The sequence below is a fragment of the Paramormyrops kingsleyae genome, chromosome 16 (genome assembly GCF_048594095.1).
Source record: "Paramormyrops kingsleyae isolate MSU_618 chromosome 16, PKINGS_0.4, whole genome shotgun sequence".
Lineage (NCBI taxonomy): Eukaryota > Metazoa > Chordata > Actinopteri > Osteoglossiformes > Mormyridae > Paramormyrops > Paramormyrops kingsleyae.
The window spans coordinates 640,235-697,730 of record NC_132812.1 but is presented as its reverse complement, the minus strand read 5'-3'; the positions used below and the strand labels follow the sequence as shown (position 1 = coordinate 697,730).

The window sequence follows — 57,496 nt, the reverse complement described above, 5'->3', positions numbered from 1 at the left end:
TCTGCTAAATCAATGTCTGCAAGCCGGCGCCGCTGAGCGCGAGTAAGTACACAGGCAGGGAACACCGTCGGAAGCTCTACCGCAACATCATTTTCACATACGGCGGGGTCTGGGTTGACCTCAGGAAGAGGCACAAGCCTCCCACCTGCAATGTCGTTCCCTAATACAAGCGTGACACCGGACACAGGTAACTGTTTCTGAACCGCGACACGCACATATCCTGAGAAGTCAGGGGTTCTCAGGTACACAGTGTGCAGGGGAACCGTGGTCACACAGAGGGCGATACCTTGCACTAATACATCAGTACCACAATATGTCGAATCATCTAAAGGAACAATGCCTTCAACTAGGAAAGACTGCGCAGCACCCGTATCCCGCAGGATAGTTACAGGATGCTGTACCTGGGTTTCTCCGAGCGAGACCGTGCCAGGGAACACAAAGGGCTGAAAGGTGGAGTCAACCGTAAGAGCTGGCGAAACAGCTTGGTCGACACAAGCAGCGAGTTGTACCTTTCGGGTAGCAACCCGAGCGTTCTTCCGCTTCAGAGCGGGACAGACCGAGATGATATGACCCACCTCATGACAATAGTAACATTCCCGTTTCTCCACAGAAGGTGGAGTGGCAGCTGAAGACGAAGGAGGCGTCAGAGGACGGAGACCAAGTCTGCGAGGCATAGGGGTTGGGGTGAACACAGTCTTATGGGTCAGAATAAACTCATCCGCAAGGGTGGCAGCTTCAGACAACGAAACGGCTTTTTGTTCATTCAAATACACCACCACACGATCAGGGATACAGTTCTTAAATTCTTCTAACAATAACAACTCCTTAAGTTGGTCGAAATCAGACACACCACATGCAGCACACCACTTATCGAACAACACAGTTTTCTCGCGGGCAAACTCAACGTAGGTTTGGCTGGCGGATTTACTCAGGGACCTAAAGTTCTGCCGGTATGCCTCAGGAACTAGCTCATAAGCCTTCAATATGGTGGCCTTTACGATCTCATAATCGAGACTCTGATCTAACGCTAGAGCTGAACAAACCTCTTGTGCTTTCCCCACCAGCTTGCATTGCAAAAGCAACGACCAAAGATGCTTGGGCCAGTCCAAAGTCATAGCGATACGCTCAAAAATAGAGAAATAGGCGTCTACCTCATTCTCTCGGAAAATAGGAACAAGGCCAATATGGCGACTAACATCAAATCCAGATTGTCGAATTTCAACGCTGCGGGGAGCCGGCGAACTCACAGGAGAACACGGACGAGGGCGAGGAGCGTCTTGGGCATCAACAGAGTCTCGGGGTGGTAGGCCAGCCTGAGGGGTCGTATCTGCGGAGCGAGCCTTCCGCGGAAGGGGCACAGGCTTTTGGTCAGCCATGCTCATCCGAAGTAACGCCACCTCCTTCTCCGCTTCCACCTCCACAGCCCGGACATGGAGAAGCTGTGCCTGGTACTCCTGCCGCTTAATCTCCAGTTCCAGCTCCCGTAGCTTGATAGTGAGCAACAGCTCCTCCCGAGCCGAGCGAGGATCGCCGAGATCTATGCCGATCCCCAGCCCTAGGTCAACGCCGCTGGCCTCCGCTGCAGTCGGCAACCGCAGGGGTGTGGACGCAACACGCGGCGAACCGCCCAACTCGGGTAGGATACCTTGCTGCATCAGAACCTCCTGTAGGACCTGCTTAATCACCCGTTTAGCAGCCTCAACGGGGACAGACACATGGAAAAACTCCGCTATAGCCAGCAAGTCATCCTTGCGGCACCTATCGAATTTCTCGAGCGTGGGGTGCAGAGTGAAAGCTACGAGATCGAACTGGGCCATATTTGCTACCACTAACACAACCACTACCGCCCCCCCACAAAAAAAAATCCGCCAGACAAACACCAGAAGGAAGAAAGAAAGGACAGGACGAGCCCCCAATTTCTGTTACGATCCCCGGTCTAGGGTCAGGGACCGCCAGAAAGGTAAGGGATAGGGAAAGGGGAAGACAAGACAACCAGGGAATAAGGGAACGGGAACAAGGGACACAATAGGTTCTTTTTTTTATGGTTTTTTTATTTTTCACAACACGTTCACAAACACGAGGTGCAACGAACTTCGGGAGTGATCTATGCCAAAACAACAAACAAAAACAGCTAAACGAACACGTCCCAACTAAGCTAATACCTAAGTGAAAACAAGTAAACAAATGACAAATACTACGCCTGACTCCCTAACCAAAAACACACGATAACCACGATCCGCAAAACAAAAGGCAATCACTCCTTACGCACCAAAATGAGACAAACAAACAGCCAATACACAAGGACAAGAAATCACGGTATCCGAGGGGGCGAGCAAAGGAGAATAGTCGAGAGCCGGGCGAGAGATCAAAACCAGTAAATCAATAAAACAAAGCGAAAGTACCGAGAAGGGGAAAAAGCGAAAGCCGTAGTCAAGAAAGAAAGCAGTCATACACAGTAATCCAAATATCCAACAAACAATCCAATAAACAAGCAATGAGCAGAGCTCCTGGGATTCGTCGCCGGCCGGCTCTTCAGTATCCGGACCGGAAGTGATGCCTGACGCATCGCAGGAGACGTAGGCGGAGTCGAGACGAGGGGGGGCGGGGCCAACTCGCAGTCGACGAATGGGGCAGAGGCGGGAGGTCCGGAGAGTCGGCAGGGCTCCTCCTAGAACTTACGGCACGTAACAACGTTCACAAACACGAGGTGCAACGAACTTCGGGAGTGATCTATGCCAAAACAACAAACAAAAACAGCTAAACGAACACGTCCCAACTAAGCTAATACCTAAGTGAAAACAAGTAAACAAATGACAAATACTACGCCTGACTCCCTAACCAAAAACACACAATAACCACGATCCGCAAAACCAAAAAGCAATCACTCCTTACGCACCAAAATGAGACAAACAAACAGCCAGTACACAAGGACAAGAAGTCACAGTATCCGAGGGGGCGAGCAAAGGAGAATAGTCGAGAGCCGGGCGAGAGATCAAAACCAGTAAATCAATAAACCAAAGCGACAGTACCGAGAAGGGGAAAAAGCGAAAGCCGTAGTCAAGAAAGAAAGCAGTCATACACAGTAATCCAAATATCCAACAAACAATCCAATAATCAAGCAATGAGCAGAGCTCCTGAGGTCTCTTCCTGTCGGCTTTTCAGTATCCGGACCGGAAGTGATGCCGGACGCATCGCAGGAGACGTAGGCGGAGTCGAGATGAGGGGGGCGGGGCCAAGTCACAGTCGACGAATGGTGACAAAGGCGGGAGGTCCGGAGAGTCGGCAGGGCTCCTCCTAGAACTTACGGCACGTAACACCATTTAAGAGGAAAGGCAGGCCGACGGCCGTGGATCAGACGGCCGTTCTGGATTTTTCCAGAACGCACAGATTGCCAGTCCGCCCCTGGTGCTACACAATCATTTCCATTTGCTGCTATATAAAAAAATCATCATCTTTGGAGTGATAAATCACATGTCTATAGTCTGGCGGATTGGTCTGGGTTTGTCAGATGCCAGGAAAACATTACCTGCCGGACTGCATTGTGTCAACTGTAAAGTTTAGTGGAGGAGAGATAACAGTATGGGGTTGTTTTTCATGGGTTGGGCTAGGCCTCAATTCCAGTTAACAGAGCTCTTTATGCTTCAGAATACAAAGATATTTTGGACAATTCTATGCTTCCTACTTTGTGGGAACAGTTTAAGGAAGGCCAATAATACAGTTATGTGGAAAAAATTATGACAACCATTAAATAATTAGTACTTGATTAAGAAATATCAACATATCAATATTAAATCCTGTTTCAAATTATATTTGTAGATAAAGGTGATTTAAGAACATAAGAACATAAGAACATAAGAAATTTACAAACGAGAGGAGGCCATTCGGCCCATCAAGCTCGTTTGGGGAGAACTTAGCTAATATCTCAGAGTTGTTAAAATATTATCTAGCTCTGATTTAAAGGAACCCATGGTTTTAGCTTCCACTACAATAGCAGGAAGACTATTCCATACTCTGACTACACGCTGTGTAAAGAAGTGCTTCCTCAAATTTGTTTTAAAATGTTCTCCCGCTAATTTCCACTTATGGCCACGAGTTCTAGTATTTAGACTAATATTGAAATAGTCATTTGGCTGAACAGCATCCAGACCCGTTAGAATCTTATAGACCTGAATCATATCCCCCCTTAGTCTCCTTTGCTCAAGGCTGAACAGATTCAGTTCCGCTAACCACTCCTCGTAAGACATTCCTCTAAGACCAGGAATCATTCTCGTAGCTCTTCGTTGCACCTTTTCTAAGGCAGCAATGTCCTTCTTGAGGTATGGTGACCAAACCTGCACACAGTATTCTAGGTGGGGTCTTACCAATGAATTATATAAGTGTAACATCACCTCCCTTGACTTAAACTCCACACATCTAGAGATATAACCCAACATTCTGTTCGCCTTTTTTATTGCTTCCCCACATTGGCGAGAGTGGGACATGGAAGCATCAACATACATACCGAGATCTTTCTCGTAATCAGCTACCTTTATTTCAGTGGAACCCATAAAATATCTGTACTGTATATTTCTGCTCCCTGCATGGATTACCTTACATTTATCTGTGTTAAATTTCATCTGCCAAGTATCAGCCCATTCGCTAATTAAATCCAGATCCCGTTGAAGCCTCTCTGCTGCTAGATTAGTATCTGCTACCCCGCCCACCTTAGTGTCGTCTGCAAATTTAACCAGTTTACTGTATGTATTCGTGTCAATATCATTAATGTAAATTAGGAACAATAGTGGTCCTAAAATTGAACCCTGCGGTACCCCACTATAAACGGAGGCCCACTGTGACATAGTGCCTCTAATAACTACTCGCTGCTTCCTATCAGTTAGCCAGTTTTTGATCCAAGCTGCCACAGTTCCTAAAATTCCTGCAGCTTTAAGCTTTAACAAGAGCCGTTTGTGGGGGACAACATCAAAGGCTTTCTGGAAATCTAAGTAAATCACATCATAGGCCTTTTTGTGATCAATTTCACTTGTAGCTTCCTCAAAGAACTCAAGCAGATTCGTTAAGCAGGATCTACTTCTCCTAAATCCATGTTGGCTATCCTTTATAATGTTATTTGCATCTAGGTAATCTACCATTTTCACTTGAATTATAGCTTCCATTATTTTTCCAGTAATGCTAGTTAAACTGATTGGCCTATAGTTTGCTGGATTACTTCTATCCCCTTTTTTGAATATGGGTGTTATATTAGCATGCTTCCAATCTGATGGTACCACACCCGCAGATAACGATTTCTGGAATATTAAAGTCAAAGGTTGGCTAATAATATCCCTCATCTCTTTCAAGACTAAAGGTAAGATGCCATCAGGCCCCTGCGATTTATTTATTTTGAGTTTAGCTAGGCTTAGTATCACATCAACCTCAGTTATACATATATTGGTCATAGACGATGCTGTATTCGTATTAATTGGTGGTAAATTACTTGTGTTCTCTATTGTGAACACCCTTGAAAAATAATCATTAAACTCGTTTACCATATCAATTTCGTTATCAATTATAAGGCCCTTACTATCCTGCAAATTAGTGATTTCAGCTTTTAGTGCTCTCTTGGAGTTAAAATATTGGAAGAAACCTTTACTGTCATGCTTAGCCTCCAATGCAATTTTTCTTTCTACATCCCTCTTTGATAGCCTAATGTCATTTTTTAACTCTGCCTGTAGACTTAGATACTCCTGCTTGATTTTGAAATCATTAGATATTTTCCAGTTGTGGAACAGAGCCCTTTTCCTCCTGACTTTATTCTTAATTTCCTTAGTAAACCACCTTGGTTGTCGTGCATGACCGATGAAAAAAACAAGAAACAAATTCACTTGTTTCACAAAAGAAATTAACTAAGATGCCAATGCCTACTGAGGAAAAAGTTAGGACACCCTGTGCCCTAATAGCTAGTATTTCCCTTCAATGAGACTTCAATGAGACATTTCCTATAACCATCTATCAACATCGTTTTCCCCACTCTCCAATGCAGAATTCCTTATGCTGTGTGATGTTTGAAGGGTGTCTTGCATACACTTCCTCTTCAAATCACCCAACAGCATCTCAATAGGATTCAGATCCGGGCTTTGACTTGACTATTCCAGAACTCTTTCTTGTAAGCCATTCCTTGGTAGATTTACTGGAATGTTTTGAATCATTGTCATTTGCATGATTCACCCCAACTTCAGCTTCAACTTTTGGACAGATGATCTCACATTGTCCTCAAGCACCCTCTGATATGATGAAGAATTCATAGTAGATTCTATGACGGTGAGCTGGCCAGGTTCTGCTGCAGCAAAGCAGCCCCAAACCATGTAATTTCCACCCCCATGCTTGACAGCTGGCATGAGGTTCTTTTGCTCAAAATATATCTTTGGTTTACCCCAAACTGTCTTCTGTTACTATGTCCAAATAATTCAATTTCAGATTCATCTATCCAAAGTACATTGTTCCAAAAGTCCTGGTCTTTGTTTAGGTGGTCTCTGGCAAACTTCAGTCTTGCCCTGGTATTTTTTTGACAGCAAGGGTTTCCTCCTTGCACAGCTCCCATGTAAACCAAACTTGTACAGTCTCTTACAAATTGTGAGCCAGGCCAACATCAGTGCCTGACATCACAAATGCTATTCTGGGTGAATGGGGAAAATTTCTAACAGACACACGTCAAAATCTTATGGAAAGCCATCCCAGGGGAGTGGCAACTGTTATAGCTGCAAAGGGGGGGACCAACCCCATATTGATGCCTATGGATTTAGAATGAAATATCGTAAAAATTCTTGATGTAATGGCCAAATGTCCCAATACTTTATCCACATAGTGTATTTTATAGTGTGACATTTTATCTCCACATATGCTTTATCTGGGAGAATATGTGGTTTATATCTACACTCACCTAAAGGATTATTAGGAACACCATACTAATAAAGTGTTTGACCCCCTTTCGCCTTCAGAACTGCCTTAATTCTACGTGGCATTGATTCAACAAGGTGCTGAAAGCATTCTTTAGAAATATTGGCCCATATTGATAGGATGGCATCATGCAGTTGATGGAGATTTGTGGGATGCACATCCAGGGCACGAAGCTCCCGTTCCACCACATCCCAAAGATGCTCTATTGGGTTGAGATCTGGTGACTGTGGGGGCCATTGTAGTACAGTGAACTCATTGTCATGTTCAAGAAACCAATATGAAATGATTCGAGCTTTGTGACATGGTGCATTATCCTGCTGGAAGTAGCCATCAGAGGATGGGTACATGGTGGTCATAAAGGGATGGACATGGTCAGAAACAATGCTCAGGTAGGCCGTGGCATTTAAACGATGCCCAATTGGCACTAAGGGGCCTAAAGTGTGCCAAGAAAACATCCCCCACACCATTACACCACCACCACCAGCCTGCACAGTGATAACAAGGCATGATGGATCCATGTTCTCATTCTGTTTACGCCAAATTCCGACTACCATTTGAATGTCTCAACAGAAATTGAGACTCATCAGACCAGGCAACATTTTTCCAGTCTTCAACTGTCCAATTTTGGTGAGCTCGTGCAAATTGTAGCCTCTTTTTCCTATTTGTAGTGGAGATGAGTGGTACCCGGTGGGCTCTTCTGCCGTTGTAGCCCATCCGCCTCAAGGTTGTGCGTGTTGTGGCTTCACAAATGCTTTGCTGCATACCTCGGTTGTAACGAGTGGTTATTTCAGTCAAAGTTGCTCTTCTATCAGCTTGAATCAGTCAGCCCATTCTCCTCTGACCTCTAGCATCAACAAGGCATTTTTGCCCACAGGACTGCTGCATACTGGTTGTTTTTCCCTTTGCACACCATTCTTTGTAAACCCTAGAAATGGTTGTGCGTGAAAATGCCAGTAACTGAGCAGATTGTGAAATACTCAGACCGGCCCGTCTGGCACCAACAACCATGCCACGCTCAAAATTGCTTAAATCACCTTTCTTTCCCATTCTGACATTCAGTTTGGAGTTCAGGAGATTGTCTTGACGAGGACCACACCCCTAAATGCATTGAAGCAACTGCCATGTGATTGGTTGATTAGATAATTGCATTAATGAGAAATTGAACAGGTGTTCCTAATAATCCTTTCGGTGAGTGTATATTTATATCTAACTGATGTGGTATTAAAAGTTCTTGTAATTGAATCAGAAAAGCTGTTGTATATTCTCATATCTTGGAATATAACAGCAATCAGAAAAGTATTGTGCTTTAATACTGTAGTAATAGTAATGTGCTTTATTTTTGAACGGGACAGACGTTTTGTACAAAAAGTCAATAAATATTTAGATCCTGACCCAGTGTTTGCTGGTGTGTTATGTTGGTCTTAACGCCATTTTAAATTCTAGAAGAAAACAAGTGGTTCAGATAGTGACACCTGAGGGTTTAAATTCTAAAATAAGGCTGCTAACAGAAAACAGGAACGGACAGTGGGCCGGCAGGACAGGGTGACCTCGTCCCAGACAGTTGGAAAACAGGAACAGATGCTTATTTTAACTTTTGCTTAACAAAAGGGGGGGGGGTGCAGAAGTGCTGACACAATAAGATGCTGGGAGGGGGGACATGTACTAACTGACTAACTGGAGCAAATGTAAAACATGTTGATGTCACGTAGCTGGGAAAATACTGAAAGAGGGGGGGACACCTCAGAGCAGGGCTGGACTGGCCATCTGGCATAACGGGCAAAATGCCCGGTGGGCCGACGCACATTTTTGGGCCGGCCCGGGGCTGTTTTACCCAATTTACCCAAAAAAGTATATTATAAATATTTTTTATCGACCGCGACGTTCCATTGGTTGATTTTCTTGAAGGACATTGGGCTAATCCAGTGAAATCTCTCAGCCCTCCTTGACCCGCCCCTCCGTCCCCTTTTTAACCAAGGTTATCAAATTTTGCCACGGGCATATGCCACTCGACATGTCACCGCTACGTGCGCATGGCACTGGCAGCTGCCACTCGACATCTCACTGCTACGTGCGCATGGCAGTGGCAGCTGCCACTCCACATGTCACCGCTACGTGCGCATGGCACTCGACATGTCACCGCTGCGTGCGCATGGCAGTGGCAGCTGCCACTCGACATGTCACCGCTACGTGCGCATGGCAGTGGCAGCTGCCACTCCACATGTCACCGCTACGTGCACATGGCACTGGCAGCTGCCACTCGACATGTCACCGCTACGTGCGCATGGCACTCGACATCTCACCGCTACGTGCGCATGGCAGTGGCAGCTGCCACTCGACATCTCACCGCTACGTGCGCATGGCAGTGGCAGCTGCCACTCCACATGTCACCGCTACGTGCGCATGGCACTCGATCGACATGTCACCGCTGCGTGCGCATGGCAGTGGCAGCTGCCACTCGACATGTCACCGCTACGTGCGCATGGCAGTGGCAGCTACCACTCCACATGTCACCGCTACGTGCACATGGCAGCTGCCAGTGCCATGCACACGTATCGGTGACATGTTGAGTGGCAGCTGCCACTCGCACGTCACTGCTAGCAGTACAGCAGCTGCCACTGATATGTGTGTCTGTCATCGGTCTCAACGCGACTATACACGTCTGTATACGCCACTGGACTAGAATCCCTGAAACCTACGAAATACCTCGGACGCACCTCTCGTGGAGCCCCCCCCCCCCCCCACACAGAAACTGCCCGCCCCCTCATCAGCGCCAATCAACACTTATTGTTTTACAAATGAAAGCGAGTTTCACGGTGTCAACCTCGGGTCTGCACAGAAACGTCTTTCTAACAGTGTGGTCTGAGGAATCGTAAAATACATATAGCCTATATTATAATCAGTGAGAAAAAATAAGTGCAGGAACTCTAATTTTCCGTCATTTGACATTTGTGCGGTGAAAAAAAAATCAAGTCTTTAGGATGTGTTGGTTCAAAAACTATTTTAATTTAATCATTCTTCCAAGCAATAACCTATAGGCATAGGCTACTTTTTTCTAATTCGCAAATGGAATACTGAAAACCATTAAAACAACATGAACCAGACCAGTGTGATACTTGTAGGCCTAACAATAGACTAGGGCTAAAGCTTATGCGATTGGTTGGGACTCAGTGGATGCATATGATAGGGCACTGTCGTGGCTCGTGGGTAATGTAGTCTTTTATCGGTCTTGTGATATTGTCTATTCTCGGGCCACTGTCGCTGCGTCGGATCAGTTTTAGTAAGTACCGGAACGCAGAAAAAAGTGGCGGAACCCAAAAGACGAAAATACAGAAGTTCCGGAACTGCGTTCTGCTGCGTTCTGGCCCACTTCAAGCACTGATTATAATTAATTGAATTTGAAATACAATTGAATCCCCATTTCTCGATTCAGTAATTGCGATTTCAGTTTCCCGAAAGTATTTGAAAGAATAAATAAATGCATTTGCTTACTGTCTGTAGATCGTTGTGATAAATGATCTGTTTAAAATACAAGTGGATTGTGTATTATATATGGTTGCACTCCAAATGTGTTGAGCCCCTTTAAGAAGGCACACTCCCTTATGGGATACATGCAGCAGCAACGTGTGGCTCGGCGTACAAGGTGTGTGAAGTGTTGTATTGGTGATACAGGCTGAATTAATAAACACCTGCAGATGCCAAGGTCTTGGTATTAGTTCTTGGGATACACAACATGGTGTCAGAAGTGGGATTTGTCACTCTGCACATAAACAAAGCTCCAATTGAGGTGAAAGTCGACACAGGGGCAAAGTGCAATGTCATGTCGCAAACAACCTTCGAGAGAATAGCAAAAGATGAACGGCCTGTGAAGAAAGATAGCACACCCAATCTTGTAGCTTATGGTGGGGGTAGAATTAAAACAAAAGGTTTAGTCACACTGTTGTGCAGTTTACAAAGACAAAGCCACTTACTCCCATTTTTCTTGGTGGATCAAGACGTCCAACCGCTGCTCGGATTTCGTGCGTGTTTGGATATGGGGATTGTCTCGATGAGCCCACACGTTCACCTGGTCAGTATGGAGAGCTGTACTGAACAAATCCTCAATGAATACAACGACTTGTTCAGGGATGAACTTGGAGAACTCCCAATCACTTATTCCATGACAGTAGACCCAAGCGTGCAGCCTGTAGTTCGCCCTGCACATCGCATTCCGCTGGCAATGCAGGATCGCGTTAAAGCAGAGCTGGACCGCATGCAGAGTTTGGGTGTCATAACGCCAGTCTCCGAGCCAACGGACTGGGTTTCGTCTATGGTCGCGACACATAAGAAGGACAGACAAGAAATTAGACTGTGCATAAATCCTAAAGATCTCAACACTGCCTTGAAGAGGCCCCATCACCCAATGCGCAGTGTAGAGGAAGTAGCATCCCAGATGTCGGGAGCAACTGTATTTTCAGTGCTGGATGCAAAGAATTCTTTCTGGCAGATACGTCTGGACCGCAAGTCCTCTATGATGACCACGTTCAGTACTCCCTTTGGGCGCTATAGATTTCTTCGTATGCCCTTTGGCATAAGCTCCGCAAGCGAGGTGTTCCAGCGCTCAATGGAGCAGTTGTTTTCAGGGTACCCCTGTGCTATCATTGTAGACGACATTATCATCGGAGGCCGCGATGCTGCTGAGCACGACATCAATTTGAAAAGAGTGCTTAATCGAGCACGTGAGGTTAAGCTCAAACTAAACTCTGCCAAATGCAAATTCCGTCTGGACCAAGTCAGCTATGTAGGCCATATTTTTACTCGTGAAGGTTTGAAGGCGGATCCTTCAAAAATAAAGGCAATCTCTGAGATGCCAGCTCCCAGGGATGTTCCGGCGGTGCAGCGCTTCCTTGGGATGGCAAATTACTTGGGGAAGTTCATTCCGAACTTTAGTGATGTTGCTGCACCTCTAAGGCAGCTGACGCACAAAGACACTGCATGGTGCTGGTACCAGCAGCACCAGCAGGCATTTGAGACCCTCAAAGCATGTTTGACCACCCCGCCTGTTTTGTCATACTTTGATGTGAAAAGGCCAATTACATTAACCTGTGATGCCTCGTGTTTTGGACTTGGTGCTGCGTGTATGCAGGACGGCAGACCAGTAGCGTACGTGTCTTGAACGCTCACAGACACAGAGACACGGTACGCGCAAATTGAAAAGGAGCTGCTTGCTGTCGTATTCGCCTGTACCAAATTCAGGGATTATGTGTATGGGAAATCTACAATCGTCGAAACGGACCACCAGCCCCTGGTGACCATTCTGAAGAAACCCATTCACACAGCCCCTGCACGATTACAGAGAATGATGCTCAGGTTACAGTGCTACGACATCAGTCTGGTGTACAAGAAAGGTAAGCACATGTATCTTGCGGACACCCTGTCTCGTGCTCCGAACACAGAGGTCCCTCCAGATGCTGGAAATGACAGATTTGAGGTCATGTCCGTCAGTTACATCGCCACTGCCCGACTGGAGGAAATTAGAAAGCAAATAGCAGAGGATGAGGTGCTACAGGCACTCAGCACTGTGATTCAACAGGGTTGGCCTAGTAAAGAACATAGTTTGTGTCCTGCTGTGAGGCCATACTTTCCCTACAGAGATGAACTAGCTGTGGAAGACGGAATAGTCATGAAGGGACACAAAACAGTCATTCCTCACTCGTTACAGAGGGAATACATCAGCATAGTGCACAGAGGTCACCCTGGTCTGGATGCTACCAAGCACAGAGCAAGAGGTATAATTTTCTGGCCTACCATGACTGCTGATATCACAGCGGAACTCCTCACATGTTCAGTCTGTAACAGCACAAAGCCACATCAACAGAAAGAACCACTAACCCTATACCCAGTTCCTGACTTGCCCTGGTCTATTGTGGCGACAGATATGCTTGAGTGGCGTGGCCAAAACTACCTAGTGCTCGTGGACTCATACTCGGGTTGGTATGATTGACCTTCTCCGCGACACGACATCCCCAGCCGTGATCAGAAAATTCTCTGTGCATGGCACACCGCACACGCTCATTTCTGATAATGCCAGACAGTATACAAGTCAACAATTCAAAGACTTTGCCAAACAGTGGGACTTCATCCATGTTACTAGTAGTCCAGAGTTCCCACAGTCGAACGGCCTGGCAGAAAGAGCAGTCCGTAGTGCCAAACAGCTGATGGAGAAATCTCATAGAGATGGAACGGACGTATTCCTCAATCTCTTAAATTTGAGGAACATTCCCCGTGACCCAACGTTAGGTTCCCCTGCACAACGCCTGCTGTCACGGCAGACACGGTCAACCATTCCCGTCAACTCCAAGCTGTTAGCACCATCTCCCAAACATGCCCAGCAAGTCACTGCACAACTCTTTCATAAGAGAATGACCCAAAAGCGCTATTACGATGCCTCGAGCTGTCCACTGCCACCATTGACAGAGGGACAAGTTGTGAGAATGCAAACCCCGAAAGGATACAACCACCTCGGCACAGTAAAGAAGGTGAACAAGGAGCCTCGTTCCTACACTGTCCAATGCAATGGGAGAACATATAGGAGGAACCGACGCCACATCCTTCCCGTTGCAGAGCCTCCTCCTCCACAGCTTACACCCGAGGACATTGACTCTCAACACACCACTACATGCGCACAGGACTGTACTTCCCCTGCGCCACATTCACCACAAATACACCACCCTCAACCAGAACCTGTACGCACTGACCTACCTAAGCACACGGTACTGTCCCCTAACAAGTTCGACAGTGCACCGTACAGAACGCGTTCAGGTCGTATTTGCAAGCCTAACCCAAGATATGAATAGTGAGCTCTATTAATGTAAGTTTAGGGGCACTTTGATTCTTATTTTGAATACCTGCTATCTTTGTTTATTATGGCTGCTTCCATGCCAATACCATTCTTTATTTGATGTGTATTTTACATGCGTAAAGACCATCTTGGGATTTGTAACTACAATGGTTACATTGTTATAATGAAAACCATTGGCATTATAAGTTGTTGGCTATGTTAATGTAATGCCACGAATTTGTTAATTGTTAAGTGTTTCCCTGACAGGAGGTTTCAGCTAAAGGAAGGGGATATAGATCGTTGTGATAAATGATCTGTTTAAAATACAAGTGGATTGTGTATTATATATGGTTGCACTCCAAATGTGTTGAGCCCCTTTAAGAAGGCACACTCCCTTATGGGATACATGCAGCAGCAACGTGTGGCTCGGCGTACAAGGTGTGTGAAGTGTTGTATTGGTGATACAGGCTGAATTAATAAACACCTGCAGATGCCAAGGTCTTGGTATTAGTTCTTGGGATACACAACACTGTCTGTAACAATCGGTGCTAATCTCTTTTTCAGTTTTAAAGTTCGATCAGGGCTAAAAGACGAATTAATTAATGTATGTCGTTAACATTACCCTGGCATGACATTAATGCGATATATGCATTATAAATGTGCCGACAGACAAAGCATTTTTATAAGTAATGAAGAAAAATATGGAACTTGCAACTTAGAATTTGTAAAAACTGTATGAAGTCCAAGCACACAAAAGACTACTGATTACTATCTCAATCTCTTATGAGATGGCACAATGCGCTTTGCACGTAAACACTGATGACGCTACCTTCGAAAAAGATTGCGCAGGTATGAGCACACGAAATACTATAAATTACCAGTAAGGGTCAGTCCCAAAAAGGCAGCTGGCAGGGGGAAGTGACGTCACAGGCACCCGTCAAGGCAGGTAGCGGCAGCTGCTACTCCGTCACAGGCACCCGTCAAGGCAGGTAGCGGCAGCTGCCACTTCTGTCCGTCGCTAGTGGCGCTAAACAGTGACAGGAGCCGTTCGGGAACAGTGCCTGCCGGTAGTGGCAGGTCTAGTGGCAGGTGCCGTTCAGATACAGTAGAGAGGCACCTACCAGCCGCTCATGGAAGTAAACCAGAGATTCTGTGAATCGGCTAGGATAAACTGGGATACGGAAATAAATTGAGGACTTGTTTAATCGTTGTATGACTATGCATGATGTTATTGTTGTTGATTGCAAAACTCTTCATTGTCATATTTGAGAAGACAATGATTGTACCGTTTATATTTATTATATTATATTTATTCATTTTACAATGTAATAATATTTCTTATTACATTGAAACATCTCTAGGTACTATTGTTATTTGGTATGTAAATTATTAAATTTCCTCAACTTCTATAGCTAAGGAAGCTTTGTATAAAATTATGTTAAAATTCCTGCATTTAGTTGTACTATTTATAATTATAATATTCACAAAATGATCATTAAGCCGATGTACAGAATCTCTGGTTTAGGCTACTTCCAGGAGTGGTGGGTAGGTGCCTCTCTACTGTATCTGAACGGCACCTGCCACTAGACCTGCCACTGGACCTGCCACTAGACCTGCCACGACCGGCAGGCACTGTTCCCGAACGGACCCTGTCACTGTTTAGCGCCACTAGCGACGGACAGAAGTGGCAGCTGCCACTAAGAACTGGCAGCTGCCACTTCTTATGCTACGTTCACACCGCGAGCGTCAAAGACGCCAGCCGTCGCTCCCGCCGCCCTGAACGCGACGCTACCCAACGCCGGAGACGCTCTCTGACGTCATAGAGTGGGCGGGGACAAGGCCGCTCTGAATGCCAGGCTCTGAGAACTTGTGAGAACTTGAACTTGTGAGAAACGTGTAGCTTATATCTTTGCACCGACTCCTGATAGGACATAATTTGTCAAATAAATATTGTTGTGAGCCAGTTATTTGCATTCCCACTTAAAATCAAGCGTTCTGGAGGGAAAATGTTACCTATAAATAGTGTAGCGCTTCTTTTTAAATTTACCTTGGATCACAATGGATGATCGCCAAGTAGTTGCTTGTGCTTTGTTTCTTTAGTTAACATAAATAGTACTTAAAATGTTTCACGACAGTTCTACTAAAACACATAATTATGTTTTGACAAACACTAATGCTATAAATAGGTTTAACATTACGGACAATTTGCACTGTTTTCTCTGCTATGGCGCCAAAATTACTACTGATCTCCTTCCTTTTTCACAAAAAAATATATTATGCACTTCACCATCTCACCTGGAACACCGATTGTTTCGGACACTCTAGTCCATGCCTCATTTTTTTATTTATGTCCCTGTATGCAAACAGAGACACATCATATATAACTGGGTACCCGGCCACAGCAATAATAAGTCTCTCCTCCATTGTGCCTAGGAACGGTTGGGTCGGAACAAAAGTTTACACGCTTATGTTCTGCGGCGCTCTCTTTAGCGGAGCATCTCTACATTCCCATTGGTTGCCGCCCAACCGCGTCACAGCTCATTACCATAAAGTTGACTGGATTCAACTTCTGTCTGACGCTCCCGCCGCTCAGATCGCGACGCGCCGCGCCGCGCCGCTCCTCGACGCCTCCCGACGCTCCCTCCCATAGAGAATGAATGACTTCCGGTCGCTTTGACGCTCTCGCCGCTCGCAGTGTGAACGTAGCATTAGTGGCAGCTGCCGCTACCTGTCTTGACGGGTGCCTGTGACGGAGTGACAGCTGCCGCTACCTGCCTTGACGGGTGCCTGTGACGTCACTTCCTCCTGCCAGCTGCCGTTTCAAGACTGAACCCCCTAGTAAATTACTCCGGACGTGTGTGCAGTTATGTATTGGATAATTCATGATGTACTTGTGAAACAGGATGGGCAGTTATGAGCACACAAAAGTGCTAATTACTAGAAACAGATTGCGGTCTAAGTATATTACGGTACAATAAAAAAGACTTTCGCGTTCAACATTTATTTTTGATCATAGAAATGCAAATAGGGAACATTATAGAGGTCTTATTAAAGAAGTGGTTGGTGTGATTATATATATCGTGTTTCTTGTCACTTTCTGTCACTTTAGGTTGCTGTTACTATATATTAAAAGCAACATAGTATTATAATTTAGATTGAAACGTATTGCTTAATTTAGCCTTGACAGTAGTCTTAATATTAATGACAATTTTAATTTTCTTGATCTCCTTTGGTTGTTTAATAGTAATTTGAGAGAATGTTGTGACAGATGCATACAGAGAATACCAGATCAAATGACTAGTGTACAAATGAACGGTGTAGGAAATGGGGTCGTTATAGGCCTCTGAATTTGTAAAATTTGATAAAACACTGGTGCTTAAGGTATGAACAGAAAAATGGGTGAGGGATAATTAAAAATAAAGGGGTATTCAGAAACAATTTAAACTTTATGCAGATTTGCAAATAGTTGGTGTAACTAGGCTACATAAAACAATGTATTGAAATGTGACCAAAAACAAACAATACTCAAGGACATAAACAAATGTCAAAGATAACATGCGTGTGAATTCCCATCTCGACAAAAATACATAGAAAAACGAATGTTTTTATATAGTCTCCGACAATATTGGGTAATTTACAAGTGCTCTGAAAGCTTATTCCTGCTAATCCTCTGCTAACCTCCGAAGTTACAAAAAATACCGTGCCCACCACCACGCAAAATGACCCACCATGCAGTCATTTTCGCCGCGCGCACCTCTGCGAGTATAAACCAAGCTTTAAGTGGTGACAGTCGCACGTAGCGGTGACAGGTCGAATGACAGCCGATATGTGAAGACACCAGGTCGAGTGACAGGTTCCTATGGCCGTGCCGGGTCCCGTGAAATGCGCCGATGGCCGTGCCGGGTCGGTTGCCATGCGCATATAACAGTGAAACATCGAGTGCCATGCTCATGTAGTAGTGACATGTAGAGTGGCAGCTGCCACTGCCATGCACACGTAGCGGTGACATGTCCAGTGCCATGCTCACGTAGCGGTGACATGTGGAGTGGCAGCTGCCACTGCCATGCGCACGTAGCGGTGAGATGTCGAGTGCCATGCGCACGTAGCGGTGACATGTGGAGTGGCAGCTGCCACTGCCATGCGCACGTAGCGGTGAGATGTCGAGTGCCATGCGCACGTAGCGGTGACATGTCGAGTGGCAGCTGCCACTGCCATGCGCACGTAGCGGTGAGATGTCGAGTGCCATGCGCACGTAGCGGTGACATGTCGAGTGGCAGCTGCCACTGCCATGCGCACGTAGCGGTGAGATGTCGAGTGCCATGCGCACGTAGCGGTGATATGTCGAGTGGCATATGCCCGTGGCACGGAAAGATTTTACTCTTACTGCATTTGCGTTGACCGGAGCTGGAGAGGAGCGGCTATGCTGGGACATGCGCCCCGCTGGTGCTACAATACAATTTTAAAATGATAAATGATTGGAGACACATCTTTACTAAATAGTATCTGGGCCAAAAGTGTGCGAACGCTCAACATAGGAAACTATTACAAGACTTATTTTTTTCAGTCAGACTTAAAACATGCATAATAATATTAGCCTATAGCGTTATGTGTCATTTGTGTACAAAACTACAGTTTTGTGCACAAACTGTGTGTGTATGAGAGAGAGAGAATTGCCTTTATAGAGCAAGGCAATTAAGAATTGCCTTAATTGCACATATATCCTCTGGTGTGTCATGTCACATGTGCTCTCGCATATCGTATAAATAAACATAGTGGGCCGCCAGTCCAGCCCTGCCCCAGAGGGGCTATAAAAAGACAGAACCGATAACTGTTGAGGTTCTTGCTGTACATGCTGAATGTATGTCAGATAATCGCTCCCTGATTATAATCTGTCAGAGAATAAACCGATGACTTGCAACTACTCCTCGTCTCTGCGGTGAATCTCTTCTCATCAACGGACCTGGAGGAGAGGCTGGGTCCAACACACCCTACGTGCGATCACATAGCTTGAAACCAGGTACCGGGGCTGGGGCTATATGGTGCGTTCGTTTCTCTCTCGGAACTCGGAAATTCCGAGTTGAGTGACATCACGTCCGACAATCTCCCGTTCGAGCTACCACCACATCACGGAACAAAGGATTTGTGAGACTTGCAGGATTCTAGTGATTCCTTTAAGTATTCAATGAGTAAAGAAATTTGTTTAAATGGTATTGATATCAAAGACAGAAAATGTAATAACAAATTTTTAAGATGTTTGATTCATTGCCCTGCAACATTTCGACATAAATACTTTTGGAATAGCCAATTTGAGAATATTGACTGGAAATTGATTTGGACGTATAACAACAAATATTGTGTTAATAACAAAGTTAGTGAAGTATATTTTAAAATTATACACATCATCTATCCAACTAACCAATTTCTCAAGAGATATAAAGCTGATGTTTCTGAATTTTGTTCTTTTTGTGGAATGTATGTGGAATCTGTTTTACATCTTTTTTTTTTAATGTATATATGTTATTTTTTTTGGATTAATGTTGAATCTTTATTTACTACACTGAGTGGATCAAAAATTAATATAAGTAAAAGAGATGTCATTTTTTATTATGATAAAAGAGATATCGAGGAGTCACATTTTCATGTTAAATCTTTTAATATTACTAGGTAAATTCTATATTCACAAATGTAAATGGTCATCGAGAATGCCCAACATCTCCCATTACAAGGTGGATTTGAAACATTATTTTGGAACATTACAAGGACTTTTAAGCCGGAAAGCAACCAGAACTATGAGTGCATTTGCGGAACTGGATTCCTCTTTTATATCATTATTGTAGATGTACCCCTCTTGTTGTTGTTGCTGTTATTGTCGTTGTTGCTATTGTCATTGTTGTATTATTGTTATAATAATAATAATTAAAAAAAACATCACGGAACAAACATGGCTGCCTCCACGAACACGGCGCTGTGTGTTGTTGCTTTATATTTTAGCAGATTTGGAGTGAGATTATTTTTTCGAGAGACAAACAAGAAACACGAACTAGTCAAACAGCATTAAAAGCTTTATAAAATATTTTAGTACATTCATAGCGATATTCTTTTTTCGAGAGTTAAACTACAAACAAACCAAAGACACTAACAAGTCTGGTAAAAAGATGATATTGCATGCTAGGATACTGTGTACGTTCATGATATGGTACTCTCTAAATCGAACTCGTGCAATTACATTTATAACTATTAATACATTTAACAAAATAAACATTTTTAAAGATTTATAAAATAGAATAACTGTTGAGTTCAGATGACGTTTTCATCCGAGTTCCGACTCTCAGAGAAATAATCGAACGCTGCATTACTACGCTGAAAAACTTGAGGGGGGGGTCTCAACCTCGAACCGGGTAACTATATTAACACTTCAAAGTACACGTCCGTTTCAATGAAAACGATGACGATGGCCCAATCCCAAACTATACCCTCGACACTCCGCCTTCATTTCGAGTCACACTCCCGCCGAGTCACCCTCACAACACGCCCTATACACTTAAACTGAAGGAAATTGTCACAAGAAAGATTTGAGACAGACTTGCCCTCGCAGCGCCTTTTTACAGTCTTCTTTACCGGAAAGAGGAAATGCATTACGTAGTGATTTGACGAAATGATAATGACATATCAGTTATTTTAAAAAAGCACAGTTTATCTAATGCGAGAAGACGACGGCTACGTCGTCTTATTCCACTGAGCAATTTTAAGTATGTACATGTGTCATATTGACGATTGTACAATTTCTACCATAGCTAACTTAGTTTACACGCATAAAACATTACGCATTACTTCTGTACCAAATACCAGATCCAGATATGTAGAGGAAAAAACAGGCAAATATGAAACATAAATTGTTATTGCTGGTGTGATGTTGATCGAGTTTGCGTACGAATGTTTCTTCGCGTGGTTTCTAGTTCGAAAAGTACACAAAATCTCTCGTAATCGGATCACGATAAAATCTATCTGTACTGACCAGCTATAAATAACTGCTTTCCTAATTTTTTTTCTGCAGCGATGAATTATAACATGTAACACAGACTTTCTATGTGTATTTCACTGTGCTGTTAGAATCCAATTATTAAATTATCGCGCTGTTCTGTTTCCTGTGCGCTAGGAATTATGGGATATGGAAGTGGTAGTGAAATCGCGCGAGCCACCATCGTTGCCGACTCGCTAAAGGAGGGCATAATCGACCACTCCCCCTTAGCCCTTGCTGCTTTGAGACACACTTCAACATGGCGACGGGTCTCGGGAACGCGCAAACGAAGGCGGAGTGGTGAGGCGGAGTGTGTAGGGACCAGTTTGGGATTGGGCCGATATAACGGCACATTTGATATTTTTTTTATCTATCTGACGCGTTTGATCAACGCGATTTACGTTTTGAATATGCGACGAACTGGTTGCACGCCGTGGGCAGGGCTAATACGCAATATCCGTGTACGTAAAGGGCACGTCAGCGGCACTCGTCTTGGGCATGCGTTATTACAGCCTATTAGCCAATTTTGAATGTGCCGCGAAACGGGTAAGTTATCCATTTCTTAGTTTTTTGTACTTAGCAAAAGTAATTGAAATGGGTATTGGTGTTTATGTTTATATGAAATAGGAAATCAAAACTTAAGTTAAACGTCCTATGTGTTTATCGATAAACTGTCACTAAATTATTAGTGGCTCATCTCAACTACAAATACAATTAACTCTATACTTGTAATGAACTAATTTTAAAGGCAGTGATGAAAATGGGTGCATATTAATTTTATAGATTTTTTTTATTAGATTAACGTTTGATAATGTGCTTATTATTAACCGAGTTATCTAACATGAGAATATATACAATTACAATATAGTCCCATAGAAACTAATGAGATTTCCGCTTCGTATGTACCATTATTAGACCCTTAATACACGAACTTGTTAGTAATGTCAAAATAAGCTCCTCACTCCCTGCCTAGGATGAAGCCATTTCGGGCATCAGGACGAACCTCCTCACTGCCTCCAAGTCGTAGAAATGGGGGCAGGAAAGGTCGCCAGGCGTTTTTTCAGGTTAGTGCCTTGGGAATTTGCATAAGGCTAATGTCACAGGAAATTGTGGCCATTATCCAGTGTTCCTGATGCATGGACAGGTACAGTAAGTGTGAATGTGAAGTGTATTATTCTTCCACAGTAGAGCTTTTATAGGTGATGTGAAAACAGCTAAAATCATGTGTTTGAGCAGGTTAGACTTATCAATATATAATAACACTTAACTGAGGAAAAAACATCTAATGAGAATGGAATTTATAAAATCAACACAATCTGCACTGGAAATCCACATTCCCTAGGCTAGCCCACTTTGAGACAATGTTTACTGTGTACCAGCTGGTGGTAATCTATAGTACCTGCTTGGGTAGGCTGATAACTAGCAGGCCTTCTGTTCTGCAGGAAGAAGGCCCCAATGCAGGAGCCATGTGGCATGAAACCAGCACAAAATGCAGGAGCAAAGGTGAGAAATCCAGCCAGTGGGAGGCACTAGGGACTTGGAAAAGAGCTGCAAGTCCACAGAATCCAAACTAGTGCAGTTCATATTTGGTCCTGCTAGCTTGATGCCAATACTGGTTGTCATGATAACTGTTCTTCAAAAGATTTTAACCATTTGATTCTCTAAATCAGGGGTGGCCAGTCTTATCCAGAAAGGGCTATTGTGTATGCAGGTTTTTGCTGCAACTCCCTAGTTGGCTTACTAATTAGAGGACTGATTGGCTGAAGAGTCTTCACACCTGTGTTTGAACAATTGGCCTAAAAGTTACCTCAAAAACTAGCATGCAGATAAGATAGCCACCCCTGACCCCTGAATCTCTCCAAGATCAGGATTGTGGATGGTGTCTATTTAAACCAAGGGTGGCCAATCTTTTCCGCAAAGGGCCGGTGTGTATGCAGGTTTTTGCTGCAACTCCCTAATTAGGTCACTAATTAGAGGACTGATTGGCTGAAGAGTCCTCACACCTGGGTTTGAACAGCCGACCTAAAGGTTACCCCAAAAACCTGCATACACACCGGCCTTTTGCGGATAAGATTGGCCACCCCTGATTTAAACAGTCTTGAATCCAAAATGATCTGTGTATAGTGTGGTTAGGTGGCAAGGTGTCTGCTGCACATAAACAAAAATACTCAAACTGTTCTTTCTGTTTAGCATGAACAGAAGAATTTGGCATTTATTTTTGAGTCACTTCTAAATTAGAGGCTGGTGGATGAACTTGTCCAAATAAAGATTTAACTAGTATGACGCTGAACAGAGTACTGCAGTCAACAAATATTCTAAATTTGGTTATATAATGGAATTGTTAACAACAAGACATTCAATTGTGAAAATTAATATTCGATTGTGGGGGGAGCAGTACTACTGTGGATGTTTCCCTTGTGAGTTCTTGCGTGGGCCTGTCCTGCTGCACTGACTGCACTATATGATGGACGGGAGTCATACAACATCACTTTCATTGATTGAAATGAGGGAATAAGTCAACAACAACCATGTGGTAATGATGGCAGAATGTTCACAATCCAAATGCAGAGAGATAGAGTTGTACTCCTAACAATCTAAAAAAATACCCTGTTTGGAAATATTTCAGATTTTGGTTGGTAGGCTGCAAAAATTTTTATGGTTGCATTTTGGGAATTCTAGCTTCAAGCATGTAAGTAGCATGCTTTCTGTTTTAATGGCACTTATTGTAAAATTATACCTTAGAGTAAAACTTCTTTGTTGTGAGATTTCGCTGAATTTTGTGCTTCTGTACTGACTGAAGTAGATACTGAATAATCAATAGGCTAGAGACAGAAACTTAAACCATTGGGGACTTGTAGTGCATTATTTCCCATTACACATTAAGGAAAAAATAATTGTTATCCCATGTAGGGTTCAATATGTGTTGTATATACAATACCCTAATTATTTTGTTTATTTTGTAATGTGTAGGTATTTAGATCTTTTCAAAGACATGTTTTTGTTTAAATAAATATACCTATATAAGTAATGGTAACACTTTACATTAGGGGCACAAGTAATGTATTAATAAACCAGAAACTGTTTTAGTTAGGTACTGATCCAGTCTTTGTTCATCATTAATCAATGGTTCATGAATTTCATGCAGTTCCTCTGTTCCTGTGTATGTCCTGGGTATGACGTTAAACTGCATTCCAATAAAATATATTTAAATTTGTGGTTGTAATATGACAAAATGTGGAAAAGGTCAAGGGGTATGAATACTTTTTCAAGGCACTGTAGTTATGTCTCTCGTTATATAGGTTTGCCCTCTCATGGACATAATGGACAAAAACATTTGAATGTTTTGAACCTGTGTTATTTTACAATGAATAATGGATAATGCTTTACATTAACTCCACCCTCATAATGCATTCATTATGCATTCATAGAACATTCATAGGCAGCATGTAAGTATACCTTATCCTAACTAGGGATGGGTATCAAGAACTGGACAGTGTGTGATATTAATATTATCAGATGCACATGCAATTCTTACATCGCTAGTCAGCTATATGAAGATCGGCCTTTTTACTTTCAGTTCTGTACTTTCAATATAGCGTAGGGAGTTTGTTTCGTTAAAACATTTTTACTTTTCATAGGAAAAAAACTTAGCTTTGCAATTTTAATCCATCCATCCATCCATCATCTTCCGCTTGTCCGGGGTTCGGGTCGCGGGGGTAGCAGCTTCAGTAGAGGCACCCAGGCCTCCCTCTCCCCAGCTAACCCCACCAGCTCCTCGGGGGGGACACCGAGGCGTTCCCAGGCCAGCCGAGAGATATAATCCCTCCAGCGAGTCCTGGGCCTGCCTCGGGGCCTCCTCCCTGTAGGACAGGCACGGAAAACCTCTCCGGGTAGCCGCCCAGGAGGCATCCGCACCAGATGTCCAAACCACCTCAACTGGCTCCTTTCGACGTGAAGAAGCAGCGGTTCTACTCCGAGGCCCTCCCGGATATCCGAACTTCTCACCCTATCCCTAAGGGAGAACCCAGACACCCTGCGGAGAAACCTCATTTCGGCTGCTTGTATTCGCGATCTCGTTCTTTCGGTCATTACCCATAGCTCATGACCATAGGTGAGGGTAGGGACAAAGATGGACCAATAGATCGAGAGTTTGGCTTTTTGGCTCAGTTCTTTCTTAGCCACGACGGACCGGTTAAGCGCCTGCAGAACTGCAATGTCCCCTACCTCCCCCGGACTCAATGTCCCCTACCTCCCCCGGCATGCAGTTGGAATTCTGCCGGAGGCACGAGTTAAAGCTCCAGCGAACAGGAGCCTCTGCCAGACGTTCCCAGCAGACCCTCACTATACGCTTGGGCCTACCAGGTCTGACCGGCTTCCTCCCCCGCCACCTGAGCCAACTCATCACCAGGTGGTGATCAGTTGACAGCTCTGCCCCTCTCTTTACCCGAGTGTCCAAGACAGAGGGCCGCAGATCAGTTGATACGATTATAAAATCGATCATCGACCTGTAGCCCCGGGCATGTTCGTACCATGTCCACTTATGGACACCCTTATGCTCGAACATGGTGTTCGTTATGGACAAACCATGCATTGCACAGAAGTCCAATAACTGAACACCACTCGGATTCAGATCAGGGAGGCCGTTCCTCCCAATCACCCCCTTCCAGGTCACACTGTCATTGCCCACGTGAGCGTTGAAGTCCCCCAGCAAAACAATGGAATCCCCCCGCGGCACACCAAATAGCATACCGCTAAGGGAATCCAAGAAGGCCGGGTACTCCGAACTGACATTCGGCGCATAAGCGCAGATGACAGTCAGAGACCTATCCCCGACCCGAAGGCGCAGGGAAACAGCCCTCTCGTTCACCGGGGTAAACTCCGATGTTAATGCACCGAGCTGTGGGGCCACCAATAGCCCTACCCCAGCCCGGCGTCACTCACCCGCCGCAACTCCAGAGTAAAAGAGCGTCCAGCCCCTCTCCAGGAGATTGGTTCCAGAACCCAAGCTATGTGTTGAGGTGAGCCCGACTATATCTAGTCGATACCTCTCAACCTCACGCACAAGCTCAGGCTCCTTCCCCACCAGAGAGGTGACAGTCCATGTCCCGAAAGCCAGTTTTGTCAGCCGGGGATCGGACCGCCAGGGCTTCCCTTGGCCGCCACCCAATCCACAATGCACCGAACCCCTGACATTCCCCTTGCGGGTGGTGGGCCCACCTGGGGACAGTCCCGCGTGCCTCTTTCGGGCTGTGCCCGGCCGGGCCCCACGGGCCAAGGCCCGGCCACCAGTTGCTCGCCAACGCCGGTGACCCTAGTCCGGGCGAGGGAAACGGGACTTTGATATTGTACTTTTTCATAGGGTTCTTTCGGATTGCTCAATTTTAATTATTATTCCTATTTTAGATTATCTAATATAGGTTTAAAAATCAGTTTAAAGTTTACCTCTGCTTTTGCATAAGCATTGCATGTGTTCTTTGAGACAATGAATCATTTCCTTCCTTGCTATTTAAATCACTCCTAGATGGGTTTGTGAGAAATTTGTCGAACTCCTTTTTGTTTTATAAATACCCCAATAATTATTACAACAAAATACTGTGCCGCCCTACTATATTATACAAAATACTTTATTTGTCCTTTATTCTCTGACTTTGCAACTTTTTTCATGACTGAGGTTGTATTGTGTTTCAGAGGCAGGGTATTTGCATAAACAATCAACAAATAAAGCATTTCAAGTCCCACCTCAAAGTACCAAAAAAAGTATCCCAGTTTGACACTTTCGGTACTGGAACTTTTGGTACTGGTACATGACCGGTCAATGGAAACCAACAGAAAAGGGACAGTACTGAAAGTACTGTTCCATAAGTACCGGACCTGTTGCAGTGGAAAAGTGCCCTAACATATAGTAAGGAATAAAAACATATTGCATTCAATAATACTTGAACATTTTGGGGTAGTAATTTAATGTGAATGTACATTTAAACATTGAATATTTTAATTGACAGTATTTCTATAGTAATTTAATTGGGAAAATAATTAATGCAAAAGTATTCTCCTTCCATGTCAGTTCCAAATTATACAGTTTATTAAGTTTTGTCACCTGAATTCAGCTCATTTACTTTCGCCTCAAAATAAATTTCAAGACAACAGATTCAGTTGGAAACATTCAATGTGTATTTATGTCATCTTCATAATTCAAGAGGTAATATTCAGTCCCTTTGTTTTCGCTTTACAAATACGCTGCCAAAATTTCAGTGGTTTAAAATATGGTATGAAATTCAACCTTCTATATCCCGGACTAGCAGGATGGTGAAGCAGCACTACAAGAATACAGGAAAATAATTTTGCAAAAAAAATTGTTAAAATAACTGTTAAATCTCTTCACATCGTGTCATGTCTGTTTTTTGCACCACATTATAGAGAGTATCTATAATCAGTATATAAGAGCATCGATAAGTATCAGCATTGATAAGCAGTATTGGTATCGATGTCTGTATCAATAAAATCCTAATGATACCCATCCCTAATCCTAACATACCTCAAAAACTTCAATATACATTTATGACAAACATTATATTATGATAAACTTTATAATTGTAAAAAATGTTTGTCATTTATACAATTATAAAGTATATTATCATATAATGTTCGTTATTAACGTATATTAAAACTAAGATATGTTAGGATGTGGTATATTTACATGCTGCTTATGAGTGTTCTATGAATGCAATACGAAGGTGCAATGAATGTGCATTATAAAAGCATTATGAAGGTGCAGTTAATGTAAAGCCTTACTGTTTAATGTATATTAAAGCTGTTAAGGTATGTTAGCATGTTAAAATATACTTGCATGTTGCTTATGAATGTTCTACGAATGCATTATAAAGGCATTATGAGGGTGCAGTTAATGTAAAGCATTACCGAATAATGGAATGTCGCGGCCAATTTTGACTGCACTAGAGCTAAAGTAAACACTAAAATATGAAGTGGATATACTTAGTGGACTGAATCCCTATAATAAACATTGTTTCAAGGGACATTGTACTCCTAAAAAGTGAATGTTTTGCAAACTTTCAGTTCTTCTTTCTCGTTGTCCCTTTGTCAGATGGTTATACCAGGAAGGTCAAAAGTCAGGATACATGGAACCCAATGGCTCAGAATTCCATTACTGCTCTGGACAACATGTTAAGCTTGTCTATCATGTGAGTTGGGCATTGTTTCTCTGTGTTCTCAGAAAAGTGTGGTATTGTAGGGCTGGGCGAAATATCAGATTAGCTTATTCAATACATTTTTACATACAAAATAGCTTGATAATACATTATCTATATTATAGGCAACATGGTTTGCCATAAAATTTCAGGATGAAAAGATCGTGCAGTTCCAGAAAAAGTAATTCAGTGTATGCATTCTCAAAAGTGCTGTCCATATGCAGACATGCGAGGTACAAATCAGGCAGGTGGTAAGGGTCGAGGATTGGGTAGTGACAGACACCCCCACATAGTCCCACCCACCCATACAGTGTCAAAAAAAGAAAAGTGCAAGGGAAAGAAATATTGCAAAGCACAACACATGCACAATAAAGAAAACTGAGTGCTGAAACAGTGAAACAAAGTAAAAATAACCATCACAAAAATATACATACAGCTTTTGAAAAAATTAGGAGACCACAGCAAAATTTTCCTTTTCATTCATTTCTCTATTTATGGTTGTCTCCAGCCAGTCTCTTTATTTTTCATGGATGAATGGCTTCTTCCTTTATAGGACCTCAGTCCTGTGCCTAGGAGCCTGTTATGAACTGTCATAGCAGTGCACTTACACTACTTAATATTTCCCATTCTTTTTGATGGGTGTCATCCACCAAACCATGAATGCACAATTTCCCGTAAGTGTCAACCTAAATTTTGGGATCTCCAAAAGGCTTTGGTCTACCGATCTCCTGTGGAACAAACGTAATTAAATGCTCTGACTGATGGGTGGGAGCAAGGCCATTAAGAGATTTATATAAAAAAAAAAATGTTAATTTTTAATTCAATCCTAAAACACACCAGTAACCAGTGCAGTGCAGTAAGTATCAGGGAAATGTGGTCTTGCTTTCACTCACCTGTTAGCAGCCATGCTGCTGCATTTTGGACCAATTTTAGATGAAAGTTGGAGGCCTAACTGATTCCAGCGTAAAGATAATTGAGACGTGAGAAAATAAACACGTGTGACCCTTTCGAAGTCATCAAAGCTAAGTAAGGGCTTGACCTTCGTTAAGAGCCTTAATTGGAAAAAGCTCTTCTTAACCACTGAGTTTACTTAGTTTTTTGCAAAAATATTAATAAGATAGATATATATTGAATATCAATGCAGTGACCTAAAATATCAAGATATTGTTTTTCAGCCATATTGCATAGCCAAGTTGTATAGTCATTATCATGATATGCTGTTCTCCCTTTGCATCTAGTTTTTGAACCTTAGTCTTTTTCCCTTAAAACGGCATATTCTTTCTACATCTCAGGTCTGTCCTGACCATGAAACAGAAGGACAAAGAGCAATCTCAGAAACATCTGAATAACCTGAAGGACAGGTGATTAGTGTGAGATTCCTTGTGGCTGTCTGTTGATATCATATCAAAAGGATTTAAATTAAAGAAGCAATCTATAGGAATGATTCTAGGCCTAGTTCATAGGTTACAGCATATTCATAAGAAAATAATTCACCTTTAGTAAGGCCTTAACTTTAATAGCCCTTTTTCTGTTCTGTTTTTTTGTTTTTGACACTCTTGCAATATTATTAAACTCTTACTGTGATTTGATACTTCCCAAAGGTTCATGTCAATCTGCACACAGCTAAAGGTCCCCTCCCAAAAACATGGTGCCATTCTACAAGGTTCTCACCTTCACCAGGTTGAAGCCAAGAGGGCAACACTGGGCAAGCAGTGTCTGGAGGTTATTGAGGTGAGGGAAGTTTGGAGTGTATGTATTTGTATGTTTAGGGGTTTTGTTGTTCTTTAACAAGCTGATTCTGTGCACATGTATTAGGAGCAGGTGAGCACAGTCGTTAGGGCTCTGGAACAGCTTGAAGGTAAGATAGAGGTACTGAAAGAGGAGAACAGGAGACTGAAGAACAAGCTGGAGGAGCAGGAGAACAGTTGTCAAGAGGTAAGTTGATCAGCATCCACTTCCCTTAACATTTAACAAATGATAGGCTAGGATACTGGATGGTCTACCTCACTTACAGCAACTGTTATTTGTAGATTTACATATGATTGCCAGACTTTGTTGAACATCAAATCAGTGATCGCTCACCGAAAACCAGACAGAGTTCTTCAATAAGAACTTGTTTGGAGATTCTCCGCTGGGCAACACTGAAACGTTTCCATTCATCTGGGCTGCCTGGCCGCCAAAACGACGCCACAGAGAATAATATACATAAATATGCGGAATCAGTCTGTGGATTAATAAGGAAATGCATTGAGGTTGTTGTCCCGTCCAAAACAATAAAGATATACCCAATCATAAACCCTGGATAAACAATGAGGTTCGTGCAACTCTCAGTGACAAACTGCCACATACAACACCAGCAATCCATAGGAATACGAGCAAGCCAGCCATGCCCTCTGTAAAACAATATAAGCCAAGTGTGAGTACAGGGACAAGGTGGAACTGCAATTTAAGGGAGACATCCAAAGCGTGTGGCAGGGTCTGAACACCATTACAGACTTCAGAGGGATAGCATGTCATGCACTACCGCATCTTAACCAGAAGAGCTGAACATTTTTATGCTTGCTTTGAGGCAAATGACCGCCTGCCCAGAAAGGCTGCATGCCACTGATTGCATTCCCACACTCTCCATCACCATGGATGAAGTGCACCAGTCCTTCCTGAGAGTTAAAACTCGCAAGGCTGCTAGACTGGACAGCATCTCTGGGTGTGTCCTCAGAGTGTGTCTGAGCTGGCTGGAGTGTCAGTGCTTCGAAAGACTGATCAGGGACTTCATCTGCTCCACCCTGCCTGCCACTTTGGACCCGTTGCAACGGATGATGCCATAATCCTGACCCTGCACACCATTTTCTCCCACCTGGAAAGGAGGGACACGTATGTAAGAATGCTGTTTGTGGATTACAGCTCAGCATTCAACACCATCGTTCCCTCCAAGCTTAACTGGACAGTACCACAGCATTAAGAGCCAGATCAGCAGGCTCCCAATACAGTTTCTTCCTCCAGGTCATCAGGATGCTGAACTCCAACTGATATGTCATCCCCAGAGCATCACCCCCACTCCCCAGTGAATGCCTCTGGTTCACTAAACTGTACTGCATTACACCTACAGTCTGTCTGTCTGCCCCATGGGATATTGTATGCATACTGTATGTATGCTGTATTGTCTATTGTTGCATTTCTGCATATGTAGAGTTGCATATTGTTGTACATGTATCTTGTGTACAGTCTCTATGTACAGTACACTGTTGAACAGATGTTTTTTTTCTCATACAGTTAGCCTTTGTTTAATGTATTGCACAGCATATAGGAACTTGTGGTTTTTGTGGTGGTTGTTGTGTGTGCAGGACGTTTTTATTTGATATACTATATGTATGTGGTATAGCTTGCTGTGTGAATGATTCATTGTGGCATTCTATAGTTCTTGCAGTTGGCTGAACAGGGTATCCTGCACCTGCCCACTTTACCTCTCAGAAATGGACAAGAATGCCCCCTGCAGGTATCTCTGAATGCACCACTGGAGACCCATGTTCACTGCAGCATTCTCTCGTGGCAGGTTATGAACCAGTTTCTCAGCTGTAGCTCTGTTCAGATTTGTGGCACCAGCATGCCAATGTGACTGCTGACATAATGAGGTGTAATGAGATGCGTATGACTACGGCACCATTTTGGTGGACAGATTAATTTGCTAATCTGCTATCATCTGAACAGGAGCAGATGGTCGGGATGGTGACAGGGCCTGGTGTGGCTGGCCACCTGGTACAGACCCTAAAGAGCTCTTTGGAACTGGAGGGCATGCACGCATTTCTGGAGAAATCTCACCAGCAAGCTGATGGCCTCCTGTGGAACACAGGCCAGCCCAACCACCACTGTCCCTTTCCTCGTTAAGTGATGATGAGGATGTTGGATTCAGCAGAGTTTATATACACATAATTTTTTTTTTTTTTTTAGAATAAATGAGACATTACTTCTGGTGTTGTAAAATTCCTTCCAGAAACAGGCCTAGGTTTCTGATTTCTGATTCCAAATCTTGAGCTAATCTTTTAATAAATATTTAAATATACATACACATACAGTAGGTGTCGATGCATTCTTCATCTGAGTATGGCTGACAAACTTGCTGTATTCTTCCTTATGATATTTCTACAAGTCCCTAATTAGATTTGTTGTATTAAAGGATGTTCTTGCTACCTCCTATTGAAAGGATGACATTGCCAACTTAGCAGGTGGCTGTTGGGCTACGATGATTTATTTTCCACTTCAAAGAATTTAAACATGGCTGACATCTCAGTAGTTTGTAGTTTCAACCCATGTGCCTCAGGCTTACTGTAGTGTCTGGGCTATAGGTAGCTGATACCAATCAATTCAAAAATGCCTGAGTTGGCCCTGATTCTGATCTTTGATGTCTGTTCAGGACATCACTGGTAATGAACTACCACACAGTAGAAAGAGGGACAATCAGATCTAACAGTACTGTACAGTAATGGGCGGAAGTTTTGGCAGGGACACAAATGTGTTTCTCAAACTTTGCAGCTTCAGTTTTTGTGGTGGTGATTCATACTTTATTACAGAAACACAATTTTCACAGCATGTTGACCAGGGGAAAGTAAACAAATACAAATCAGCTAAAATTCATCTATCATTCTGATTGTATTGAAGAGCAGACTGATTGCTATAAAAGGAGGGCAGAAGTGCTTGAAATCATTGCGTTAATGTTAGTAATGGTTACCTCCAAAGAAACATTGTAGCCGTTATTGCTTTGTTTCAAAATGGCTTCTAATAGTATTGTACCTGAAAGAACCATCTACCAGATCATCAAGAACTTAAAGGTGAGAGGTTTAGTTCTGGTAAAGAAGGGCTCAGTATTTCTAGTAATGTCCAGCAAGCAACAGGACCGTCTCCTGTGGAGTCAACCATGGAATCCTGTCACCACCAGTGCAGAGGTTTCTCAATATTGGCAGCAGGTGGGTGTGAATGTATCTGCACACAAAGACTTTTGGACAATGGCCTGATATCAAGAATGTCACAAAGAAGCCACTTCTCTTCAAAAAAAAATATCAAGGACAGAAAATTTGGACAGCAGAAGGTTGGTGGAAAGTTATTTTCTTTGAGGAAGCCCTGTTCCAACTGGGACATCTGGAAAATCAATTGTCCAGAGAAGAAAAGGTGAATGCTACCATGACTCTTGTGCCAACAGTGAAGCATCCTGAGGCCATCCATGTATGGGGTTGTTTCCCATCCAAGGGAGTGTGCTTACTCACAATTCTGCTGAAAAACAGTCATGAATAAAGAATGGTATCAAATCATCCTCCAGGAGCAACCTTTCCCAAATGATCCAGGTGCAGAACCAGGAACATCTGCAGTGATTCAACCAACCCAGACACAGCCCTTTCACACTTCTGCAATTCAGTAACCGCTACAAAGCCCTGTATGCTCACATGGCAAGACTGAAGAACAGTTTCTACCCTCAAGCTGTCACCTTGCTAAATAACCTACACTAGGACCACTACTCACAGCAGCACCAGACTGACCTAACCCTAACTGCTACTTATCCGCACCACACACATACATGCAGAAATATGCACTTTAAGTATATTGGCTCCTAGCCATCATTCAATCACCCAAGTTGACTGTATGATAATGCTGCTATGAAACTTATCTCAGTACCATTATTGTTTTCCATGTAATCCATTAGGCTGTGCAATATTGCCGTTCATGATCATTATCCTGCACTCTCAACTGATGGACTTATCAGGTGCAGTTTTCCTCCTGTACATTAATACTGTATATTGTAATTGCTATTTATGCTATTTATTTTGTTCTATTTTTTTCCTTAAACTTTCTTAAAGAGGCTTCTACAGGAAGATTTAAACGTCATCTCATGGAACTTGTACAGTGACAATAAAAATATTTTATATCTTGACTGCGGGATGAAACCGGAGTACCTGGAGTAAACCCTACCATGACACAGGGAGAACACACAAACTCCACATACTTGGAACCCAGGCCGAGACTTGGACCCTGGTCCCAGAGGTGTGAGGGGCAGCACACACACTATATTGCCAAAAGTATTGGGACACCTGCCTTTACACACACATGAACTTTAATGACATCCCATTCTTAAAACATAGGCTTTAGTATTGAGTTGGCCCACCCTTTGCAGCTATAACAGCTTCAGCTCTTCCACAAGCTTTAGGAGTGTGTTTATGGGTACACATCTCGGGAACTAACATGGCTGGATCCACAAACACGCTGTTGTTATAATATTTTAGCAGATTTGGAGCGAGATGCTATTTTTTAGAGAGAAACAAACAAAAAACACTGACTAGTAAAACAAATAATAATAGATACTTTATTGATCCCTGTGGGGAAATTGTTTTTACACCTCCCTCAACTTGCTCTTTGTAGAGCAAACTGTCCACAAAGGGCAGCCACCCGTAGTGGCGCCCAGGGAGCTGGGGATTGAGGGTCTTGCTCAAGGACCTGCAGATGTGCTGAGGCTGGGCTTGAACCAGCGACCTTGTGATTACAGGCACTTGGCTTAGCCCACTGAGCCACACGCTGCCCCTATAAAACCACAAGCTTTATAATATTTTAGTAGATTGATATTGTTTTTTCAAGAAACAAGCAAATCAGAAACAAACTAAAGACACTAACAAGTCTAGTAAAAATCTGATATTGCATGCTAGGTTTCTGTTTACACTCATGATATAGTATTCTCTAAATCAACCATGTGCAATTACATTTATAACTATTAATGCATTTAACAAAAAGAAATTACTGTTGACTGTGTAAGCTGGCATGTAGAAATGACGACACAGTTGAATCTCATACAACAAAATTCTCTCTGACATCAGTATCAGAAAGGGAGAGGGTTTCTAACAGGAAGTGATGTTTTCAACACATTTTCATGATGTTTTTCTTCGACTTACGACTCTGAGAAAGATAATCGAATTCAGGACTTACTACTGCTCTTGCATCTTGTTTGGAGGTGGGAAAAACCTCCACCCGCTTAGAAAACATGGCAAACAGTACTTCTTACCTTCTGCAGGTGTCAATTCAATGAAGTCTGTTTGTAGATGGTCAAATGGGCCTTGTGGCTGTGGGTGTGCCGCTTGCTCAATCTGTTGGCCTCTTCACAGAAAACACAGCACTAAATTTTTTTGTGAGTAATTAATGAACCCCTTTGTGAACCAATACTGTGCTATTGTACTCTACATCCTTTATAGGCCTTTTTGTGATCAATTTCTCTTGTAGTTTCCTCAAAGAATTCAAGTTAATTAGTTAAACAGGATCTACCTCTCATAAATCCATGTTGGCTATCCCTCAGAATGTTATTTTAATCCAGGTAATCTACCATTTTCACTTGGATTATAGCTTCCATTACTTTTCCAGTTATGCAAGTTAAACTGATTGGCCTGTAGTTTGCTGGATTATTTCTATCCCCTTTCTTGAATATGGGCGTTATATTAGCATGCTTCCAATCAGAAGGTACCACACCAGCAGATAAGGATTTCTGGAATAGTAAAGTTAAAGGTTGGCTAATAATATCCTTAACATACAGCTAATTTATACTCCATACTTTATATTCCAATACCATCCATCCATCCATGCATTATCTGCCGCTTGTCCGGGGTTCGGGTCGCAGGGGTAGCAGCTTCAGGAGCGATATCCAGACCTCCCTCTCCCCAGCTACCTCTACCAGCTCCTCGGGGAGGATGCCGAGGCGTTCCCAGGCCTGCCGAGAGATATAATCCTCTAGCGAGTCCTGGGTCTGCCCCGGGGCCTCCTCCCTGTAGGACATCCATGGAAAACCTCTCCGGGTAGCCGCCCAGGAGGCATCCGCACCAGGTGTCCAAACCACACCTTTCGATGTGAAGAAGCAACGGTTCTACTCTGTGGCCCTCCCGGATATCCGAATTTCTCACCCTATCCCTAAGGGAGAGCCCAGACACCCTGCATAGAAACCTCATTTCGGCTGCCTGTATTCGCAATCTCATTCTTTCGGTCATTACCTATAGCTCATGACCATAGGTGAGGGTAGGGATGAAGATGGACCAATAGATCGAGAGCTTTGCCTTTCGGTTCAGTTCTTTCTTAGCCACGACAAACCGGTTAAGCGCCTGCAAAACTGTAGACGCCGCTCCGATTCGTCTATCCAGCTCCCGATCTCGCCTACCCTCACTCGTGAACAAGACCCCGAGATACTTGAACTCCTCCACTTGAGGCAGTAAGTCTTCCCTGACCTGAAGAGGGCAATCCACCCATTTCTGGCTGAGAACCATGGAGACTTGGAGGTGCTAATCCTCATCTCCGCCGCTTCGAACTCAGCTGCGAACCGCCCCAGAGCACGCTGGAGATCCCCAGCAGATGAAGCCAACAGGACGACATCGTCTACAAAAAGCAGCGAGGCAATCCTGAGGCCACCAAACTGGACACCCTCAACACCCTGGCTGTGCCTAGAAATCCTGTCCATAAATATTATAAACAGGACCGATGACAAAGGGCAGCCCTGGCGGAGCCCAACTTATTACCGGTAATGCGGACCAAGCTTCTGCTCCGTTCATACAGGGACCGAATCGCCCACAACAGTGGACCCCATACTCCCGAAGCACCTCCCACAGAGCACCTCGAGGAACACGGTTGTAAGCCTTTTCCAAATCCACAAAACACATGTAGACTGGATAGGCAAACTCCCAGGCCCCCTCCAGTACCCTTGCAAGGGTATAGAGCTAGTCCAGTGTTCCACGGCCAGGACGAAAACCGCATTGTTCCTCCTGAATCCGAGATTCGACTATCGACCTCACCCTCCTCTCCAGTACCCCGGAATAGACTTTCCCAGGAAGGCTGAGAAGTGTGATCCCCCTGTAGTTGGAACACACCCTCCGGTCCCCCTTCTTAAATAAGGGGATCACCACCCCGGTCTGCCAATCCAGCGGCACTATCCCTGACCTCCACGCACTGTTGAGAAGGTGTGTCAGCCACGACAGCCCCACAACATCCAGAGCCTTCAGGTACTCCGGGCGGTTCTCATCCACCCCCGGGGCCCGGCCACCACGTAGCTCTTTAACCACCCTGGCCAGCTCAGCCCCAGTGATGGGCAAGCCCCCCCCATCCCAGCATCCTCGGGCTCTGTGCCCTCAGATGTCTCAAAGGCAGTGTGCGTAGATGTATCTGAGGCAGGGTTGAGGAGGTCCTCAAAGTATTCCTTCCACCTCCGGGTGATGTCCCCAGGTGAGGTCAACAGCACCCCCTCCCCACTATATATAGTAGGAACCAGGAGCTGCTTCCCCCTCCTGATATTCCGGATGGTTTGCCAGAACCTTTTTGAGGCCGACCAAAAGTCTCTTTCCATGGCCTCACCGAACTCCTCCCACGCCCGGGTTTTTGCTTCTGCAACCGCCCGAGCCACGTTCCACCTGGCCTGCCGGTACCCGTCAGCTGCCTCCGGAGACCCCCGGGCTAATAATTCTCGGTAAGCCTCCTTCTTCAGGTTGACATCAACCTCCCCCAGTAAGCAGTTGGAATTCTGCCGGAGGTGCGAGTTAAAGCTCCGGCGAACAGCAGCCTCTGCCAGACGTTCCCAGCAGACCCTCATTATGTGCTTGGGCCTACCAGGTCTGACCGGCTTCCTCCTCCGCCACCTGACCCAACTCACCACCAGGTGGTGATCAATTGACAGCTCTGCCCCTCTCTTTACCCGAGTGTCCAAGACAGAAGGCCGCAGATCAGATGATATGATTATGAAATCGATCATCGACCTGTAGCCCCGGGCATGTTCGTACCATGTCCACTTATGGACACCCTTATGCTCGAACATTATGGACAAACCATGCATTGCACAGAAGTCCAATAACAGAAGGCCATTCCTCCCAATCACCCCCTTCAAGGTCACACTGTCATTGCCCACGTGAGCATTGAAGTCCCCCAGCAAAACGATGGAATCCCCTCGTGGCACGCCAACCAGCATACCACTAAGGGAATCCAAAAAGTCCGGGTACTCTGAACCGACATTCGGCGCATAAGCGCAGATGACAGTCAGAGACATATCCCCGACCCGAAGGCACAGGGAAACAGCCCTCTCGTTCACCGGGGTAAACTCCGTTGTTAATGCACCGAGCTGTGGGGCCACCAGTAGCCCCACCCCAGCCCGGCATCGCTCACCCGCCGCAACTCCAGAAGAAAAGAGCATCCAGCCCCTATCCAGGTGATTGGTTCCAGAACCCAAGCTATGCGTTGAGGTGAGCCCAACTATATCTAGTCGATATCTCTCAACCTGACGCACAAGCTCAGGCTCCTTCCCCACCAGAGAGGTGACATTCCTTGTCCCGAAAGCCAGTTTTGTCAGCCGGGGATCGGACCGCCAGGGCCTCCCTTGGCCGCCACACGATCCACAAAGCACCGAACCCCTGACACTCCCCTTGCGGGTGGTGGGTCCACCTGGGGATACTCCAATACCATTATATTTAATTTTCATCTTTATATTTAAAAGTGTGTGTGACTAGCTATGTGGCTTACCCGGGACCTCAGTACTTAATTTCGCTCCATGGCATGTGCGAACATGTGTGGAATGACAATGAAGTTCTTGAATCTTGAATAATATCCCTCATCTCTTTTAAAACTATAGGTAAGATGCCATCAGGGCCCTGTGATTTATTTATTTTGAGCTTACCTAGGCTTTGTACCACATCATCCTCAGGTATGCATATATACTGTATACACTCACCTAAAGGATTATTAGGAACACCATACTAATACGGTGTTTGACCCCCTTTCGCCTTCAGAACTGCCTTAATTCTACGTGGCATTGATTCAACAAGGTGCTGAAAGCATTCTTTAGAAATGTTGGCCCATATTGATAGGATAGCATCTTGCGGTTGATGGAGATTTGTGGGATGCACATCCAGGGCACGAAGCTCTCGTTCCACCACATCCCAAAGATGCTCTATTGGGTTGAGATCTGGTGACTGTGGGGGCCATTGTAGTACAGTGAACTCATTGTCATGTTCAAGAAACCAATTTGAAATGATTCGAGTTTTGTGACATGGTGCATTATCCTGCTGGAAGTAGCCATCAGAGGATGGGTACATGGTGGTCATAAAGGGATGGACATGGTCAGAAACAATGCTCAGGTAGGCCGTGGCATTTAAACGATGCCCAATTGGCATTAAGGGGCCTAAAGTGTGCCAAGAAAACATCCCCCACACCATTACACCACCACCACCAGCCTGCACAGTGGTAACAAGGCATGATGGATCCATGTTGTCATTCTGTTTACGCCAAATTCTGACTCTACCATTTGAATGTCTCAACAGAAATTGAGACTCATCAGACCAGGCAACATTTTTCCAGTCTTCAACTGTCCAATTTTGGTGAGCTCGTGCAAATTGTAGCCTCTTTTTCCTATTTGTAGTGGAGATGAGTGGTACCCGGTGGGGTCTTCTGCTGTTGTAGCCCATCCGCCTCAAGGGTGTGCGTATTGTGGCTTCACAAATGCTTTGCTGCATACCTCGGTTGTAACGAGTGGTTATTTCAGTCAAAGTTGCTCTTCTATCAGCTTGAATCAGTCGGCCCATTCTCCTCTGACCTCTAGCATCAACAAGGCATTTTTGCCCACAGAACTGCCGCATACTGGATGTTTTTCCCTTTGCACACCATTCTTTGTAAACCCTAGAAATGGTTGTGCGTGAAAATCCCAGTAACTGAGCAGATTGGGAAATACTCAGACCGGCCCGTCTGGCACCAACAACCATGCCACGCTCAAAATTGCTTAAATCACCTTTCTTTCCCATTCTGACATTCAGTTTGGAGTTCAGGAGATTGTCTTGAGCAGGACCACACCCCTAAATGCATTGAAGCAACTGCTATGTGATTGGTTGATTAGATAATTGCATTAATGAGAAATTGAACAGGTGTTCCTAATAATCCTTTAGGTGAGTGTATATATATGTATATAAATTTATTCAAAAATATTCCTTTATCTTTCTAAACTGTGCAAAACGTGTCCTCTTCTTAACAGTGCAACTGAAATTCAATAAAATACTGTTTAAAAAAATCTCAAATCAAAATACAAAAATAAGTAAATAAAAAAAATCTTCAAATAAATAAACTAAGGCTTGCATGTGCAGCTTTTTAGCATGGTTTGCCCTTTTAATAATCTTTGCTTCAGTGTATGGCTCAGTGGGCTAAGCCTGTGTGCCTGTAATCAGAAGGTCACAAGTTCAAACCCAGCCTCAGCACATCTGCGGATCCTTGAGCAAGGCCTTTGACCCCCAGGTCCCTGGGTGCCCCAACAGGTGGCTGCCCTTCGTGGACAGCTTATTCTACAAAGAGCAAGTTGAGGGAGGTGTAAAAAGACAATTTCCCCATGGGGATCAATAAAGTATCAATTATCATTATTATTTATGCCAATACAAGAGAGGCATACAGTTCATCACCTCTCCCTCCCCTGGGAAGATCAGATCACAACCTGGTGCACCTTGTCCCTGTGTATGCACCCTTAGTGCGCAGGGAGCCAGCAGTCACCCGCTCAGTGCAGAGATGGTCGAAGGAGAGCGAGGAGGCTCTAAAGGACTGTTTGGAGTATAGTGTGGGAAGTGCTTTGTGATGACCATGGGAAGTACATCGACAGCCTTGTGACGGGGGGGGGGGGGTATTCCAGAAAGCAGGTTATGTGACATACCCGGGTAAGTTTAACGGTAAGTTAGTGGATAACCTCAACTTTCGGTTCCAAAAACGGAGGTTAACTTTCTGGGTATGTACGTAACCATAGCAGCTTACTCTCTGAAGATAACCTGCTACTGAGCAGGTTATGTTCCAGGGTAAGTTTGTTGCAGAAGGTTACTGAGCATGGCGTGCCCTTTTGATGACGATCCTGTGGACGTGGAGACATAAATTATATAGGTTTTTTTCGCCGGGAGAGAGTTATAAGACCGCGTATTGATGTCTTTTCATTTCCTAATGATTATTTGAAAAAGCGTTAACAGTTTTCAAAAGAATCGTTCATTTACTTAACATCTCTTGAAACCGCATATTGCAAATGTCACAAACCCAAACCACGGGTCTGCGCTTAGCACAGAAAACATTCTGTGCATAGCACTAAGGTTTTTTGCGTCAGGGCATTTTTTGTACAATATGGGCGACGCAGAGCATATAGGAAAGGCAACTGTGTGTAGAGCCGTTCGCACAGTATGTCTGGTACTTAACGCTTCTTACACACGTTTGTACAGTTCCCTGTCCATAAAGCTCTGCGTGTTATTAAAGAGGAATTCCACAGAGTGGTAGGTTTGTCCTTTGTAGTAAAATCTATGATGCATATTTAATATATAGTCATACTATTTATATCTATAGCCTACATGTATTCATCCTGCACACACACACACTTGATACTTCCATATATGACTTTCTATTTCAGGGTTTCCAAATGTAATTTGGAATACATGTAATACTTGTATAGTGACAATAAAAGGCATTCATTCATAATTGGGTGCATTGATGGCACCTACATTCCTATTAAAGCTCCTTCAATAAATGAGGAAGACTATGTTAATAGATAGATAGATAGATAGATGTCTTTATTGTCACTATACAAGTACAGCGAGATAGCGGAGGAAATCTATTCATAGTATCAATGTGCAGGTAACTTGATTTTGTATCCTTAATTTTTTGCCTTGTTAAAATCATCAAACTCATTACTTTTTTCCACTAACTATAGGTAATCATTACAGGACAGTACAATGCTGGTTACCACTGGTTGCCCTCAGATGGGGTGAGGGGAGGTGGTGGTGGGCCACCGCCAGTTAGACGGGCTTCAGCCTTTTTTCTATTAGCTACATGACAGAAAGAATATACTAAATCGTGTTTAATAAATAGTTAAGTGATCGTGTAATCAATTACCTTTTTGCAGAATGTTTTTGTGTTTCATTTTGACTTGGCTCTAAGTTCTTCTGGCTCCAGAAGGATTACACCTTATTAAATAAGAAACCATATATTCCTAGTCAATACACATTGTTATTTTAACCTAAAGAAATGAATGGCAGGAAAAGTAAATGCTTTCATAGTGATTTAACAGTAAAAAGGATGCGGAAGGGTTACGTGTTTAATTATTTTGCATTATAATAAACAACAACAACAACAACAAATTTATTTTTGTATAGCGCATTATCACAACATTACATTGTCCCAAAGCGCTTTACAGCATCCCCACCCAGAAGGCAGGGAGCGGGTCATACAAGGAAGATGACACTGGCAGAACGGCGAGCTGGATGCACGGTCGTCATTGGCAGTGGCGACGTCACATGTTGCAGGGTGTGCTGGACATCTTGATAGATTGAAGGCCATAAAAGGGGAGGCGATGTCAAATTTGCAATTTAATACACACGCATTTACTCTGTCCGTTATTTTTTGCCAAGCCAACTCTTTCTTTAGCCGATGCAGCCGTATTGCTTTTTTTCATTATTATTGGCTTGAATTCGTCATATGCGTGCATTAAAACTTCCAACTCCGCCTCTGTGAAGTATGCCGCTCTCTTTTTTTCACTTTGATTTTCCATTCTGACTCGTGAAATCGGCGATCAATTGAAAACGTCTTTATGTATGCACGGTGCACGCGCATTAACTCTGGGTAACCAATAGGAGGTTGATTGAACTTACTCTTCTCAGGTGTTTTGGAACTGACATACTCATGGTATGCGGGTTTGGAGTATATCAACCCAGAGGTTATGATTTACCAAATGGTAAGTTAACCAAGCTTTCTGGATACCCCCCTGCATTACGGACTACATTAAATTCTGTGTGGATAACACCGTACCTACCAGTATTGTGTGGTGCTTCCCAAACAACAAACCCTAGATTACCCCAAAAATCAAGGCCGTCCTCAAGCAGAAGAGGAGGGCCTTCAAATCAGGAGACAAGAAGGAGCTGAAAAGGGTTTTGGAAAGCTGAAAAGACTGATCAGGGGTGGGAAAGACAGCTACAGGCAGAGGATGGAAAACCAGCTTCAGCAGAACAATGTCAGCGGAGTCTGGAGAGGCCTTACAACCATCTCAGGCCACAAAGAACAGAACTCACTGCAGGTGGGGGATGTGAGGTGGGCAAATGAACTAATGGTGCGTTCGATTATTTCTCTCCAAGTCGGAACTCGGATGAAAACGTCACGATACGTCACGAAAAACATCACTTCCCGTCGGAAACACGCCCCTTTTATGACGTTAAAGTCGGAGAAGATTTTGTGGTCCGAGTTGCTCCTGTGACGTAATTTCAACATGGCGACTTGGTTTGTTTGTAGTTTCTTTACCGTTCGAAAAAAGAATACCGCTATGAATGTACTAAAATATTTTATAAAGCTTTTAATGTGGTTAATGTGGTTTGACTAATTCGTGTTTCTTGTTTGTCTCTCGGAAAAATCTCCATTTCTCCATTTTCTTCATTTGGAAAACTCCAAATCTGCTAAAATATAAAGCAACAACACACAGCAACGTGTTCATGGAGGCAGCCATGTTTGTTCCGAGATGTGGGTAGCTGGAACGGGAGATTGTCGGACGTGATGTCACTCAACTCGGAATTTCCGAGTTCCGAGAGAAAAATGAACGCACCATTAATCACTTCTTCAACAGGTTTGATTCATCTGCCCCTGCCTTTCCACCCATACTGCCTTCCCTGATGCAGTCCCCAACATCTGTTACAGACACCCCCACCTCTGTTCCACCTCAGACACTTCACACCTCCTCTATACTTCACACCACTTCCACACTCTCTGATCACTGCTCCTCCCCCCCAACCACAGCATCCAGCACACATCCAGCACATGGCTTCAGCCTGTCTATTTCAGCCATCCAGGTTAGGAGGGAACTGAGGAGGATGAAAGCCAGGAAGGTAGCGGGTCCAGATGGCATCAGCTCAAGGGTTGTCAAGTTCTGCACGGATCAAATGTGTGGGGTAATGGACCTGAGTTGGGGAGAGTACCACAGCTCTGGAAAACCTCTTGTGTGGTACCAGTGCCGAAGACTCCACATCCAAAGGACTTCAACAGCTACAGGCCAGTGGCCCTGACATTCCACCTGATGAAGACCCTGGAGCGGCTGGTCCTTGCGCAGCTTCGGTCCTTGGTGTGCTCATCACTGGACCCACTTTAGTTTGCCTACCAGCCTGGCATTGGGGTTGATGATGCTGTCATCCACCTCATACATCATTCCCTCTATCACCTGGAGACTGCTGGGAGCACTGTGAGAATCATAAGAACATAAGAACATAAGAACATAAGAAATTTACAAACGAGAGGAGGCCATTCGGCCCATCAAGCTCGTTTGGGGAGAACTTAGCTAATATCTCAGAGTTGTTAAAATCTTATCTAGCTCTGATTTAAAGGAACCCATGGTTTTAGCTTCCACTACAATAGCAGGAAGACTATTCCATACTCTGACTACACGCTGTGTAAAGAAGTGCTTCCTCAAATTTGTTTTAAAATGTTCTCCTGCTAATTTCCACTTATGGCCACGAGTTCTAGTATTTAGACTAATATTGAAATAGTCATTTGGCTGAACAGCATCCAGACCCGTTAGAATCTTATAGACCTGAATCATATCCCCCCTTAGTCTCCTTTGCTCAAGGCTGAACAGATTCAGTTCCGCTAACCTCTCCTCGTAAGACATTCCTCTAAGACCAGGAATCATTCTCGTAGCTCTTCGTTGCACCTTTTCTAAGGCAGCAATGTCCTTCTTGAGGTATGGTGACCAAACCTGCACACAGTATTCTAGGTGGGGTCTTACCAAGGAATTATATAAGTGTAACATCACCTCCCTTGACTTAAACTCCACACATCTAGAGATATAACCCAACATTCTGTTCGCCTTTTTTATTGCTTCCCCACATTGGCGAGAGTGGGACATGGAAGCATCAACATACATACCGAGATCTTTCTCGTAATCAGCTACCTTTATTTCAGTGGAACCCATAAAATATCTGTACTGTATATTTCTGCTCCCTGCATGGATTACCTTACATTTATCTGTGTTAAATTTCATCTGCCAAGTATCAGCCCATTCGCTAATTAAATCCAGATCCCGTTGAAGCCTCTCTGCTGCTAGATTAGTATCTGCTACCCCGCCCACCTTAGTGTCGTCTGCAAATTTAACCAGTTTACTGTATGTATTCGTGTCAATATCATTAATGTAAATTAGGAACAATAGTGGTCCTAAAATTGAACCCTGCGGTACCCCACTATAAACGGAGGCCCACTGTGACATAGTGCCTCTAATAACTACTCGCTGCTTCCTATCAGTTAGCCAGTTTTTGATCCAAGCTGCCACAGTTCCTAAAATTCCTGCAGCTTTAAGCTTTAACAAGAGCCGTTTGTGGGGGACAACATCAAAGGCTTTCTGGAAATCTAAGTAAATCACATCATAGGCCTTTTTGTGATCAATTTCACTTGTAGCTTCCTCAAAGAACTCAAGCAGATTCGTTAAGCAGGATCTACCTCTCCTAAATCCATGTTGGCTATCCTTTATAATGTTATTTGCATCTAGGTAATCTACCATTTTCACTTGAATTATAGCTTCCATTATTTTTCCAGTAATGCTAGTTAAACTGATTGGCCTATAGTTTGCTGGATTACTTCTATCCCCTTTTTTGAATATGGGTGTTATATTAGCATGCTTCCAATCTGATGGTACCACACCCGCAGATAACGATTTCTGGAATATTAAAGTCAAAGGTTGGCTAATAATATCCCTCATCTCTTTCAAGACTAAAGGTAAGATGCCATCAGGCCCCTGCGATTTATTTATTTTGAGTTTAGCTAGGCTTAGTATCACATCAACCTCAGTTATACATATATTGGTCATAGACGATGCTGTATTCGTATTAATTGGTGGTAAATTACTTGTGTTCTCTATTGTGAACACCCTTGAAAAATAATCATTAAACTCGTTTACCATATCAATTTCGTTATCAATTATAAGGCCCTTACTATCCTGCAAATTAGTGATTTCAGCTTTTAGTGCTCTCTTGGAGTTAAAATATTGGAAGAAACCTTTACTGTCATGCTTAGCCTCCAATGCAATTTTTCTTTCTACATCCCTCTTTGATAGCCTAATGTCATTTTTTAACTCTGCCTGTAGACTTAGATACTCCTGCTTGATTTTGAAATCATTAGTTATTTTCCAGTTGTGGAACAGAGCCCTTTTCCTCCTGACTTTATTCTTAATTTCCTTAGTAAACCACCTTGGTTGTCGTTTCCTAGATTTAGTTTTGCTGGAAACAGGTATGAAGTCCTCTTGCACTTGCAACAATGTGCTTTTGAAAAATTCCCATGCCTCTTCAACTGTTTTGCTATTTAACTCTGTCCAGTTTACAGTTTCTAATTTCCGTCTCATACCATTAAAGTTAGCCTTCCTAACATTGTATACTTTTAATTTAGACTTTGCTCTTCGGACACTAAAATTAACCTCGAATTTAACCATGTTATGATCACTACCGTACAATGGGTCTAAAACCTCTAATTTTCCAATCCTATCCTGGTTATTACAAAAAACGAGATCAAGAAGGGCTTCTCCCCTGGTAGGAGTATTAACAAACTGAGTAAAAAAACAATCCTGTACTAATTCCACCATCTCAAGTTCATTTACAGAAGAGCCAGAGACTGTGTCCCACTGTATCCCAGGTAAATTAAAATCACCCATAACCACCACATCATTTTTATTACTCATAATCCTGATATCATCATATAATATTCTGCTTTCCTCTACAGCTACATTAGGTGCCCTATAACAAACCCCGACAATTAGGCCATTTGAATCTTATAGACCTGAATCATATCCCCCCTTTTGAAAATGGGCGTTATGCTATTTTCGGCAAATCATGTTCTTTGATTTCTCCAGTGCCTTCAACACCATCCTACCCACAATCCTGAGGGACAAGCTGGAGTACACAGGAGTGGACCATCACCTCTCCACATGGATCCAGGACTATCTCACTAACCGACCACAGTATGTGAGAATTCAGAGTTGTGTGTCGGACAGGGTCGTCTGTAGTACAGGGGCCCCACAGGGAACGGTTCTGGCGCTGTTCCTCTTCACCATCTATACTGCAGACTGCTCCTACAATTCCACCAACTGCTTCTTGCAAAAGTTCTCTGATGACTCTGCAATAGTCGGCCTCATCACTGATGGGGACGACAAGGAGTGTAGAGAACTGAATTGGGAATTTGTGGACTGGTGCCAGCAGAACCACCTCCAAATCAACACTGGAAAAACCAAAGAGCTGGTGGTAGACTTCCGCAGGCACAAACATCCTCCACTGAAACCACTGGACATCCAGGGTATGGTCATTGAGGCTGTGGAGAGCTACAGGTACTTTGGTGTTCACCTGAACAATAAACTGGACTGGACTCATAACACAAATGCAGGGGCCGCTCCTGAGGACCTTTTTTCACTCTGTAGTGGCATCAGCCATCTTTTACAGTGTGGTCTGCTTGGGCAGCAGCATCGATGCTAGGGACAGGAAGAGACTGAACAGGCTGATATGGAGGGCCAGCTCTTTTCCAGGATGCCCCCTAGAGCTGGTGGAGGTTGTGTGTGACAGGAGAATTGTGGCTAAGCTGTCATCCCTGTTGGATAACATCTACCACCCCATGCAGGAGACTATGACAGCACTGAGCAGCTCCTTTAGTGGCAGGCTCCTGCATCCACGATGTGGGAAGGAGAGATTCAGAAGGTCTTTCCTTCCAACCGCTGTCAGACTCTACAACAAAGTCCTTGCAGCTGACCACATGCACATTGACTAACAATCACACACATCCAATACACCACGGTAGTTTCTATGTGCAATATTTCTTATGTGCAATATTAGTTCTTGGCAATGCCTATCACTACATTGCGTGCCTGTCCATATATACATATACAGTGGTACCTCAGTTCTCGGACTCATTAGAACGAACCAGTTAAAAAAAAAATTACCTAGAGCTCGATCTGAAACTCAGAAGTCAAACCGTGAACGCCGACCTAAGATAACTTGTACGCGCAGGGAAATGAGTCACGCAGCACGTCTCTCAGCAGAAACAAAGGGTAAAGCTTCAATTTCAGCCTCGCATTCACTGTGATAGCGTCGTGCATGTTTAAACTAGCTGAATACATATATTTAGACAGTTAAAATACATTTAGACAATAAAATACATTTTAAAATAAAGATTTCTTATTCATTATTTTAATATTAACAATAAACCATTAATACATTTAATTATAATAATATTGTCCTGCCGGGCAGGGATGGAATGGAGACAAAGGCGCAGATGTCAGGGTATCGGGGAATACGGGGTACAATTACAGGTAAGGCAGGCAAAGCGCAGATGGACAATACAATGATCGGACTGGGGAAACAATATGGGCTGATATTTGTGCCACTAGAAACTGAATATGAATTTTGTATATTTGAATCTGCAGTTATAAGAACATAAGAACATAAGAACTATACAAATGAGAGGAGGCCATTCGGCCCATCGAGCTCGCTTGGGGAGAACTTAACTAATAGCTCAGAGTTGTTAAAATCTTATCTAGCTCTGATTTAAAGGAACCCAAGGATTCAGCTTGCACTACGTTATCAGGAAGACTATTCCATACTCTGACTACACGCTGTGTAAAGAAGTGCTTCCTTAAATCCAGTTTGAAATGTTCTCCCGCTAATTTCCACCTATGGCCACGAGTTCTTGTATTTGAACTAATGCTGAAGTAACTATTCGGTTGATCAGCATCCAAACCTGTTAGAATCTTATAGACCTGGATCATGTCCCCCCTCAGTCTCCTTTGCTTGAGGCTGAACAGATTTAGCTCAAATAACCTTTCCTCGTATGACATTCCTCTAAGACCAGGAATCATTCTTGTGGCCCTACGCTGCACCTTTTCTAAGGCCGCTATGTCCTTTTTAAGATATGGTGACCAAACCTGTACACAATATTCTAGGTGAGGTCTCACCAAGGAATTGTATAATCTTAGCATTACCTCCCTTGACTTAAACTCCACACACCTGGAGATATACCCCAACATCCTATTGGCCTTTTTTATTGCTTCCCCGCACTGGCGAGAATGAGACATGGAAGCATCAACATACACACCAAGGTCTTTCTCATAATCAGCTACCTTTATTTCAGTAGGTCCCATAAAATACCTGTACTTTATATTTCTGCTCCCTACATGGAGTACCTTACATTTGTCTATGTTAAATTTAATCTGCCAGGTGTCAGCCCAGTCACTAATTAAATTAAGATCCCGCTGTAGCTGCTGAGCCGCTAGTTCAGTATCTGCTACACCACCCACCTTGGTGTCATCTGCAAATTTCACCAGTTTACTGTATATATTGGTGTCTATATCATTTATGTAAATTAGGAACAAAAGTGGTCCTAAAATTGAACCCTGTAGTACCCCACTATGAACGCAGGCCCACTGTGACATTGAGTCTCTTATAACTACTCGCTGCTTCCTATCCGTTAACCAGTTATCAATCCAGGTCGCTACAGTTCCTAAAATACCTGTCGCTTTGAGTTTAAGTGAGAGCCTCTTGTGGGGAACAACATCAAAAGCCTTTTGGAAATCTAAGTAGATGACATCATAGGCCTTCTTATCATCAACTTCCTGAGTAGCTTCCTCAAAAAACTCCAACAGATTTGTTAAACAGGATCTACCTCTCCTAAATCCATGCTGGCTATTCCTCAAAATGTTATTTGAGTCCAGGTAATCTACCATTTTCTCTTTGATTATAGCCTCCATAACTTTACCAGTTATACAAGTTAGACTGATTGGCCTATAGTTTGACAAATTACTTCTATCTTTTTTTTGAAAATGGGCGTTATGTTGGCATGCTTCCAATCAGAAGGTACCACACCTTCAGATAAGGATTTTTGAAACAGTAATGTTAAGGGTCGGCAAATAATATCCCTCATCTCTTTTAACACTATAGGTAAGATGCCATCAGGGCCCTGTGATTTATTTATTTTGAGCTTAGCTAGGCTTTGCAAAACATCAGCTTCAGTTATACAGTATATATATTAGTTATAGACGATGTTGGATTAGTAATAAGAACTGGTAAGTTACTAGTGTCCTCAACAGTGAATACCCGTGCAAAACTATCATTGAACTCATTTACTATGTCAATGTCGTTTTCAATTATAAGACCCTTACTATCCTGCAGATTAGTAATTTCAGCTTTTAGAGCTCTTTTAGAGTTAAAATACTGGAAGAAACTTTTAACGTCATCCTTAGCCTCCAATGCGATCTTCCTTTCGACATTCCTTTTAGCTCGTCTAATGTCATTTTTTAATTCAGCCTGTAGATTTAGATACTCTTGCTTTATTATGTCATCATCAGTTATTTTCCATCTCTGGAACAAAGCCCTTTTCCTCCTTACTTTATTTCCCTATTAAACCACCTAGGTTGCAATTTCCTAGATTTATTCTTGCTGGAAACAGGTATGAAGTCTGCATTACAAAACTGAATCTGAATTTAATAGTTTGAATCTGAATTTCAGTAACTCTAAATAGCATTTATCCTACCTCAAAATATTCAGTTTGCAAATTCAATTTCAATCTAGTGTGACACATCCGGGTCCTTGAGAAACAGTAATAGACCACAGATTCACAACGCAACTCATTTCCACGTTTACGACAGTCCTGCAGGTCGGGGTAAAGAGGAGGAGTGTTGCAAGCGGATCATATACGTAATAACAATTAAGCAGAACAGGTGTTATGCCGAAAAAGGCATCCCTGCCGTAGAATGCATGCCTGTCTCTAAATGACCGATTGGTCGCTGATCTGAAACGAGTTGAGCTACTTTGTCGAGTAAGGCTACCGTAGTGCTAATAAATAGCCCCCAAAAACCCGTAAAACTCTAACCCTAACCCCCCTAAAACCCTAACCCTAACCCCCAAAACACCCCTAAAACCCTAACCCCTAAAAAATCCCTGACCCCCCAAAAAAAACATTAAAAGCTCAACTCGTCGGAACACCGGCATGCATTCTAAGGCAGGGATGCCTTTTTCGTCATAACACCGGCACTGCTATATCTTAATCTTTATCGTACCACCACTTCTCACAAGTTGGCAGTACTCTGCTACTCAGAGACAAGCGTCACGCGAGAGTGGCGGGGCACCGCGCGCAGTACCGACAGTGTTGTTGAAGTGGTTCTGTTGTTCCGAACACCCCCGCCGCCGTTCTCACGGTCAATACAGTAGCGACACTTTTATTTCTCCACTTCGAGCACTGCCTATACAGATCACCATATTAAACGCCAGTCCAATTGATGCTTCCGGTTATTAGCATAGTACAGAGAGCGCTGTAGACATGCAGCAGACCAGACGCATAGCACCTCAAACCCGCTTTATAACTTTACATTTAGATCGATACAGGGGTATGTGTATCGATGCACTCGTGTTGTGTTTTTTTCTTCCCCGCCAATCAGGAGTCAGGAGCCGCTTGTGTGGATCAGATTCAGCCTTTATTGCCACAGTGACGTTACAGCTAAGGCTGGACACCCTACAGGAGTGTGTCCAATACTGTTTTACAACTCATTTTTTATACATTTTCTTATCGTGTAACAATATCTCGTCACTTAAGCATCATCATTTCTTCAACCATTCACCATCGTTGTTTTCTCCCTTGATCAACACCCCTAAATGATGTTTGTCAATCATCTCTTTTACTATTTGGTCCCTCGGCTGAACATAATGGTGGCATGACCATGTCTAGTTGTGTTTTTTTAAATACCCAGCTGTGAATTTTTGGGAATCCCTTCCTTCAGTAGCAAACCTTGCATCGGTCTTTGTCAGTCACGTGTCTGCACTGTCTAACACGCCCCCATTCGCCATTTTGAGTGTATCGCGGATGTAAACACATTTGCTTAATATTTCATATTCAGTGTTTTTTCTCCACAAAAATGTAGTGTTTTATGTAATCAGTTATAGACAATTTTCATTACCAAAACACACTAGTAATGCAGGTGTTTAAGAAAGGAAAAGAGTCAAGAACACCACAAAAATGTCATTGCATGGACATAACTTTATTGGTCATATTTACATTCTCAATGCATTATTTAGTGCTAAATAATATTCCATACTCACATAAAATTATTACTGATTTCCGCCTCATATCGGCGAGATGAATATTTTAAAAAATATTTAGCATAAACACTGCTAGAAAGCCACATGAGATGAACAGGCGAGCCATAACTCAAACTAAACTAGAAGTAAAATTCATATCCCTAGCTAGTTTTGCGTTAGTCTACCATATTAACATAAACTAGCAGTGCCAGAAATCTTTCATTTAACCACATATACTACCATATAGGTATGTCACAAAAAATTTCAAAGTTGTTGGATTTTTACAAACATAGCACCAGAATTAAGAAAGGGCTTGATAAGACTTTTCCAATGATACCAAGAACTTCTTTCTGTGATGAATGGCAAGAAAGTTATAGGATATTTTGTAACGCCAATTAAGGCTTATTAACGTCCACTTAGTAACAGATAAAACAATGGAGAACCATACTTGACTTTGTGACCTGTTTATGGTGTTCAGAAAAATGAGCATAACTCTTATTGTTTATCAGATTTTAATAAACTAGGTATCATTAGAAAGCTTATTCCTTGCCTAACAGTCTCAGATACAATAAAAAATAAAACAAATAATTATTTAATTTATTTGTCTGTCAATTAATACTCACCGGAGCATGCATGTAGTGAATAATACAAAGAATGTCTTTTCAAGGAGTCCACAGCATCAAATTAAAAAGTATTTTGTGTTATCATTATAATCCATTCAATAATAATACATTTGAAAAGCATTGTCCATAGTAAAGTATCAAAAGGTACAGGTAAATATGCAGTATGTGCCCGTAAAGAACTGTCTGATCTCCGGGAGTTGAAGAAAAGAAGTCTTTGAGATGCTGCCTTGCTATGCCAGCCCGTGCTGGTTGTGGAGGATTACGTTCTCTCTTCATGTTAAAGGTAACTGAAAAGACAATATGCAACTATTTCTAGCCTTTCCAACCCATTCAAAATTATCAATCATCTGTGTTACAAAGCAAGCGATGGGTATCTACTCCATTTTATTACAAGAATATATATTCATAAACACATATAACCTCATTTAAAAGCCTTCACATAATTTTAAAGCTGTAAATTCCATGCTGAAAATCATGCTATTTTCGGCTCTTGCTGCACTGTTCACCACAAAACATGGCCGGCTCTCGCGGCGGATCCAAAAAAGTGAACTGCTGATCGATAAATTTTGCTCAAAATACGCCTAAATACAATAAAATAACTAAGAAATATAATTATCATAGTTTGAAGAATAATTCTGCTTACCTTTATTGTCCCAACGAAGATTTTAAGATCGGGAGGAAATTTCGAAGTTATCAGAAAGTCAGATTACCGTGTTTTGAATGGAAATCCCCAGATGAAGGTGTGTTTTACGTTATCAGAACGGGTTACCCTAATAGACACAAAAATAACACAACAAAAAGGCAAAAACTATTGGGATACCCTGGTGCTCTGGGGAATGGCGACCAAATTGAAAACGAGGCTGCCTGCCAAAGCCCCTATGGCGCAGAACTGGTGATAGTGACATACCATGTTGAATACGTCACAGGAGCAACTCGGACCACAAAATCTTCTCCGACTTTAACGTCATAAAAGGGGCTTGTTTCCGACGGGAAGTGATGTTTTTCGTGACGTATCGTGACGTTTTCATCCGAGTTCCGACTTGGAGAGAAATAATCGAACGCACCACTATACCATATACTAACCAGACGTATGGTTAATGTTTATGCTATCGCTTGTGTATATAAAGCTTATTCTCATATGTATCATAAGGTAATGACAAACCTGCGAATCCAGCATTTGTGGTTCTGACATCCCGGCACACGCCTCCTCTTTACCCGACCTGCAGAACTGCCGTAAACGTGGAAATGAGTTGCGTTGTAAATCTGCGGTCGATTCCCAGCAGGCATTTTGTGTTGTGAACATGTTGTTACAACGTTGTCTCTCAACATAGAATAACCGCTATCAGTGTTGATTTTGAAAGATGAAATAACATAATTTTTCCATATTGGTCTAGTGTTGCCTCAGTGTCATTTTTCTGTTGCTCCAACATTGTTTTTTTTATTTATTTTGCTCAAACACTGTTTCCTGTGTATTAAAATTATTTTTAGAGCATTGCTGCATATATGAGCATACAAATTTGACAAATGTCCTAACCCCTATAAACATATGAAGTGGGGGAGGGGAAAATCACTCATTAGTAACAATGTTCTTTTAATAAGAATTTGAGATTCAACTGTTTATACAACAAATTTAAACAGAATTAGTTAATATAAACAATAAAACAGTTAAAACAGTAAATGATGTAAATCAGGGGAGTCAAACTCCAGTACTGGGGGGCCGGAGCCCTGCACAGTTTTTGGTTTCCTCTCGTTTAACACACCTGATTCAGCTCCTTGTGCTAATTACCAAATAGCTGTTGAGCTGAATCATTTGTGGTGGAACAAGGAAAGAACTAAGCTACACAGGGCTCCGGCCCCCCAGGACTGGAGTTTGACACCCCTGATGTAAATAGTGCACCACTAACACTGCCAAAAAATGTAAATGTTCATGTTCATGGACATAACAAAGACGCATAATGGGTTTATTCCTAACTGGAATTCATTTTTTGTCTGCCACCACCTCCTGCTCTGTCTGGAGCGTAACGAAGGTGATGACGCATAGCATCTTCCACTTCTTTCTCTTGTGCGTTTGATGACTTGAGGATGGCCTCTGAAAATAACACAAGATTATTATTACAGAAATCCATAACTTTTTCAAGGTAGACAAATACAGTTACAATTTTAAGCTTTTGCACTCCGGATGATACAGTTGTCTGATTCTGAAAGATGCTAACACAAAGATATAAATAACTTTGTATTTACAGGCTTTTATAAATTGACAACATTTTAGTACTGAGCATTTTAAGTGCTAAGAACATTAAATTCACTTGCATTAATGTGGTAGTTCTTTTGCATTTAGCAGTTTTATGATATATTAAAACATACATTAACATCAGCTGAAGTGCAGGGTCAAGACGTTTATATGACAAAGAAAAATTAAATTTTGTCAGTGTTTTTTTTTTTGTTTGTTTGTTTGTTAATGTTAGTCCAACTCCAACCGGTCTTTTAAAACACATGTAACATGTTAGTCCAAAGGAAATCGCACTAAATTACTCAGACTACCCAGATAATGTGGTTTGGAATGGATTTACACTCACCTAAAGGATTATTAGGAACACCATACTAATATGGTGTTTGACCCCCTTTCGCCTTCAGAACTGCCTTAATTCTATGTGGCAATGTTTCAACAAGGTGCTGAAAGCATTCTTTAGAAATGTTGGCCCATATTGATAGGATAGCATCTTGCAGTTGATGGAGATTTGTGGGATGCACATCCAGGGCACGAAGCTCCCGTTCCACCACATCCCAAAGATGCTCTATTGGGTTGAGATCTGGTGACTGTGGGGGCCATTTTAGTACAGTGAACTCATTGTCATGTTCAAGAAACCAATTTGAAATGATTCAAGCTTTGTGACATGGTGCATTATCCTGCTGGAAGTAGCCATCAGAGGATGGGTACATGGTGGTCATAAAGGGATGGACATGGTCAGAAACAATGCTCAGGTAGGCCGTGGCATTTAAACGATGCCCAATTGGCACTAAGGGGCCTAAAGTGTGCCAAGAAAACATCCCCCACACCATTACACCATCACCACCAGCCTGCACAGTGGTAACAAGGCATGATGGATCCATGTTATCATTCTGTTTACACCAAATTCTGACTCTACCATTTGAATGTCTCAACAGAAATCGAGACTCATCAGACCAGGCAACATTTTTCCAGTCTTCAACTGTCCAATTTTGGTGAGCTCGTGCAAATTGTAGCCTCTTTATCCTATTTGTAGTGGAGATGAGTGGTACCCGGTGGGGTCTTCTGCTGTTGTAGCCTATCCGCCTCAAGGTTGTGCGTGTTGTGGCTTCACAAATGCTTTGCTGCATACCTCGGTTGTAACGAGTGGTTATTTCAGTCAAAGTTGCTCTTCTATCAGCTTGAATCAGTCGGCCCATTCTCCTCTGACCTCTAGCATCAACAAAGCATTTTCGCCCACAGGACTGCCGCATACTGGATGTTTTTCCCTTTGCACACCATTCTTTGTAAACCCTAGAAATGGTTGTGCGTGAAAATGCCAGTGACTGAGCAGATTGTGAAATACTCAGACCGGCCCGTCTGGCACCAACAACCAACAAAATTGCTTAAATCACCTTTCTTTCCCATTCTGACATTCAGTTTGGAGTTCAGGAGATTGTCTTGACCAGGACCACACCCCTAAATGCATTGAAGCAACTGCCATGTGATTGGTTGATTAGATAATTGCATTAATGAGAAATTGAACAGGTGTTCCTAATAATCCTTTAGGCGAGTGTATACCCGCAGGTTATATATTGGTGAATCATGGCTGAGGGACCAAATGTATTAGGATGAATTCACGGACAATTACGTCACCCACGTGGCATGGAATTAATCCTTTTACTATAATATTCAGGGAAGTTGTAATTGTGGATTAATTCTGATCGCGTGTGGACTGATCATCCTGAAATTCAGATCAATCGTCCATGATTCACCCCGAATGTTACTAGACAGCACGAACACGTTAATTACCGATCCCCTGTAAAACCAAATTTTGCCATAAATAACTTGGGCTCATAAAAAGAAGCCAGGATGCTAATCTGGGCCATTAGATCGGCATGCAGAATGCTTATCTTGGTTTCGGGAGATAGGGTGGGGGGTTGGTATACAGCACCCTAAAATGCCTTTGGGGGGAACAGGGAGGCGTTGCGCAAAGACACCTGGCGTCAGGACGCCAATTGTATTATATTATCGCAAGCAGTATCACTCGGACAAAAGGGGGAATTGGAGTACATATTGCCTGGGGGGGAAGGGGTAAGCCTAGCCAGCTTACCCCCTGCCCGTACGCAATGCTAAATTTGCTATAAAGGAAGGGGGAGATCCCAATACTGACCGGAGCTCAGCCGTGGGATAGAGCGCGCATCACCCGGCACTTTCTCGGGACTCATGTGTTGGTCTCCTGCCGGGACTGAAAAGGACTCCCCAATCCATGTGTGAAGGTGGGTGATGATGGCACGTCCGAGTGTAAATAGTTTTGCAGCTGCTTATACATTTAATTGATTAATGGGGATTAATCATAAGGAGGTGTACTTGAACCTCTACAGAGAAAGGAACCTAATAATCAGGTCAGTGAGGGAAAATTTGCAGGTGATGAGTAAGATTATTACTACAATTAATTTATTAACCAGCAATAATATAAATTATTAGTGACAATGTGACTTAGGGTGAAAAACCATAAAAAGTGTCTTACATGTCTAAAGTTGTCCTTGTCTTCCAGCAGTAACACAAACTACAGTTGTACACCAAAGCAGGTATTTATGTTATTCAAATTGTTTATACTTTC

The 57,496-nt window shown here is 43.1% G+C and overlaps 1 protein-coding gene across 1 annotated transcript; it reads left to right on the top strand.

Moving 5' to 3' along the window:
- Positions 1 to 20,819: 20,819 nt before the first annotated feature.
- cenpq (centromere protein Q) lies at positions 20,820 to 32,042 on the top strand. Its single transcript, XM_023790450.2, has 9 exons — positions 20,820 to 21,314; positions 21,742 to 21,832; positions 22,211 to 22,271; positions 27,871 to 27,967; positions 29,266 to 29,334; positions 29,575 to 29,704; positions 29,789 to 29,908; positions 31,389 to 31,466; positions 31,679 to 32,042. Exons 2-9 carry the CDS (start codon positions 21,743 to 21,745, stop codon positions 31,853 to 31,855), a joined length of 822 nt encoding a protein of 273 aa, XP_023646218.2. The 5' UTR covers positions 20,820 to 21,314; position 21,742; the 3' UTR covers positions 31,856 to 32,042.
- Positions 32,043 to 57,496: the final 25,454 nt, after the last annotated feature.

Excerpts from the sequence above, each read along its gene's own strand:
- cenpq (XM_023790450.2), top strand. The coding sequence starts at position 21,743 with ATGAAGCCATTTCGGGCATCAGGACGAACCTCCTCACTGCCTCCAAGT. Across the intron at positions 21,833-22,210 it reads GTCGCCAGGCGTTTTTTCAG|GAAGAAGGCCCCAATGCAGG; the intron begins GTTAGTGCCTTG and ends TCTGTTCTGCAG. Across the intron at positions 22,272-27,870 it reads CACAAAATGCAGGAGCAAAG|ATGGTTATACCAGGAAGGTC; the intron begins GTGAGAAATCCA and ends TCCCTTTGTCAG.